Source organism: Cajanus cajan, chromosome 4 (assembly GCF_000230855.2).
Source record: "Cajanus cajan strain Asha chromosome 4, NIPB_CcT2T_4, whole genome shotgun sequence".
NCBI lineage: Eukaryota > Viridiplantae > Streptophyta > Magnoliopsida > Fabales > Fabaceae > Cajanus > Cajanus cajan.
In genome coordinates this window covers 45625258-45697346 of record NC_138520.1, presented here as the reverse complement: position 1 = coordinate 45697346, position 72089 = coordinate 45625258, and the positions used below count along the sequence as shown (strand labels likewise).

The window sequence follows — 72089 nt, the reverse complement described above, 5'->3', positions numbered from 1 at the left end:
AAATATAATTAATGTTCCATTAGTTTAATAAATAAAAATTATAAAATAAAAAATGTATATATAAATATATAAACTAATAACACATGAGATCAATTATTTAGAATACGTTATACTCGATCAAATTAAAAATAATTGGCTTATATAAGGATTAATAAAAATTTATCAAACAAATCTAAAATTGATAAAATATAATTAATGTTCCATTAGTTTAATAAATAAAAATTATAAAATAAAAAATGTATATATAAAAATATAAACTAATAACACATGAGATCAATTATTTAGAATACGTTATACCATCTATTTTCAATTATGCTCGTACTACTTTGAGGTAGATATTGCTTCTTTAAGGAGACATGATTTTATTATTATATATGAATATGATCCCACCATGAGAAACTGATTCAACAACAGCCATATTTTGAAATATTTTTATTTTATTTAATGATAAAATAATTTTTAATATAAAAATATATATTTAAAATATATCTAATATACACACATATATATATATATATTAAAATTATATTAATTAAATATGTATATAATAGTTTATCTTAAAAATCAATTCATTCAGATATTATAAAATATTTTATTTTAAACATTAATTAAATAATACCTTGCTACTTATAATTTATTTAAATATTTATAAATGAACATTACATCAAATTCCATTGATTATTTTAATCCTTCTCTTTAATTTTATTATATATAAAAATTATTTACTTAATATATTTTGAAATTATTTTCTTGAATCTTATTTTATTTCAATTATTATTTTAAAAGTTAGATTTAATCATTCAATTTAATTAATATAATCATGTTAGTTTCATTGTTTAAAAGCAATTGATTTATACAAAAATTAGTAAGAATTTGTGAAACAATTAAAAAATGAAATATTTTTTAGTAATTTAAAAAAATTATTATCTTTTGATTTTAATTTACTCGAAGATGTTCATAGTATTTAACTTATGATATATACACCTCCTTTTTATTACAATAACACCTCCTTTGTTTAAAAAGGCTAAAATTACTGAGAGTAGAGCTCGAATCCACACACATACTTACGTGGAGAAAATCTTAAGTCTTCCCCATAACTAATTGGACAAACCACCTACTTGTTATTTTTTATTAGTTTTTAATACATCACAATGCGCTTCCTTACTTTTTTCTCTATCAAACAGAATATATGACCGTTTTGACGAAGTTTTTTTTATTCGCACATTTATTTTAAAGTTTCATGTTGAAATAAAATCCCAACACAGATTAACATATTTTATTATCTTTTCATTTTAATTTATTCAAAAATCTTGGGAATATTTAAGTTAACATCATTAAAAAACACCATTATAAGATTTTAAAATTTATTTTTAATATAATTATTTATAAAAAATACTTTTAACCATCATATTCACCAAAAATATATTTTTAATTAAAATATATTTTAAAAATCTAGTATCAGAATATTTATTATAATTTAGTTATAATTTTTTATAATCTTTTGATTTAATATTGGATTTCTTTTGATTATAAAATATAGTAAATAAAATTTAAAATATGTATCAATTTATTTGATACAAATATTTAATTAATTTTAAGATATAATAAATTTAATATCAAAATATTTATTATGATTTTAGTTATAATTTTTATAATCTTTTGATTTAATATTGGATTTCTTTTGATTATAATATTTTAAAGCATTTTATTTGAAACATAAGTTAACATATTTTATTATCTTTTCATTTTAAATTATTTTAAAATAATTATAATATTTAATTATCATTCACTTACTTTATTAAAAAATGATAAAATATAATTAATTTTTAATTAATTTAATAAAATAAAAACTTTAAAATATATATCTAAAATCTATAACAATTTTTTAAATACAAATATTTAATTAATTTTAATATTTACTAAATTTAATATCATAATATTTATTATGATTTTAGTTATAATTTTTATTATCTTTTGATTTAATATTGGATTACTATACATAATTATTATTCCCTTTAAACATACAAATAGGTAAAAAGAAAAATACTTAATTTTGTTTTACTAAAATATAGGCAAATCTAATTAAATAAACTTTATTTGATTCTTTTAATAAAAAAAACTCTATTTACTCTATTTCAAATAAATATGATTAAGAATATTTGATATAAAATCTAAAATTTATACACTTCATTAATTTTCTTAATTTTTAAAATTTGTATTCTCTGCGCGCTAACACAGTGCCTTTAGCGCCCACTCAACACTTTTCCCTTTCTCTCGTCTTCAACCAAACTCGTCTTTTCCCCAAATCTCCAATCTTCCACCCTCCGCAAACCCTTGGTGTGTTTGGATGAAGAATTTATATAGGGTAATTCATTTATTTGAAGAATTTCAAATTCCTTGAGATGAAATGCTTTGTTTGGATGAGGAATTTACAAAGAATTTGAAATTCAAGCATTTGTGAAATTCCTTAAAATAGTAGAATTTCAAATTCTCCCAAAAATGGAAGAATTTGAAATTCCTTATATTTGTTTTTCTTATTTCACTTATATATTTTATCTTATCTCTTCATTTTTTTAATTATTTTAGATATTCAAAAATATTTTTAAAATTGTTAAACATTATCTAATATTAATTTTTAAAATTATTAAATATTTAAAAATGGATTAATATTTTTTTTATAAAATTTAATTTAAAAATTTCAACATATAAATATATTTTTAAAATCAATTTTACTATGATGGAATAAAATTATCATATTTAACCTAACAATTTAAAATTTAAGAAATTTAAATTGACTCATCCAAACAAAATATTTTAAGAATGATAATACCAAGAATTTAAAATTCCTTGAATTTGTAAAATTTCTCATCCAAACACACTAACCCTCGACCCTCCCTTCTCCAACCCTTCCGGTGATTTCGTCAAATCAATGGCCAAAGGCACCTATTCCAACTAGTTCGTCTTGCTCTCTAGGGTTCACTGCAGCCTCAAGCATGAGTTCTCCTTCGCCATGAAGGCCCAGTCTGAGATCTGCGCCGCCTTCTTGGGCCGGACGCGAGCCACCAAGAACCGTCCCGACCAGCCGCTCCAGCCCGCCTCGGCCCGCAAGCGCTCCAGGAAGGTCGAGGAACCCAAACCCCCCGAGGACTTGGTTTTCCAGCAACAAAGTGCCGCCGCCAGTGGTGTGGATGGTGGTGGAGATGAACGACAACAAAGTCCCGTTCACGGCATCTCCCTCAAGCTCCAGGAGGAGGAGCGCGAGCACCGCATGGACTTTGTTCCCGAGGTTTCTGCCATCAACACCGACCACATCGAGGTCGACAAGGAGACCCCTGACATGCTCCACTTCCTGGAAATCAATGACCTTTCCAACATCACCCAGGTTGACCCTTTCCCTGTTCAGCAGACCTTCCCCTTCACCCAGGTTTATCCAAACAGACCCATATTCTAGTTTTATGTTTTGAAATCCTGATACAATTGCTGTTTATCTCTATTTTGACTTAATGCACCATGTGAAAATGTAGAACATGCTACTTTGCTCAGATTTTAATGATGATTCAGAGCAGTCAGGTGATTATTAGTTTCCTACCTTCTATTTGCATTATAATCTGTCATAAGCTTTGTTATATTTACAGAGAGGATATAACTTCTAACTTTAGAAAGATTATATTAGTCTTGATTTATTTTTTATGAAAGCTTCATTCTGCTATCTCTGGCTGTGTTCTAATTATTGAACTGTGTTCTAGGAGAAAGAATAAATTTCCAATACCGAGAAGAAATCTTTCTACTTACAGAAGCAAGTTTTCTGTGCATTGCATGGGTATTTTTAAATAAAAATAAATTAAAGAGAATAGAGTATGTCTTTATTATTAATAGTGAATAATTTATTATATTTAATAGTGAAAATTAAAGAGATATGATTTTTATGATTTTTATCATTGATTTATTGAGTTGGGTATTAGGTAAGGTCAGTAAGTTTTTTAGATAAGTTTAGCCTCCAAAAGTTTACTTCAACCTTGAGTTTGACAAACTTGATTACGGTTTTATCATTGTAATGGCCTGAAATTTGATTGCTTTTCTTTAGATTTTTACATTTACTTTTCAAAGTTCATTTACATTTACGAGTATATGATTTATTTTCATTTTATCATTTAATTTCAATTTGCATTTTTAAGTTTCACTTTCGATTACAACAAACAGTTTATCTTACCAATTTTTGTCAATTACTGTTGTCAATTTGACATGTAATTCAATTATATCAAAATTAAATTGAATAAATGCTTTGTTAACAAGTATTTATATTTATTCAAAACAACAGAACAGAGTTAAGTCTACAATTGAAAATGACTACTCAATAATCAAATCAATATTCTTATTTGTGAATCTATAGTCATGGTCAAAATATTGAATTAAGTTTTGGACTCATACTCGTATGACTCACACAAGTCTTCGAACAAATGTTAATGTGAACACTTGAACTCCTTGCACTCATTGGTAAGTCTCCCACTGGCATGCACGTTTTGCTTTTTGAAAAAATTAAAAAAAGTTTATTTTATTTTTGTCTTTGCTTATTCTTTTTTATCATTGACTTTTTTCTTTGCAATTTAATATACTTGGTACAATCATAAGCCAATTTGTTTATTTTCTTGTACTTGATTTTTTAACTGAATGATTAAGAAAAGAGGACAGAAATGCATGTAGCTTTAAACCAATTATAGTCCTGTACAAAGATGTTTCACTTAGAATATATTGAAGAAGACCTTTTACTCTTGAAACATGTCTGTAGAATTTTAAAATTGTAAATATTTAAGAATAAATTAACTATGCAAACATGGTTCAGTTGTGCACTTTAATCATTGCATTACTTCTAGGTAGTATTTTTCTCCATTACCTGTTAATTTTGAGCCGATGTTGCTGCAATTAGACGCATACTATAGCTGATAACTTCACCTCTTGATTTATGTCATGTACAAAAAGAAATCATATTAATTTTTGTATTTGTAATAAGTTGTAATAAGCACCCAAGCATTTGGGGAACCTTCTCTTGATAGCTACCTTTCAAGGTGGGAGAGACCAAGCCACTTAAGTACTCCATGGAACATCCCATATTACTAAGTAAGTTCTTCTGAAGTTCATGGCTTTATTTTCTCACACCACAACATCTTTAGTTTCTATTCAAATTTGACTTTAACTTTTTAAAGTGCGTTTCTGTGTTTGTTTGTTTGTCTTCGTCTTCCTTTAAGGTTATTGTTTTTGAGAAATGAAAATTTTCTTTTCAGCATGTGTGTTTCATTGGGAAGAATACTTGAGAAAAACATTTTTGAAGTTTGATAATGAAAAAGGCTAGTCACTTGTCATCACTTTGTTTGTTTTTTTTTGTACATTTTAAAATAGTTATAAATAATCAAATTTCCTGCTCAAGAGCACAGAGATTGATCAAGCTCAAGTCTTTTTGGGATTTGAGTGGAGGGTAAGTGTTTAAATTCGTTTCATTTTACTTATAGACTCATTTTTATTGCATGTAATTTAGTCTAAACTTCATTACCCTTTTCCAGCTTTGTAATGGAGTTAACAGATTGAGATTCATTTGATCCTGAGTATCGTTTCTTTTTTGTTTCAAATAAATTTTGGAATTTGATCATGCTCTTGTGAATCTGTGATTTTGAATTTTGTTGTATCTTTGCGTTGTTCCAGGAAAAAGTGTTGCTAAAATGCCTGAAAAACTTGACACTGATGATTGGCGCGTAGAGCGTGGCGTAAGTTTCAGGGATCCGTAGGAAAAGGAATTTGTTTATACGGGTTGAACTCAGGGAGGATGATGGTGATATTCGTAGGCAGCCATTGGAGGATGATGGTGATATTCATGGCCCAAGCTATACTTCCTTCTTATTTGTCTTGGGTGACTCAATCTTAATTTGATAATTTTCCCTTTGGTTATATTTAAATATTTATTTTATTAATTAATGATAGCTCTTGGTTTATTGCTTTGCATAGTGAAACCAAAATGTATTGATTGCCATAGAAATCTTAATTACAATTTTAATGACCATGGTATTGATGCAAGCTGGGAACTAAAATTTTACATCTGATGAAAATATTTACTTGTTTTTGTACTTGCGTGGCATGCTGATTTTAATGACCATGCTGATTTTTGTACTAGCTATTCGTTTTGGATTCATTTGGTTCTATGTTTAATTACTCATTTTGTTACCAAGTTGTTTTAAGCGTTGAGTGCTCATGTAACGCTTAAGGTCATATATGTCCATGTATTTGTATATGATTGGTGGCAGTTATCCTTTATATTGAAATAAATCTGGATGAATGTGTTGGGTTTTGACTTGCATTTTAGAATTAGTTATTGTTAAATTGATTATGTTTCATGCTTTGCTTTCATATGAGGCTATATTTGAAATTAGATATTCAATCATGCTGGAGATGAAAATTAAGGCTATTAGTTTAGTCATCTATGAGAGGATATATATAGAAGAGTGGGTTTCCCATTAAAATTGGAAGAATCTGTAACTTGACAAACCAAGACTTATCAATATTGTTTTTGATGCAGTAAAGCACCATCTTTTTATATGTTAAAATATTGTGGTTTGTATACTTGTCCTTTTTATTTTTCTTTTAAATTCAAGAGTGCATCTTGCATACTAGAGGATTATTTCTTTTAATGGTTTGCAATTTAGTTTATGTTTATCTTTGTTTGGAGTAAAATATGGATCATTTTTTTTTTGTAGCAAAGGAACTTGTTTTATTTTTTATTTTGGTATGAGTGTTATTATTTCATTGTTAAACAGGTTCAAAATAAAAATGAAAATAAAATATATAGTGTTTAAGGTATAAAATTAGCGATCATGTCTAAAAATAAAGTAAGCCTAGCGAAAAAAAAAATCAGTTTTTGTTTATTTTTTTAAAAATAAAATTATGTTTAGCGACCGATTTAGCGACCGAAAAAAAATTAATTTTTTATTATAATAAAATTTAGCGACCGATTTAGCGACCGAATTGAAAATTATTTTTAAAATAATAAAATTTAGCGACCGATTTAGCAACCGAATCAGAAATTATTTTTTTAAAAAAATAAAAAAAAACATACACTTAGTGACCGATTTAGCGACCAAAATGAAAATTATTTTTTTAAAATAATAAAATTTAGCGACCGACTTAGCGACGGAAAGGAAAATAATTATTTAAAAATTTAAAAATAAATAACACATTTAGCGACTGATTTAGCGACCTTTTTTTCGGTCGCTAATTTGGTCCCCATATACTACTGCGACCATAATCGTAGTCACCAATTAGCGACCGAAATTTTCGGTCGCTAATTAGCGACCACCAGTATTTCGGTCGCTAAACAACTTTGCGACCAGGGTTTTTGCAACTACTTCAAATCGGTCGCTAATTCGGTCGCTAAAGTAAATAGCGACCGATTTAAGTAATTTAGCGACCGATTTTTGTGGTCGCTAAAATCCTTTTTTTTTGTAGTGGGTGCCTTCATTGGTTTGCTTGACTTATGGTAGATATTGCCCCAAGGATGTTGGACAAGAGGTGTGTCGTGATGCCTCTGTGTTGGTGGGCAGAGAAGTAGATGGCTAGCAGGGATTCTAGTGTTGCCCCTGCCACGTGAGTATTGTGATGCCTCTCCAGGCACTTGTTGCCGAGTCCTTTTGATTCATTAATGATTGATTGTTTGATTGTTGATGGATGGTTGTGGATGCCCCATGGTGAGTATGGATGTATGGATGCACATGAAAATGCAAGATAGGAATGGATTAGATTTTCTTATTATATTTATTATTTATTTATTTATTTATTTATAAAGTGAAGTTATACCCTCTTGTGCGCACTTGTGCCCTATGCATGCTATGCAATGATGCCTCTATGCTAATGCTTAAATGCAAATTGATTTTACTTTCAAGAAATTAATATATGCGCATTGATCAATGACATGAATTGTTAGCCTTTTAGTCGTGTCGAATTTAGTGTTGCTTTTTTGAACCTGAGGTTTGTGTAGTTCAGCCCTCTCGCTTGTACCGAATATGATATGTTAGCCCTTAGATCAGGTGTACTAGACTCTGTTCTAGGACACCTCCATCTTTTCCTTGTGAGTGTTCACTGTGCATATTCCGTGTATCTCTCAAATTTATCTAATGCCATGTAGGTCAAGAGGAATGAGAGGAAGGGGATATATACATATATTTTTTTGTAAAAGTTTTGTTAGAAAGGATTTTTTCAAAAATGGTTTATAGAAGAATGGTTGGCCGAGGTAGGCTAGTGGTTTAGGATGATGAACAAGCACATTCAAAGTGAGGAAATCATTTTATGCATTAGCTTATTATTTCCTTCAAAGTTAAGCGATGACTTGGGATTACATATTGATTAAATGATCTTCTCGAGACGCCTTTCGGTTTTCAGCTCGGGATGCTGCTTTGTCCTAACTTTTGCCTAGGTTACTTGAGATGTTTTCCCTAGCAGACATTTTCTTTTTCCTTTGATCCTCACTTTTGCCTAGGCTACCCTTTTTGTTTGTGGGTCTCCTAGCGAACCTTGCCCTAATTTTTGCGCAGCCCCCTTAGTGGGTTTCCTGCCAGGCTTTTGTCTTTGCAGCATTTGTGATCATCTTTCATTCCTTCATTAAAGGGGTATGCCCCTTGCACTGATTTCATTTGGACTTTTATCCACAAGTCATGCCCAATTTGATTGATCTTTATGTGTTTTTTTATTGCGTATTAAGCCATTATTTCTAATGACGTCCTTATTTCAAATGTACTTGTTCATTTAAGGTTTGTTGACGAGGCTTAGAGTAGATAAAAGGGAGAATAGAAATGAAGTAGAAAAGTGTATGGCATTAAAATAGAATTTTCAATTTACACATGCCCATTTAATGTAGCTTGAGGGCCCGGGCATGCCCCAAGTTCGTGATTCATACACAAAGAAAAAGAAGGGGGTTGCCCCTTAAAGAGGCCTAAGTCATCTAACCGTAGTGCTAGTCCTCCACTTGCATGGATGTGGCACTTCAGAATATCTCGTATAGAGGGAGGTCCTTTGGCTTTTCTCGTAAAGGTATTTCAACCCATATCCTGAGCCTTTCCTAAGAAGTAGGAATGGGTAGAAGCGATGGTAGAGTTTTCCATGGAGTCTTGCTTCTCAAGAGGAACATTCAAGCGATCTTTTGATTTTCAGCTTGAACAAACATTGCTTCTCAATTTTTTTTTTTAGAATTCCCTTTGTGAGTTTTCATTCTAGCAGCTTCTTAACAAGCAATGCTTCTCTCTTGTTAAAATCATCTTTCAAGAAAGCTCTATTCATTTTGACTCGGTGTTTGAGGGATTCGTCCTCCTCAAGTTCTATTTCGCTTGGATTTCACGGTTGTACGACACAGCTTTATCCTTTTAGGGCAAGAGTTAGCATCTTGATGATTGTGGATTTCTTTACCCTAAACTCTTTATGCATGGCTTGTTTTCCATTATTTTCGACTAACGCACTTAGGTCAATTTCCTTTTTTATTCTCATTTATCTTTTACAAGGAGGGATATGTTCTAAATGAATGTAATGCAAACATGTAGAGAAAGTTAAGAATAATAAATATTAGTCTCATTGATTTGTTTATTTGTGAATGCTCAAATAGATTTTGACAGTATTGAGCGAGAATCTGTATTAGATTCTCAAAAGACTTACTTCAACAAACATATCAAAACAATAGCCCAACCATAGTATTTTTATTTTTATTTTTTTAAATTAATTTGGGTTTTTCTTTAAAGTGCAGATACTGTCGCATATTAGAGCATTCACTTTTCTTAACTTTCTATACATACTGCAACCTAATCCTCCTTAGCTAATAAAATAAAATGAATGAAATTAATGAGTTAATCTAGAATGCATGTCATTTTTTTTGCCTAATCTTTATCATGTTTCTATTATCTAAAGAGAAATGATGCATGGTAAAGATGAGATTTCTTTTATTCATTTTTTTTATAAAAAAAAGGAAACTATCTATATGATGTTAATGGAATGATGACCTAAGAATGTACAAAGGGGTAAAATTTATTATTATTATTATTATTATTATTATTATTATCTGTTTGCTTATTTTAAAATTCTAAGACACTCTTATTAGAATAAATAATACAAACAAATGCACACACACATGCTCAATCAATATACACCCACGAACGATCGTATTCAAATCCTTGGTCTATGGTCCCTGTAAGAAAAGTGCATTGTATAAGATGGTTCTAATCTCACTGGTTCTCAAGGCTCCCAAGGTGCCCCCATTATAGGGAACCAGTATCTCTGTCACCATCACTTGGCAAACTCTAAGATCTGTCGCAGTATTTTAGGTGATGGAATCATGCTTTGGAGTGCAAGAGGTGACATAGTCAAAGATCCAAGAGGAGTTGGCTAGACATGAAGGTTTGGGCCAGTCAGGGCCCATCGGGCCCATTGGGCCCAGGAAGGCCCAAGTTGAACTTTTCATGGGCCATATTTTGTTATAGCTATTTTCATATGTTTTGTATACATCATGTTAGTATAGGTATCATATATTTTGGTCTTGTATTTTGGACCACATAGAGTAGCATTTTAGGTTTTAGGCTTGTTGGGCCTAGTTTTGGGCTTCATGGGCCTTTGGGCTTTTGGTACCCAATATTGGGCTCATTTTCATTCTTGTAATTTTTCCTTTCCATTGTATTTGTTTGACCATTGTATTTAGGTCATTAGATTAGGAAAATACAAGAAATACTAAAGTAGGTTAACTAGGTTAAATTAGGTTTAATTTGGAAGCCATTTAAGTTACATTTGAGTCACATGTTTTGCACCAATTGGTGGCTGAACATGTGACACTCAAATTAACCCTAAATGACTCTCAAATCAGACCTAGATGCACATTAGATACCTAAACTCACGGCCACACCCATGTGCACCAAAATTTGAATTCAAATTTCCAATTTGAATTCAAATTTTAGGCGCCAACTTGTGTAGTTTAGTCTAGGTGCCAAAACCGTCCCTACTTAAGTGTTTCTCCTACACATTGTAATGACTTTTGAATATATGAGAATTCCTGAACAAATACTTCAGCCAATTCACTCAAGAGTCACCGAAAATTCCAAGAGAGAAAACCTAAGAGAATGCCTTCAAAAACCTTAGGAAAACCTAGTTTTCCTTCCCTTTGAAGTGTGCAATCCTTTGAGTTCATGAGCTTGGATGCTTCCTTCTTCCATTTCCGCAGATTGTTCTTCATCTTAACAAGTTCTTCAAGTGTGTTCTATCTCCATTGAAGAAGATCCGAGCCTAGGAGGAGTTTAGGAAGAGTTTGAGCTTCACTCCTACTACTCACCTCCATCAATTTTGGTATCAAGAGCAAGGTTCTTCAAGGAGATAAGTTGCTTCCATTTTTGTGTCCGTGTTCTTATTGTTCTTGTGTGTCTTGTGTCTTATTTGAGTTCTTCTTTTCGGATCTATGTTGTTTTGAATATTTTTGTGTTCATAGATCCATGGTTGATTGTTCTTGATTTTCTTCCACAATCAATGTTTTAGGAACTATTTGCTTGTGCTTATTTTGAGTTTAATTTGAGTCTCTTCATTCCTTGTATGTGTCCGTGATTGGACCTCATGCATTGCATTTAGATTTTGGTTTTGAATCTATGTTTTGTCTTAGATGTTTGTGTTTAGTCTTTATATGTTGCAAATTCCTTGAATAGCATGTTTAACCTAGTGTTATTTTGAATTTTGTGTCTACATTGTTAATTCGGTCATACTCCATTTGTGCCTACCTATATGTGCTTTTTCTTTTACCTTATTGTATTCATGATTTGCTATTAGTCCTAGCAAGTTTCCTTAGAGTTAGGTTTCCATTGTGTTCTTAAGTTTTCAAATATCTTTCCATTGAAAATCTTATAAAAAAATTTTGACTCAAAATTTCAAGTGCTTAATTCTACTTCTAGTGCACTCTTTCTTGTGGATTCAATTTTAAAAAAATTAGAGGCTGAAAACAGAGATAAAACAGAGCCTAAATCAAAAGAAAAGACCTAAATTTCAAAAGAAAAAGAGTTCAAAAGGAATCCAAACCAAAACCTAAAGACTAGTGCACTAGTTTCTTAAGTTACTTGAATTTTGACCTAATTTTTGGCTAACTTGTAGTCTCGGTTTCTATAGCTTGGAATCTTAGAAAAATTTGAAACAAAAGGCAAATATACTCTCTGGACTCTTAACTTGAATATAGAAAAAGAAAGAATTAAAAAAAAATAGAGAAAGCATTTTAAATAGAAAAAGTCGAGAGGTGTACATTGGTGAAAAATCACTTGATTCCTTGTTATTTGTTTTGACTACTATTTGTTCTATACTTATCCAATTGCTTTCAAATTTTTTTTTTTTTGTTCATCTACTCTAGTACCTATCTAGGAACATTCCTAACTGAGTGCTAGCTTTATTTGGAGTCTTATTTTCCAGTTTTACTTGTTGAACCTCTTTGAGTCTTGTCATATATACATATTACTCTTAACTTTTGGTATAAGCTTTCCAAATTGTGCTTTTATTGCTTGTCTAGTTTTCTTTCAATAATTTCCCTGTGCTGGAAGTGGCCTCAAATCCTTGCTCAAGGATCAAGCATTGCTCAACAAAGAGTAGGAAAAGTTTGGACACTAAGACCTAAAAATTTGATCTAATTTAGTGACCAAAACTTCTCCTAAACTTCCTTCACTTGAGTGACCATTCCTTTCACCTTGTGAGGCAGCCACCATTAACCTCTTTGTTGTGTTTCTTTTGCAGGTCCAGTACCATCATATTGAAGGATTAGTGGCGGATTAAACACTTGATTAAGTGTTGGAAAATTTGCACAACAATCCGTCACTAGTTGGTCACCAAAACCGCCATTTAATGCTTTCTAGGATAGTTTAAATTTTTGCAAAATCTCTTGTATTTTAAACCAATTTGTAAAGCTTGGAGGGAGTATTAAGAAGCTGGTCAGGTATATCTAACCCTTGGTAGTCTACTCACGTGTAGTACTAGTGGAAGTGGCTTGGAAATTTCATATGTTTCAAGCTTCCACTTAGGGCAAACCGACTAGTTGATTATCCTTGCTTCTTTTAAGCTTCTTGTTCATATTTGTGTTTACCTTGCTGCCTTATTACGTCTAGAATTGTGTAGATCTAATTGCTCACGTTTAGTTTAGTTTCAAAAACAAACAAATTGTGAAAAGCATACAAAATTTTTGTGAAAAGTTTTGGGGAATTGAAAGTACCACAAAGGAGTTTAGTGATTTCCACTTGAAAAGGCTTGGTTATTAAGTGGCTCTTTGTAGCTCACCTCCCTTGATAGTGCAACTTGTACACTTAGACTTCCAAGTGCTATTTTCATTCCTAGAAAATCCCCAAAACATTTTATACCTTTTTGCATAGCATACAAATTCTTATTGTTTAATCATGAGTCATCATTCTCCAAGTAGTAGTGACTTTGATACTCCTAAAAGTTTTAGAAAAATTGTCAAGGAGGTTGAAGCACTAAAACTTTGGAAGCATGAAGAAGTACTTCAAAAACAAAAAGAAAAGATTGAAAGAAAAGTACAACTTCTTGCTTTAGAAGAAGAGATTCAAAAGATTAAGCAACAAGAAGCAAAACTTTTAAAAAAATTACATAAAAACAAAAGTCAAAAAAGTTCCTCAAAAGGTTCCACAAAGAGTTCCAATGACTCTCCTAGCCAAAATGAGGATAGCCTAAACCTTGATGCATATTACCAACCCCATCCTAGAAGAGTCATTAAAGAACCCAAAGTGAGGGAATCAAGGGTTGATCTCTCTTACTTTCATGGAAAAGATAATGTGGATACCTATTTAGATTGGGAGATGAAAGTGGAGCAAATCTTCACTTGTCATCAAGTAGGTGAGGAAAGAAAAGTTCCTTTTAGCCACCCTAGCTTTTCAAGGACAAGCCATGTATTGGTGGACATCCTTGGAAAGAGAGAGAAGACTTCACAATGATCCTCCCATCACTTATTGGAATGAGTTGAGGAGTGCTATGAGAAGAAGGCACATACCTTCTTATTATAGTAGGGAGCTTATGGATAAGCTCCAAAGACTCCAACAAAAGAATATGAGTGTTGAGGAGTATAGACAAAAGATGGAGTTGTATCTCATGAGGGCTGGCATAAGGGAAGAGGAAAGATTGACCATTGCTAGGTTTTTGAGTGGTCTAAATTTTGACATAAGAGATAGAGTTGAGTTACTCCTTTATAGGGACCTTGATGATTTGGTCCAACTTTGTATAAGGGTGGAACAACAAAATTTAAGGAAAAATTCTTTAAAAGAAAAAACTCAAGCTAACTCTTATATCAAGAATGACTACAAGAGGGAGGGTCAATATGACTCTTCTAAAAACTCTAGTAAGGGTCAAGAAAAAGAAAAAGAAAATGAAAGTGATAAAAATAAAAATGTTGTCACTTCTAGTAGTAAAACTAGTGACATCAAATGCTTTAAATGTCTTGGGAGAGGCCATATAGCTTCTCAATGTCCAACTAAAAAGGTCATGATTTTGAGAGGACAAGACATTTATAGTAGCCTTGATGAATCTAGTTCTACCACTTCAAGTGATAGTGAGACTAGTAAGGAAGACCCTCAAATTGAAAAGCTATATCCTGTTGATGGTGATCTTCTTATGGTCAAAAGGCTTCTTGGAAGTCAACCTTGTCCCACTTCACTATCACAAAGAGAGAACATCTTTCACACAAGATGTTTAGTTTCTAAAAAAACTTGTTCTCTCATTGTTGATAGTGGATCATGTTCTAATTGTTGTAGTACAAGGTTGGTTAACAAGTTAGCCCTTACCACCATTCCTCACCCTCACCCTTATAAACTTCATTGGCTCAATGAAGGTGAGGAATTGGAGGTGAATCAACAAGTGAAGGTCAAGTTTTCTATAGGGGATTATAAAGACAAAGTTTTATGTGATGTGATCCCTATGGAAGCTTGTCATATTTTGCTTGGTAGGCCATGGCAATTTGATAAACAAACTATACATGATGGCCTTACTAACAAAATAACCTTCACTCATAAAAATAAGGAAATTGTTTTTAATCCTTTAACACCACCCCAAGTGTTTGAGGATCAAAAGCAAATGAAAAGAAAAAGAAATAAAGAAAGAAAAGAAGGAAAGAGTGTGGAAGAAGGGGATTCCACTAAAACCTTTGTGACCAAGGAGAGTTATTTTATGACCAAGCAAGATTTGAAAAGAACTCTCTTTATTCATAAAAGTCTTGACTCTTATCCTAATGCTGCCACTTATCTTAAAGTTGAGAATGAGGAACAAAATGAATTTCAAGTAAAGAATTCTTCTCAACTTCGAGATATAGTGAAGAAGGAGTGGACTATACCTAGTGTTACTCCTTATACTACTTCCTTGAAGGTGCACAAGGAAGGAAGTATTTCTTTGGATTTCATAAAGCACCCAATTTTTGGTTTACATTGTTTAGTAGATATAACTTGTAATAATCTATATTCTATGCTTGATCTTATGGGAAGTTCTTATTTTTTTGAACTTAATATGTTTCCTTCCCTACAAGACAAAAATAGATTATATGACTATGAGTATCTAATAAACAATCAAATCCAAAATTGTTTAGGACGTTTTTTAGTAGTATTTTCTTTATATTTTAGGAAAAGCCTAGGATACCATTTAGGGTACTTTAGGCAAGATATTGTAGTGTTTAAAAATCAATCTTTTCATTGTCTTAGTCATAGTGTTCTTACATTTTTAGGTTTTACTTCTAGGTTATGCTTAGAAGAGGAGCCTATTTCTAGAGAGTCTAATATTTTATTTTTCTTTGTTAGGTTAGATACTAGGACTCCTCTTAGGATCCATAATCTTTTCTCTTACCATGTTACTTCTTATTCCTTGCATGTTTTATATGTAGGTGTTAATTTTTCTTCTTCCATTCATCCTCGAGATTTGAGGACAAATCCTTTTCAAGAGGGAGGGGATGATGGAATCATGCTTTGGAGTGCAAGAGGTGACATACTCAAAGATCCAAGAGGAGTTGGCTAGACATGAAGGTTTGGGCCAGTCAGGGCCCATCGGGCCCATTGGGCCCAGGAAGGCCCAAGTTGAACTTTTCATGGGCCATATTTTGTTATAGCTATTTTCATATGTTTTGTATACATCATGTTAGTATAGGTATCATATATTTTGGTCTTGTATTTTGGACCACATAGAGTAGCATTTTAGGTTTTAGGCTTGTTGGGCCTAGTTTTGGGCTTCATGGGCCTTTGGGCTTTTGGTACCCAATATTGGGCTCATTTTCATTCTTGTAATTTTTCCTTTCCATTGTATTTGTTTGACCATTGTATTTAGGTCATTAGATTAGGAAAATACAAGAAATACTAAAGTAGGTTAACTAGGTTAAATTAGGTTTAATTTGGAAGCTATTTAAGTTACATTTGAGTCACATGTTTTGCACCAATTGGTGGATGAACATGTGACACTCAAATTAACCCTAAATGACTCTCAAATCAGACCTAGATGCACATTAGATACCTAAACTCACGGCCACACCCATGTGCACCAAAATTTGAATTCAAATTTCCAATTTGAATTCAAATTTTAGGCGCCAACTTGTGTAGTTTAGTCTAGGTGCCAAAACCGTCCCTACTTAAGTGTTTCTCCTACACATTGTAATGACTTTTGAATATATGAGAATTCCTGAAAAAATACTTCAGCCAATTCCCTCAAGAGTCACCGAAAATTCCAAGAGAGAAAACCTAAGAGAATGCCTTCAAAAACCTTAGGAAAACCTAGTTTTCCTTCCCTTTGAAGTGTGCAATCCTTTGAGTTCATGAGCTTGGATGCTTCCTTCTTCCATTTCCGCAGATTGTTCTTCATCTTAACAAGTTCTTCAAGTGTGTTCTATCTCCATTGAAGAAGATCCAAGCCTAGGAGGAGTTTAGGAAGAGTTTGAGCTTCACTCCTACTACTCACCTCCATCATTAGGCTAGAGTAACCGGTTATCACCTTGAGTGTGATTTCCGACAAGGCTCGCAAGCTCCAAGGCGAAACTTGGGCCGGTTGTATGTCAACCACTCCCTATGTTTAAAACCCTCATGCCCCCGGGTGTAGGGGGAACTGTTGTGTGCAAAGGATTGTGTACAATTTAATTCAAACAGGTGTAGAATTTAAACAAGCAAACAGATATGCAAGCAAAACAAATAAAAAAACAAAGTAAAGGGGAAAAAATATTTAAATTATTATTCCTATTTTACTAACTTCATCATTTATTGGGTCTGACCCTCTTAAAACTTCCCCAGTGGAGTCGCCATCTGTCGCAACCCGAAAATTTCCGATCTCGCGACATAAGGTTTAGACATCCTTTTAAAAGTATCATTAATTAAGGAATGTCCAGACACCAGACTAATCCTTAATTAATGATTTTGAAAATAGGTTCATGGAGTCGCCACCAATATTTTACTCAAAATATTGGAAAAAGAAAAGGTTTTTAAAGATCCAACTATGACCTTGATAACCAGAATTGGGTTCAGGGGTTGGTTACGTGTAGGGAAGGTATTAAGCACTCCTACAGCGCCCTCAATCGGTACCCTATGATGACATTAACATGATAAGAATTAATAAATTAAATATTGAATCCCCTTTATTAATATTTATTTACATGCTTAAAATATAAATTAAGCGATTAACTCTAAAATATCTACATTATGATGTTTATTATAACAAAAAAAGAGATAAAGATGAGAAATAAAAGGAAGAGAAGAAGATTGACTGAAATACCTCTTGAACGAGCTTTATTGAATCTTCAAATATGGAGAAGGTGCATTGTGGCGACCTTTCACACTACAGTATGCCTCACAGATCTCAAGAAATACAATAAGAGGGAGAGAGAATATAGAGATGCAACACAAATCTCAAGAAATATAATAGAAGGGAGAGAGATAGAGAATTTTCGTGCTCAAAGGAGTCTTATTCGAAATCTCTCTGGCCGCCAAGAGAACTGTGCCCGAGGCCTCTATTTATAGGAATCAGAAGGGGCTAGAACGACCTGTTCCAGATTCGGAACGGCCCGTTCTGGGCCAATCTGATAGATTATGGCCAAGGCCAAGGAATCCAAGAGGTGATATCTTAAAAGAACCAAGAGGAATGGGATGATATTAAAGACCTTTCATATGTTTGTACATATAGTAGTCTCTTTGTATAGGCTTATTTTTGCCTTTGTATTTGTGAGGCACTTGCTTTTAACTAGTGATTGTATATTGATTTTAGGGTGGGTTACTTGGAGAGTTTAACTCCATTTAACCTCCTTTGTTGATACATTCATTTTATATTTTTTCAGTAGGGAAAAAGGGGTGGCATTTAGCAATGCTTGAGGGTGTGACTAGTAATTGGGCCAGAACTGGGCCTAGGCAAAATTTTGCATATTAGACTCATTTTGCTCCTAATTTTTCATAGATTTGATTTAGCTAGGTCTCATCATCATATGATGAACCTAACTAAACCAAATCAAATATTTTTGAAATAAATCATGGAGCATTTTTTAGCCTTGCCCGCCTAGCTCATTCCTTTTATTCTTGGCCGAAATTTATAGCTTCTCTTACAAGCTTTGAAGCTTTCCTTCCAAGCTTCTAAACCTTAGTAGGTTTGGCTGACCTTACCATGGTTCTTAAGTGAACCATGGTCAAGGTTAGCTTCTCCTACAAGTTTTAGAAACCATGGATGGTTAGCTACACCTTACCATGGTTCCTAGTGAACCATGGTTAAGGTTAGCTTCTTCTACAAGCTACCTCTCCCTATATATTTCTAAATTTCTCATTGTACTTCACTTTTTGAGATATGAAATCAGAATTTGACTCAAATTCTCTCCTCTTAAAGTCCTAAATTTCGTGGAGAAACTTTCTCTCTAAGTTTCTCTCAAAGGTTTCCAACCTTTTTAGCTTGTTCAACAAGCTTCATCACTCTTTCATGGAGTAACCGAACCTCCTTGGTGATTCTTCTCCATTGAAGCTTCTTCAAAGGAGTTCCTCATCCAAATTCGTGGTCAACCTCAAGAGTTTAAAGGTCTTGGAATGGAGCTCTTGAAGATTCATCAATCTTCTCCAAGTAGTTCCATCAGTTTTGGTATCTAGAGCCTAGTGTTCTTGAGGTTACGTGTTTCTAATTTTTTCTTCATTGAATTTGTGTTGTTCCTTCCTTATCTTTGTCTAAATTTGTGTTGCTGTATGAATCTAGTTTTATTTCATATTTTGATGGATCCTATATGTCTCATGAGAAGTAATTGATTCATATTTTGCTTGTTTCCAATTCTTGTGAATCAATTCGGTTTGTGCTTTTAGGACTCTTGTTCTTGTGCGTTTTTTGATGTTTGTTTGAGTCTCTCCATTCCTTAACATGTGTCCGTGATTGGACAACATTCATATTGCATTAGTTTTATTTTTGAATCACTTGTTTTGTCTTAGAAGTCATGTGTAGTCCTTTGTATGTTGAATATTCCTAGACTAACTTGTTTGACATAATTTTGTGTTGTTCTTCACTCATTGTTTGGTGCATTTTTTTTGTTATTAAATCTGAACCTACTCACATGTGCTTTTGTTTTACATATTTGAGTTCATGATTTGCTATTAGTTCTAGCAAATTTCTTAGAGTTAGGTTTCCTTTATGTCTTGTTAAAAGTTTTGTAAAAAAAATTGTTAAACACTAATTCCTATTAGGTTTCTTTGAGTCTTGTTTTGTGGCTGAAACTTTTAACACTTTTTAAAGCATTGGAACAGAGACAAAACAGAGGTGTATGTATTCTTAATGCATGAGAAAAACAAAAGAAAATAGTGCCTAAATTTGTGACCTAAAAATACTACAAAATTGTGAAGCACTAGTTGAATCATGCATGTGAACACCTCTTGTTTTGTGTGAAATTTTTTGCAGCAGTTCTATCCTATTAAATCTGAGACTTACACATGTTTAAAAGGCATTAAACTCCTGTGTCAACAAAGAAAAATAAAGAACAAAAGAATTTACAAAAGAAAACAAAAAGAAAGAACAAAAGAAAAGCCAAGGAGTGAAAATTTGTGTGAATTAGTTCTCGGTTTTGGTGAAATTTTTGCCTATTAATTTTCAGTCCAGCCACATATTTTGTGTCTTAATTTTGTTTCTAATCTTAGCTTTGTTTTTGTAATCCATTCTAGTGCCTTTGTTAGGAATTCCTTTGTGTACTAGCTTTCAAATAGTGCTTTATTTGTTGCTTGTCTTTTCTTGGAATTTCTTCTAGTCTTGTCACATTGCTTTCCACCACTTGGTGTAGCTGTTCCTAATTGTGCATTTTCAGTTTTTAGACTTGTTATTCCATCACTTAAGGTGTGTTAAGTGCTCCTTGAAGGTGTTGAAGGCCAAGCTCAAAGGAAGTCAATATTGGAGGCTTTTTGGTGGCAACCTAGAAGAATTTCTTCTCCATTGGATTTTTGGCTTTGAGTTCTAAACACCTAGAAGTATCCATCATCAAGGCTACTTCTAAAAGTGGAGTGAGACACTTGTGAGGGCAGCAATCTTGGTGGCTGGAATTGGAAGAAAAGGAACAACCAAATTTTAGTAAATTTTTTTGTGAAAATAAGAAATTAGTAACAAATTTAGTAACGGAAATTTTGATTTCAAAAATTTCTATTTATAAATCCATCACTAAATTTGTCACTAATTAGTGGCTGAATTTTGTTTCTAAAAACTTTTGTTGCAGCCATTAATTTCATTTCAAGTGAATTTGCATTTCACTTGAATGTGAATTTACATTTCATTTAGTGTAAATTTGCATTTCATTTGGTGTAAATTTACATTTCATCTCTTGTAAATTTTTTAACTTCTCATTTTTTGTACAAGGCCTTTATTAAGGAGTGTCTTGGAGTGCCTTTGGTGTATCTCCATCTCTCCTTAAGTGTTCTAATAGTAAAACCGTGTAGTACTTGTGAGAGGTCCTTGAAGGTTTTTGGTGCCTTTTAAGCTCTCACATAGGTTTAATTGCTTTCAACGCCTAGTTTATGTTTTCTTGTCTTTAAGATTTCATGCAATTTATGTTTTAAGCAATTTAAGTTTTCAAGCAATCTATGTTTTCTTGCCATTTATGTTTTCAAGTATTGATTAATTGTTCACTTTAGGCGCTTGCTTGTTATTTTTCTTTGAAAAATATCTTTGTGAAAATTGTTTTGTGCAAGCCAAACGTACAAGGGGGTTTAGAGATTTTTACTTGAAGAGGCTTGGTTATTAAGTGGCTCTTTAATAGTTCACCTCCCTCCATAGTTCAATTTGTACTCTTAGACCTCTAAGTGCCAAGTCTAAGAACTTCAAAAATATTATTTTCTTAAAATCTATTTTTGTGTGAAGAGAAAAATCTTGTTGTTTAAAATGTCTCAACAATCCAACTATAGTGGAAGTGATAGCTCTCCTAAAAGCATTTCTTACTTAACAAAAGAGCTAAAATCACTTAAACTATGGAAGAAGCAAGAGGCCTTTCAAAAAGAGAAGGAGAAAATTGAAAGAGAGGCCAAACTTGCTATCCTAGATGAGAAGTTGAGAATTCTTAAACAAGAAGAAGAAAAATTGAAAGAAGACATGAGAAAACACAAAAGAAGAAGACAAATGAAAATCAAAAGAAAAGAAGAAATAGAAAAAAAAGAAAGAACTTTGTGCAGGGAAGAGTAAAGAGGAAGAAATATCCTCTAAAGGATTTGTGACTAAAGAGAATTGTTTTAGTACTAAAAATCCTATGAAAAAAATTCTCTTTATTCATAAAGATCTTAACTCTTGCCCTCATTCTGCCACTAGTCTTGAGGAGGAGATTCATAAATCGATTATTTTTAAAGAAAAGGAGTCTCAACTTCAAGATTTGGTGAAGGAGAAGTGGACTTCACATAGTTCTACTTCTCATGCTACTTCCTTGGTGGTGCCCAAGGTAGATAGCCTTCTTTTGTGTAGGACTTTTCCTACCTTAGTTGTGTCAATAATGCACCCAATTTATGGAATATACTATTTGTTGGATATAACATATGAACCTTCAAGGTTCCTTATGACAAATTCTTTTCATAACTATCCAACAAATAATATAATCCAAAATTGTTTAAGAAATTTCTTAGTAGTATTTTCCTTATTTTCTAGGAAATGCCTAGGTTACCACATAGGGTACTTTAGGCAAGATGTTCTAGTTTTTAGGATTAAGTCTCTAGTGTGCTATAGTTTTAGTTTTAGCACATTTTTAGGATTTAGTAATATATCTAGTCTATGTTTAGGAGATGATCCTATTCATTATATTAGAAGGTCTAGTATCATTGATTTCTTTAGGTTCCATGAAAGGATTCCTTCTAGGATATACCTTTCACATTTATTTGTTGAAAATATCACCTCTAATGAATTGTATTTGTAGGTGTGGCCAATAATCATGAAGACCCTCGAGATTTGAGGTCAAATCCTTTTCAAGAGGGAGGGGATGATAGACTATGGCCAAGGCCAAGGAATCCAAGAGGTGATATCTTAAAAGAACCAAGAGGAATGGGATGATATTAAAGACCTTTCATATGTTTGTACATATAGTAGTCTCTTTGTATAGGCTTATTTTTGCCTTTGTATTTGTGAGACACTTTTTGAGATATGAAATCAGAATTTGACTCAAATTCTCTCCTCTTAAAGTCCTAAATTTCGTGGAGAAACTTTCTCTCTAAGTTTATCTCAAAGTTTTCCAACCTTTTTAGCTTCTTCAACAAGCTTCATCACTCTTTCATGGAGTAACCGAACCTCCTTGGTGATTCTTCTCCATTGAAGCTTCTTCAAAGGAGTTCCTCATCCAAATTCGTGGTCAACCTCAAGAGTTTAAAGGTCTTGGAATAGAGCACTTGAAGATTCATCAATCTTCTCCAAGTAGTTCCTTCACAATCATTATGTGCAAATTTCGCACCCTGGAACGGCCCGTTCCAGAGTGAAAATTAACACAGGGTTACCCTTTCCAGAACGGGTCGTTCCAAATTTGACTTGTTTGGAACGGCCCGTTCTAGTATTGGAACGCCCCGTTCCAGACTAGCACTTTTAGGTATTTTAGTCACGTTGGAATGACACGTTCTGATATTGGAACGGCCCGTTCCGGGGTTCGGAACGGCCCGTTCTGATTTTGGAAGAGCCTGTTCCGGGCTACTAAAACTACCTTATTTGGCCTTTAGGCCTTCTTATGTCCTGTCTTGTTGGTTTCCTGCTTCGGAAGCTCCTTCCCTTCATAACGAAGGTCCATTTCCTTATTTGTGTGCCCCCAGACGAAATTGGGTGTCTACAATCAACAACGTCCATCCTGCCACCTCGGCCCCGCACCACAACACACCACCAATCACCTTCACCGACAACGACTACACTGGCATCTGTCCAAATCAGGATGACCCATGGTCATCACAGTGGAGGTCACCAATTGAGAAGTCCACAAGACATTGATTGACCAGGGAAGCTCGGCTGACGTCCTCTACTGGCCGACGTTCCTAAGGTTAGACATTCCTCATTCTCTTATCCAACCTCACACGGAACCACTAGTCGGTTTTGCAGGGGAGCGAGTCCACACTCGCGGATATGTTGACCTACTGACAACCTTTGGGACACCTCCCGACTCAAGGAGAATCATGGTCAGATACCTCCTCGTTGAGGCCAGTACGTCGTATAACATCATCATCGGCAAGCCTACCCTGAACCAACTAGGAGCTGTGGTGTCCACTCCACACTTGACGATGAAGTTCCCAGGGAACAATGGGAAAATCATCTCAGTTAGAGCAAATCAGAAGATAGCTCGGTAGTGCTACGCCGAAAGCTTGAAGGTCTCGCCATCCGAGGAGCGCCACAAAAGTGACCCTCCTACAGTAGCTCACATAACCCAGGTTAACATCACTGACCTGGATCCAAGGTCGGAATCCCGTGACGAACGGCCAAGTCCCATTGATGAGCTTGATGACCTCTAAGTCGGTAAAATCCCTAGACAGTGTACAAAAATAAGCCGACAGCTAAACCTAGAACTGGGGCAGCAACTTGAAGCCGAAATCTCCAAGAATGTTGACCTTTTTGCATGGTCCAGCACTGACATGCCAGGTATAGATACTAACTTTATCTGTCACAGGTTGGCAATCCATAAAGAGGCAAAACCGGTTGCCCAAAGAAAATGGAAGGTCAGGGGTGAATGGCAACAAGCTATCATAGCTGAGACGCAAAAGTTAATAAAGGTAGGATTCATCAGGGAAGTCCGGTATACCATGTGGCTAGCGAATGTGGTGCTTGTTAAAAAGAGCTCGAGAAAGTGGCGTATGTGCGTCGACTACACTGACCTGAATAAAGCATGCCCCCAAAGACTCATACCACTTACCAAGCATCGATAGGCTGGTCGATTGAGCATCGATAGGCTGGTCGATTGAGCATTCGGGCACGCCTTCCTCAGCTTTTTGGATGCTTACTCTGGGTACAACCAGATCATGATGTACCCGCCAGACGAGGTGCACACGTCATTCATCACCGACCACGCCAACTTCTTCTACCACGTGATGCCATTTGGCCTAAAAAACGCGGGAGCCACTTACCAAAGGCTGATGGACAAAGTCTTTCACTAGTAGATTGGACAAAACATGGAAGTCTACGTCGATGACATGGTGGTCAAAACCACTTCAGCTGAGGCTCATGCCTCCGACTTGGCCGAGGTGTTCAGCTAGATCAGAAAACATAACATGTGCCTCAACCCAGAGAAATGTGTCTTTGGCGTCCAGGGAGGTAAATTTCTCAGTTTCATGATCACCAGCAGGGGAATTGAAGCCAACCTGGAAAAGTGCAAAGCCATTATACAGATGTAGAGTCCACAAACTGTCAAGGACGTCCAACGTTTGGTAGGAAGGTTAGTATCTCTTTCTCGCTTCATCCCCAGGTTGGCAGAGAGAGTAGGGCCCATCTTCACCTTGTTGCGAAAACCCAAAAATTTCGAGTGGACTGAGTAGTGCGAAGAAGCCTTCAAAAGCTTCAAAGTCTTCCTCACAACACCACCAATCCTCCGAAGGCCAGATCATCACACCGACCTACTCCTCTACCTAGCCGTGGCAATGGGCGCAATCAGCGTAGTCATAGTACAAGAACACCAGAAAGTGCAAACACCGATCTACTTTATCAGCCGAGTCCTTCAGGACACGGAAAAACAGTATTAGATGATTGAGAAGCTTGCACTAGCACTCGTCACCGTAGCTCGGCACCTCCGACCTTATTTCCAAAGTCACCAGGTGGTCGTTAGAACCGACTACCTGATTAAACAAATCTTGAGAAAGCTGGAGCTCACCGACGTATGATAGCATGGTCAGTGGAGTTATCCAAGTTCGGCATCCAATACGAAAGCCGAGGCCCCTTGAAAGCTCAATTAGCAGATTTCGTGGCTGAACTCACCCCAACCTCGGCTGTGGAACAACAGGTATGGACTCTACACGTTGATGGATCCTCCAATTCTAAGGGTGGTGGTGCAGGTATCATCTTGGAGGGGCCGAATAAGGTCACCGTCAAGAAATCTCTCAAGTTTAGCTTCAAAGTGACCAACAATCAAGCAGAATATGAAGTGCTTTTGGCAGGTCTAAGGTTGGCTCATGACCTCAGAGCGTAGAGAGTAAGTTGCAACAGCGACTCAAAGCTCATGGTGGAGCAACTTAGTGGGGCGTACCAGACCAAGGATACCCTTTTGCAGAGGTACTTCCTTACAAAATTCCAGAAGATCTCGTCCTTCGATGAGTTCACCATACACCATGTGCCCCGTGAACAGAATGCTAGAGCCGATCTCCTATCCAAACTCGCCAGTACAAAGCGTCCCAGGCAACATCGGACCATCATCCAAGAGACCCTGAATTCAGCCAGTCTAGATGAGAAAGTTGTCAACGCTAGTGACAGTGAAGACCAAGGATGGATGACGGGCATTTGGAGCTACTTAAAGGAGGTTACTCTACCCGAGGACAAAGACGAGGCATGGAAGATGAGGATGAGGTCGGCTAAGTTCATCATCATTGGGGACGAGCTATTCAAACGTGGCGTCTCCACTCCTCTACTCAAATGCTTAGCAGGGTCTCAAGCCACTTATGTCATCGAGGAGATCCACTGAAGGATATGTGGTATGCATTCCGGAGCACGCTCGATGGCGACTAGGGTACTTCGAGCTAGGTACTACTGGCCCATATTGAAGTCGGATTGCCAAGCCTACGTACAAAAATGTAAGGAATGTCAACAGTTCGGCAATGCACATCGACAACTGCTCGAAGTCCTCCACAGATGATGTCGTCGTGGCCATTTGCCCAATGGGGGATGGACATCCTCGGGCCATTTCCCCCCGCGAAAGGTCAACTCAAATTCCTCCTAGTGGCAATTGACTACTTCACCAAGTGGATCGAGGCATGCCCACTCGCCAAGATCACCGCCGAGAATGTACAGAAATTCACCTGGAAAAGCATCATTTACAGGTTTGGCATCCCGCATTCTCTTGTCACCGATAATTGCAGACAATTCATCACGCAAAACTTCGAGGACTTCCTCTGAGAGCTCGGCATCAAGCACCTCCCCACCTCGGTAGAGCATCCCCAAACTAACGGCCAAGCCGAAGCTACAAACAAAGTAATACTTCGCGAGCTCAAGAAATGGCTAAGGAGCGCCAAAGGATAATGGGTCGACGAGCTCCCCAGCATTCTGGGCATACCATTGTACTCCACAATCAACAACGCAGGAAACACCTTATAGGCTGACCTACGGGCCCGATGCCATGATCCTAGTGGAGGTCGACGAGCCGTCTCATCGACATCGTGTCTTTGACATGGAACAAAACGCTCAAGAGACAGCAGCCAACCTCGACCTGATTGACGAACTCAGGGAGGAAGCCCGGATTCATGAAGAAACTTGCAAACTTCGAGCCTCCAGAAGGTACAACACGCGAGTCCGACCTCGCTCTTTCCGAGTTGGTGACTTGGTGTGGCGACTACTAGGCGAAGCACGAAGAGACCCATCAGAAGGAAAACTCGCGCCCAACTGGGATGGCCCATTTCGAGTTACAGAAGACTTAGAAAATGGAGCATACCGACTAGAAGAGCTCAGCGGCAAAGCCATCCCACGAACTTGGAATGCCACGCATCTCAAGTTCTACTTCAGTTGAAATTGTACGAATGAGTTGTGCACTCTTTTCCTGACTTAGTCTTTTGTCCCATAAAACAGAAAAATGGGTTTTGGCTGAGAGGGTTTTTAACGAGGCACACCCACGACATTAATAAAATGACTCATTCCATGCATAGCTTCTCAATCTTACACTGCTTTGGCACAAATTATACCCTGTTAAGCCAAGGTCAAATTCGAACCTTGGTACGAATTACTATATGTTAGGTCAAGGTCGAATTCGAACCTTGGTACGCACAACTTTATGTTAGGCCAAGGTTGAATTCGAACCTTGGTACGCACTACTTTATGTTAAGCCAGGGTCGAATTCGAACCTTGGTACGAATAACTTTATGTTAAGCCAAGGTCGAATTCGAACCTTGGTACGAATTATTTTATGTTAAGCCAAGGTCGAATTCGAACCTTGGTACGAATTATTTTATGTTAAGCCAAGGTTGAATTTGAACCTTGGTACGAATTATTTTATGTTAAGCCAAGGTCATTCGAACCTTGGTACGAATTATTTTATGTTAAGCCAAGGTCGAATTCGAACCTTGGTACGAATTACTTTATGTTAAGCCAAGGTCGAATTCGAACCTTGGTACGAATCACTTTACCTTAAGCCAAGGTCGGATCCGAACCTTGATGCAAGATACCTCTTCCAAAAAGCGCAAAATACAAAACAAATTTTGAACGCGTTACGAAACTCAGAAACAGGCGACAACTAAGCCTAAAACCGAATTCAATCCTCAGCGAAAAATCAAAGGTCAAAATAGAACCATCAACAACGACAGATGAAAACTCAAAAAAATAATATATACACAACAAGTTTGTCAGCACAAAGCAAAAGTTCAGGAAGCAAGAAAAATAAATTACATGAACTAAGCCATTACAAAAATAGCGGCCTAGGCAGTGGTATTCTTGCTCGAGCTGTCAGGGAGGTCGTCTTCCTTCACCAGCTGCCCTGCTTGCACCTCTTTCTCTATGTGCATAGCAGAGAGGTTGACCCCGGGTGCAAGCAACCTCGCCTGACGAGCTGATTTGATAAAGCCCTTCTTGTGCTCCAGTAAGACGGCTCGCTCGGTCTCAACAAGCTTCCTCTCTAGACCAACCTTAGCCTCGGCCATCTTCTCCAGGTCCGCCCTCAAAGTTGCGACCTCCTCCTCCTTACCACCGAGAAGCATCTCGTCGCAGAGACGCTTCTCGGCCACTTCCGCCAGGTCAGCCTTCAGCGACGAGACCTCATCCTCCAGGGAGCGCGCTCGGTCCCGAGAAGAAGTGGCAAGCTCCTGCAGCTTGCCCACTTGGGTAGCATAAACCTCATTAGCCTTCAGAGCAATCTCCAAAGACTTTTGAGCTCTCACAAGATCCCTTCTTGTGGCTTGTAGCTCGGCCTCATTATGCCTTTTGGCCTCGCCTAGAGCGGCCCCCAAAGCCCGGTTTTCCTCTTCCAAAGGCTGAACTCGGCTCCTGGCGCTCTCGAGATCCCCCTACAGCTTCGACCACTTACGCTTCCAATGGTCAACGATGGTGATTGACCTCTGCGTGAATACCTACACAGAGTCCAATCCCTCCACTGCCCCGACCTTCTCGATAATTGCCTTGTCGGCCGGGGCGGTCACCCCCGAGCTCCACATTGAGTCCACGTCTGACGACATACTCACGTGGTCCAGCCTCGCCAAGGGGCGTTTAACATCGAAATGATGTACGATGCACTTCCCCTTCGGAGCCCCTGCCGGGGGTGGAGGCGGCACAACGGTCGCAGGAGTTGATGATGGCGCCTCAGCACTTGACCCTTCTCCGCAGACCTCGGTGGAAGTTGAGGTAGGCGCCGCCTGCGTAGTAGCTGAAGCGTCCAGCCTTGGCGCCTCCGAGATCGGTTCCACCCGCGCCTCGTTAGTGGTTGGCACAGGCCCCACCTGCACGCAACACAAAACAAAGATTTTCCCCAAGTTATTAAACAAGAAAATCACACAACGTGGAATAAAAACAGAAAGAAGAGAAATACAAACCTGCGCCTCACGAGCGACCTCCTCCACGGCGGCTCGGGATGATCCCTCAGGAGGAGGACTTCCGATTAGGTCAACTGCGTTGGCATCAACATCCTTCTAAGTCACCTCTTTAGCATCTTGAGGGACAGAGGTCACCGCGACCTCTTTCTCTCCCCTCTTTCTTTTTCTGCGGGTTTCTAGGGGAGCGACCTCCTCCTCGAGAGGGTCGGGGACCTCGATCTCGGCAACATTGTAGCGGGCTTTCAGCTCTCGCCACTTGCTCCTCCCCATTATACCTGCAAGCACAGAAGCCAAGCACATAAGAAAAAGAAAAAAGGGAAAGGACCTAACAACTAAGGGGACAAAGTACTCACTCTCTAAACCCCTCTCTTTGTCCGCCAAGTTGGCAAGCGATAGGATGAGCTTGCAATCCAGGGGACGAGGGAGTGCGACTTGGTTGGTGATGGCAGCCGTATCCGAATCTATCAGTTGAAGACCACCTGACCCGTTGAACTTAATCGGATTCTGCTGCCAGTAGAGAGGGAACCTCGACAACCCGCCGAAGTGGAATACTTCATCCTTCAACGGGTCAGCCTCTTTAGGCAGAACTCGGAAGAACACCTTCTTGAAGCTCTTGTACGATTGGGAGTAAAGAGAAAATAACCCCCCAACCTTACTCCCATTCAAGGAAACCCATCCCAGGGGAGGCTCGCCCAACTTGAGTTGGTAGAAATGGAGGAAAACAGGAAGTGACAACCCTATTCCCAGGGCCGAGCACAAGACTTGAAAAGCCATCAAAAAATCCCAATTATTAGGGTGCAACTAGCAAGGAGCCACGTTGATAAAATTCAAAAAATTGCATTCGAACTGAGTGAAGGGAAGGCACATACCTAAATCCCTAAAAAAACACTGGTACATATAGAAAAAGGGGATATTAGTGGTACCCCCATATACACACGCTCACCGGGTTGACACGGTTCAAGCTGGATGAGCTTAGAAATGGACGCTTGGCAGATTCTGTGCGATCTCCACATCACATTAACCTCTAGAAATAACTTAAAGACGCTCTAGAATTCTTCGACGTCACCTCTGACCTATTCATAGTCAGTGATGACGGGAAAAGAATCCCTAGGGTTATTCCCACCCCTTCTCTTTTCAGCAGCGGCCGCCTCGTCGGCCACCGTCTTGCCTTTACCTTTGGCCGGTGCAGAGGGTGTGGCGCTATTCTCTCCAGCCATCAAAAAAATCAAAAGACTCGAGAAAAAGGGATAGTCGAGGAAAAAAGAAGAAGGAGCCCAGTAGAGAGAAAGAACGAGAAGAGAAGACAGACAGGGTAAAGTACCTGGTACTTCCTCGACAACCATAGAACAATGACGGAGAAGGAGGACCTGATTGCCAGAAACGACGACAACGAGGAAGAGCAGAGGCAAAGAAAGCAGAGCGTGTGAGGGAAGCCAAAGAAAGGAAAGAGTAAAGTGAAGAAGAGAAAGGGAAAAAAGGGGGGTTTTCCAAAATTAAAACGGGAAGGTCACACGTGGAGAGAGGGGGAACATAAACTGACGACACATTAATGGGGCCCATTATGACGAAGTGTGCCCATCATTACATAACCGTCACCTCCCATTAACACACTGCCCACACGTTTCGGTGAAAGAGGTGACGGTTATGACACATGGCATCACGATAGAGAAGCATACGCGAAGAGTCATGACCCCTTGTCGAGCTCGACATTAACTCCTCGACCCACGATCTTTAGGGCTCGGGGGCTAGTGTACTATCCGTATCGCGAAGCCGAGCTCTAGCTCGGCATCACAGCGCAAAACGACCTCAGACACGCGCTAGGCAACATCGGCCAAGACAAGGCCCGTTATCTAAATAGGTCATGACTGATCTCAGGCCTAAGGCCCAATGAAACCCTAATTCACACAAAGGTACGTGCATTACTTATACGAGACCAATACACCCACAAACACTAACTTTAGCATCAGAGTCTCTTTTGCAGGTACCACCCCCACCTTGGAACAACAAGCATACCAATGAAGGAGGCTCACCAATCTTGCCTAGTGGATCGTCTCTACGACTGATCTCCGGTAAGAATAGTTCCCATTGTAGAACCTGAACTAATAAAAAGAAAATAATGATCATTAGTATCAAATAAATCTCAATCTTAAACAAGAAATTAATATATAATTGGTAAATAATTACGAAATTAGTTAGAGGAGATGGTGGTAGTTTCTCTTCAATTAGTTCAAATGTGTTCCCAATCTTTATTCATAAAACTCTAAAACTCAAAATGAATCGAAAAAGAATGGGAGGAAAAGGAATGAAAGTCCACTATTTCAAGTGAAGATAAACAAAAATGTGAAAAACTTGTCACTAGGAGGAATTCTTAGATAATAGTTCATAAAGAAAGGTTTTCTCTAAAGAGAGATCTAGAATCTTTGAAAGAAAAAATCTTAATATTATTTCTTAAATCACTAAAAAATGATGCATACAATGATGGATATGTATATATATATAGTAAAAGTAAACTAGAGTGGTTGAACTTATAAGAGAATAATCCTAATATTGAGAGTAATCCTAATATTCTCTCTAGACTCTCTTTCTAAATTTTTCAAGAATAAATTTATAAAACTCAAATATTAAAGAAAATCTTATATAATTTTTCCTACATGGTAAACTTGACCTCTACTTAGAATAATACTTTATCGACAAAAATTACACTCTGCAAATGAATTATTATTTGTCAATTTTGAAATACTACTAGATCATATTTATTAAAAAAAAAATTAAATATCATATCTCTCACATTGAAGCATAAATACCTCTTGTGGGAAAAAAGTTGAGTGTATTTAGGAATTAACTGAATTAGAATAAAAAAAATTATATTCATAAGTTTTTATTTTTTTTACACCAAAATATATGTATTTTTTGTTTAACATAATTTTAAACCGGATTCAAACAACACATAGGCTAAATATAACTTAAGGCGTGGAGGTAGGCGTTATTACACTGGCAAAAGAAAAGAAATGGTGGTTTGAAATGAGTGTAGTAAAGTAAAGCAAAGCAAAACCCCGAAACCTAAAGACACAAATCGAAAACCCCTCTTTTTGAAAAACGAAAGACACACTCCTGACTGAGAGCGCGCAACAATGTCGGGTTTCTCCTTCGGATCCTCTTCCTCTTCTTCCACACCTTCCTTTTCCTTCACAAACCCATCCTCTTCCTCCTCCTCTTCTTCCCCATTCTCATTCACATCCTCCCCCTCCCTCTTCACCACCACCACAAACCCTACCTCCGCCGCGGCCTCTTCGCCCTCCCCGTTAAATTTCTCCTTTGCTCCCTCTTCTTCCTCCTCCGCCGCGTCCGCCACCGCTCCTTCAATTTTCGCCGCTGCCACTTCCGCCTCTCCCTTGTTCGGCGCTGCTTCCTCCTCCGAAACGACGCCGTTTGGTGCAGCCTCCCCTGCGACGACGCCGTTTGGAGCAGGTTCATCCTCGCCATTCGGTGGAACGTCTTCAGTTTCAACGAATCTGTTTGGAGGTACCTCCTCAGCTTCAGGGACTCTATTTAGTGGAACGCCCTCGGCTTCGACGAGGCCGTTTGGCGCAATGTCCTCCGCATCAGTAACGCTGTTTGGTGGAAACTCATCTGCTTCAACGACGCCGTTTGGTGCAGCGTCTTCAACTTCAACTTCGACGACGCCGTTTGGTGGGGCGTCCCCTGCGTCGGCGCTGTTCGGAGGGACGTCTTCTTCGTTTGGTGGAACAGCTTCTGCAACGACGCCGTTTGGAGGTAGTAGTACCCCCTCTGCCTCAACGCCAGCTTTTGGGGCATCTTCTTCTGCCGCATCGTTGTTCGGAGGAGGATCATCCTCAGCTGCAACGACGCCGTTTGCAGCGTTGGCGGCTTCTTCAGGTGCAAGTAGCTCTCCTTTGTTCTCAGGTGCATTTGCCACAACTGGAGCTTCTTCGTCCTCGGCCTCAACGACGTCGTTTTCAGCGTTTGCAAAGCCATCTGCTCCAACCACTACAACGACGTCGTCTAGCTCGTCGGGATTCTCCTTCGGAACCCCTGCTTCCTCTGCTTCTCAACCCTCTTTTGGGTTCCCCAATGTAGCTTCGGGTTCGGCTTCAGCTTCTTCTTCAGCTGCTTCCGCGGCTTCTACCGCACCGGCGTCCAAGGCACCGGGTTCGTTTTCGTTCACCACGTCTTCGGCGCCGCTGTTCTCAACGGTGACAACCACCACTGCTTCAACCGTGGGCACCGGGAGCACGACCTTGTCGCCGTCTGTGCCTGCCTTTGGTGCTTCCGCGGCTTCTTCTGCTGCTGCTGCTGCTGCGAGTGCCTCCGCGGCTCCTGCTGCATCTTCTTCCAGTGGAGGATCATCTTTTACAGGATTTGGCGTGGGAAGCACGTCGTCCACTGCTTCTTTTGGGACTGGGTTTGCCTTTGCGAATAAGTCATCAACGCCGGCAGTTTCTAGTGTTACTACTTCTGCATTTGGTGAGTTACACCGTTTCAATCTTTTTAGAAATATCCATGTTAATCATGATTGCTGCTATGTCTTTGAGGTGTCTGGCCTGTTTTTCTTGTTATGTTGGGAGATTCTGTGGTGGTTTACATCTAATGATGGTATTTGCTTTCAATCAGTTTGATGCATGGATAAAGTTTGCAAAAATGTAGATGGTTTCTTTTCAATGTAAAAAAAAGGTGCTTAGGTATGCTCCTGAAATAAGTTTCAAATGTTTTTCAGTTGTCTTCTCCTTTCTTGAGAGTTATTTTTTTTTTGGTAGGATTTCTGTTGATTCTTGCAGTAAGTTCCACTGGTTTTATATCTGTCTGGTGTTATGAACTCTGGGGAAAAGCGGTGGGGGGGGGGGGGAGTGCTTATGATTGTGTACCTATGGTAGTTTCTAGTAACTTTATTGGTCGATCTAAATGTCAATATAAAAAAGTGTGAAACTAGTTGGCATCAGCATCTCACATGGTCGTTTTTATATCCCTGAACCCCAAGTATATTGCAAGATGTTAACTACCAAAGTCCATTTGTTTGTAGTCTGCTGTTTTTTCTTGATTTTTTTTTCTTCTTTTAATAGAGGTTTGATGATAGTATTTACTGTTGCCTTATATTTTCAATCCAGAAGACTCTAGATTTCACGAGGTATGTTGTTTCTTTGGGCTAATTTCAACTTGTTTTCCCGCTATTAATAGGCTTTTTATGTCACTACTTAAGGACCATATTTTTCTCCAGTGTCTAGGGTTCAGGGTAAAGGCTAAACTAAAATTTCCTACATATAATATTGTAGAGCAGTTTTAGAATGAAAGCAGAAACTAATCTAGGTTGATTGATTGGAGTAGTAGTATTATGTATGGTTGGGTACTATATTACTACAATTGCTTTGTGAACAGCACTATATAGTCAGTGAGTTGTTGGCTTGTTGGAAACAGTATGTGGTGAAAATTGATCCATATTTTACTGATTTTAGAGAATTCAAACAAGAACAGGTTAACATGTTGTCTGTGGGAATATTTGTTGAGCTAGAGGATGAGAGAGCTCCATGAATTCACAGCTCGGGTAGTATTTTGTTCTGTATTTTACTGTTTTATAAAAAGTTAAAACTGCTAAGAACGGTTTCAGTAATGAATTCTCTATTTTTCTCTTGTCACACACCCTAAAGCATGGAATAAAAATCTCATTGGGCTTTTAGTAGGGACACAACACATGATTTAATCAACTTGCATGACGCAGCTGTTTTATATCAATTATTAATATCATATATAGGGATAGAAAATTGTCTAACCATTCTTGTTTACCATGTCTACAAATTAATCAACTTTAAACTTTTAAAGTTGAAGCTAGATTTTAATGTCTTTAAGATGCCAAATATATTTTATTTAGACTTCGTAAGTTGATTAGTAATCAAAGGTACAGTATCTAAAACATGCAGAATCTCCTGATGCTGGTCCTTGTACTTTTATCTTTGTAAATTACTTTTCCTCCTCCTTGCAAACTTTTATCTTTTCTCTCTAGTAATTTTTTTTGTTTGATAAAATGTTCAAAATATTTTCAAACCTGATGGCAGGGGTGAGCACGTCATCCTCTACTGCTCCAGCAATTTTGAGTTCCAGTACTGGTGCTACTCAGACATCAACTGCTGTTGTTGTGGCTTCCACTAGTGGGTATGCATACATTTCACATGGTCCTAATTAAATTATTTCCGTTTAGTAAATGTAGTTAAAATATTTCTTTATTCTTTATGTGTTCACCTCCATGTTCTGTCTCATTCTTGATTTTCTGTTGCAAGTTTATGCATCTACAATTATGTTATATTCATATTGCATTACGGATAATTTCATTCTAAAACATATACACATTTTACTTTTATATATATATAAAAACAGAACACTTATTTGCATACTGAATTTTCCCCTATTTGTTTCTTCTCCCAGAGTTTTAAGTTTTAGGAGTAGTATTACACTGTCATGTGTACTTTGTTGCCCCCAAGTTGCACCTTTCAATTGATTGTTAGATTGTTAGTATGCTACTTATAGGACTGATCTGACTTGTTTCTCTTTGCAATTGCAATTTATCTAGTTTCCTGCTTTGTTAAATCATATTGACTTCTGCAATTTATATTATTTCTATCTATGTTTTAAGTTGTGAATTCACAAGGAGTCATTAATAAATCATGAGAAGGTGTTTTTGATATGTTCTTTTCTGCCTGTCCTGTAGAACTACTTCAAGTGTCAGCACTACAGTTGCTGCTGCACCAAAATTGCCATCTGAAATCACAGGAAAGACTGTGGAGGAGGTACTCGACGCGTTCCCTATTCTTTTAAATGTTCCCTACATCATATTTTATTTATTAAGTTAATTATGACTATTATTGGCAAGTGCATCTGGCTTAGAAAATTTGATTTCATTTGCTTGGTTAAGACTTGAGCTGCCCTTCATTGAATTATACTAAGGAAAAGACTGCTTCTACTACCTAGTGCTGAATACTGGGACTGGAATATTTAGAATGGACTTGGTAATAATGCAAAGATGATATGGACTTATGTTAACTTCACATTATTTCTATTACAGTGCTCAATGTGATTTAAAAATTGTATGTTTAAATTCGTTACTCAAGTGTTGAATTATATTATTGGGTTCAAAATAGCATGTCATCAGAATGTTATACTGAGAAAGCTTTAGGGATAGATCATTTTTTTGTTTTTCTAAAAATTAAGCTAAACCAAACATGCTTTACAGCATGCACCCCTTAAAAACATGATTTCTAGTTCCTGTGTAGTTCACTTTTATGATAAGGATTAACATGGAGGATAAGACATTGGATATACTTGAATATTAGGGTTTGAGAAAAATAGTGTGTGTGTTACACACATCTTTCCTTTTTCATTATTTATATAACATTGAGTACATAAAGTATGTAAAACCCTAGGAGTCTAAGACACACATCAGACATATATCAAAAGAAGAAATAACAGAATACAAAGGCTACTCTAATAAGCTATTCTAACACTCCCCCTCAAGCTGGAGCATATAGATTGTATGCACCAAGCTTGGAACATAAAAACTGAATGCGAGGCCCCCTCAATGACTTAGTCATAACATCTGCAAGTTGTTCATTGGATGTGACAAATTCAGTGACAATTTCCTTAGACAGCAACTTTTCTCTAACAAAATGACAGTCAACTTCTATATGTTTGGTTCTCTCATGAAATACTGGATTGGAAGCAATGTGGAGCGCAGCCTGATTATCACAATACAATTTCATTGGATGGCCTTCACAAAAATTTAACTCTTGAAGAAGTTGCTTAATCCACATAAGCTCACAAGTAATTAAGGCCATAGCACGATATTCAGCCTCAACACTAGATCGGGCAACAACATTTTGCTTTTTACTCTTCCAAGATATGAGATTTCCACCTAGGAATACACAGTAACCAGTAGTGGAACGTCGGTCTATGGGACATCCTGCCCAATCAGCATCACAGTATCCAGAAATCCTACTGTCTCCTTTATCCTCATACAGTAATCCTTGTCCTGGAGCCTTTTTGATATATCTAAGAATACGCAAAACAGCATTCCAATGATCGATATGAGGAGCCTGCATAAACTGACTAACAATCCCCATTGCAAAAGAGAGACCAGGTCTTGTAATTGTAAGGTAAATGAGTTTTCCAACCAATCTCCTATACCTTTCTAGATCTGCAAACGGTTCACCTTGATTAGTCATTAGTTTTTGGTTAGGATCCATAGGACTATCAATGGGTCTGCAATCAGTCATGCCTGTTTCCTCTAAAATGTCCAAAGCATACTTCCTTTGAGAGATCACAATGCCTTCCTTTGATTGGGCAACCTCGATACCAAGAAAATATTTTAGAGGTCCCAAATCTTTGGTCTGAAAATGGTTAAACAAATGTTTCTTCAATTGAGAGATTGTAGATACATCGTTTCCTGTAATCACTATGTCATCGACATAAACAATCAAATAAACACATCTCCCAGGTGAAGTATGACAGTAGAAAACTGAGTGGTCTGCTTCACTTCTTTTAAGCCCAAAGTCTTGTACAACATGACTAAATTTTCCAAACCAAGCTCGAGGAGATTGTTTGAGGCCATAAAGAGATCTTCGCAATTTACAAACTAAACCAGACTCCCCCTGAGCAACAAATCCAGGAGGTTGCTCCATGTAAATTTCCTCCTCCAACTCACCATGAAGGAAGGCATTTTTAATGTCTAATTGGTGGAGAGGCCAATGACGAATAGCTGCCATAGCCAGAAAGAGACGAACAGTAGGAAGCTTGGCCACAGGAGAGAAAGTGTCACTATAGTCGAGGCCGTAAACCTGAGTATATCCCTTTGCCACCAATCGGGCTTTGAGTCGATCAACTGTACCATCAGGGCCAACCTTAATAGCATAGACCCATCTGCATCCAACTGGTTGTTTCCCAGGAGGAAGTGGAACTAGCTCCCATGTACCACTATGCTCAAGAGCTTGCATTTCATCAATCATGGCTTGTCTAGGAATGGTAAGAGGAGATATAGAAGAGACAAAGGAGAAATACAAGGGGGATAAGCGATGATAACTCAGAAAATTATAAATAGGATGAGGGTTTCGAGTAGACCGAATACCTTTTCGAAGAGCAATGGGCCATCCTGAGTTATCCTCACTAGGATCCGTAGCAGGGACATCTGATGGTGAAGGACATGAAACAGGTGACTCTTCAGGTAATGTTGGATCAATTTGTCGTGCTCGACGTTGATATGTGACAAGAGGAGGTGGAGTAGCTTGAATAGGAGTAGTTGCGGGAATAATAGACTGAGTAACCTCTTGGTTATGAAGTGAAACTTGAGGTGGAATGGGAACATGAGAACAAACTGGTAGCACCTGTTGTACTGAAAGAGAATCATGAGTGGTGCGTGAGAAAAATGGAGTTTGTTCAAAGAAGGTGACATCTGCAGACATATAGTATTTTCTGGTCTCTGGAGAGTAACACTTATACCCTTTCTGAAGACGGGAATAGCCTAAGAAAACACACTTAATGGCTCTAGCAGATAGTTTATCCAAACCAGGAGAGACATTATGGACAAAACAAGTACACCCAGAGACCCGAGGTGAGACATGAAACAAGGGTTCTTTAGGATAGATAATGGAGTAAGGGATTTTATTTTCAAGGGAAGAAGAAGGCATTCTGTTTATTAAAAAACAAGAAGTGAGGATTGCTTCACCCCAATGATGTACCGGAACATTTGCATTGAGCATTAGGGTGCGTGCAGTCTCCACAAGGTGCTTATTTTTCCTTTCTGCTATTCCATTTTGCTGGGGTGTATGTGGACATGTAGACTGATGTAAGATATCCTGTGAGGATAGGAAAGAAGACAATTCAGAGGAGAAATATTCTTTAGCATTGTCACTTATAAAGATTTTAATTGTTCTCCCAAATTGGTTTTTGATCTCATTGAAGAAAGACATGAAAATAGACAACAGTTCAGAACGATCTTTCATTAGATATACCCAAGTACATCGAGAAAATTCATCAATAAATGTTATGAAATATCTGAAACCAAAAGATGTTACACGACTTGGACCCCAAATATCAGAATGAATGGTAGTGAAAATTGAGTTACATCTTTTATCGGTTCGCTTGGGAAAAGATGATCTAACATGTTTGCCTAATTGACATGATTCACAACCTAACTCTTCTAAATTTTTAAGATTAGGAACCAAAAGTTTCAGCTTGGATAGACTTGGGTGACCCAAACGGTCATGCAGGAGCTTGGGTGACAAAGTAGCAACACAAGACACAAGAGGTTGTGTTTCAAAATAATAGAGACCACTAGATTCATGTCCTTCACCAATCTTCCGACCCGTACCACGTTCCTGAATAACAAAAGATTCAGCATTAAAGGTTACCGAACAATTTAAAGACTTGGTTAACTGACTTAAAGAGATTAAGTTGAAAGAACAATTAGGGACAAATCATAGTAGTCAATAGCGGCCGGAGCGGCCGCTATCGCGGCGCTCCGGAGCGGAGCGGCCTCACCCCGCAATCTGGCTGCTGGAGCGGAGCGGATTTGTGTAGCGGCTGGAGCGGCCGCGTCGGAGGCGGAGCGGAGCGGCCCAAATCGCGGAATCGCGGCGCGATTTCAGACTTACCCTTCATTAAGGGTAAGTCGGTCTTTTCAATGGGGTTTTTTTGCCCTAATCCTCCCTTTCCCTCTCGCGATTTCAGACTCATCCAAACCAAACCCCTCCTTTCGTCTCTCCCTTTCTTCTTCTCTGGCTATCGTGCGTGCAGCGTGTAGCTCCGACGAACTCCGGCTCCGACGCACCTCCATCGTCAACGCGCCTCCAGCTCTGACGCACCTCGGACTCCGACGCGCCTCCAGGTCCGACGCAGCTCCGACGTGGCCGAAAGCTCCGACGCGCGTTTGTCTTCTATTCTCCTTCTATTCTCCTTCGAGGATGCCTTTTATGCAACATGCAACATATTTTTTTTTAATTATTTATTAAATTATTTCAACTGATTTTTTTTAATTTCTGATTTAATTTAATTGAACAAAATTTATTTTTAAATTCTGATTAAATTTAATTCAACAAATTTTATTTTTAAATTCTGATTAAATTTAATTCAGCAAATTTAATTTTTAATTTCTAATTAAATTTAATTCAGAAAAATTTATTTTTAATTTCTGATTAAATTTAATTCAGAAAATTTTATTTTTAATTTCTGATTAAATTTAATTCAGCAAATTTTATTTTTAATTTCTGATTAAATTTAATTCAGAAAATTTTATTTTTAATTTCAGAAAATTCTATTTCTATTTCAGCAGCATATTCTTTTTAATTTCTGATTCTATATATATATATATTATTAATTATTTTTGTTTTTTTAGCTTTTATATATATATTATTAATTATTTAATATATATAAATTAATATTTAAATAGCGGTTATCCCGCTCCGCGTCATCCCGCTATCCCAGTTTTAGGGTCGGCCGCTCCGCGCCGCTATCCGGGATTGACTACTATGGGACAAATAACACAGAGTTTAAATTTAATGAGGGAGACAGAGAGACTTGACCAATTCCTTTGGGAGCAATTTTGGATCCATCTGCTAAGGTAATTAGTTGAGGGGATTTAAGTGGAGACATGGTAGAAAACATAGACCTATTACCAGTCATGTGATCAGAGGCTCCTGAATCAATGATCCATGGACTTTGATTTGCAGTTGAATGAGAAATACAAGCTGTAGAAACAGTAGTGGTAGAGAAAGATTGAGCTTGATTCATAGATTTCCATTGAAGAAATTTCTGATAGTCATCTTTAGGGACCATTCTATCAGTTTTTCTCAATTTCTTAGACTTGGACAGATTTGGAAAACCATGAAGAGAATAACAATTCTCTTGGATATGACCTATCCTCTTGCAGTATGAGCATTGAGGACGAACGTTTCTCCCTTGACTAGAAACCATTGCAGAAGCTTCAACCTGACCTGGAGATTCCATACGAAGAAGTAGGAACAACTGGAGAAGATGAACAGTAACCGCAACTCAAAGAGAAGATGAACAGTGACCAAGACCCAAACGACCAATTGGAACACTAAACTGAGGTCTGAAACAGACCCAGAAGGCTCAGGCGAGCACAACGGTGGCGGCGTGGCGGACTTCTGGCGACCAGGAGGCGGCGCGTGAGACACACGCGCTTGACGGACAGACACTTGGGGCGGCGCGTGGGAGCGCGTGGAGGCTTGGATGAGCTCGAAACCAGCAGGGTTGGGTTGCGCTCAACGAGGCGCACAAAACCCTAAGTTCGCCGAAGAATTTGGTAGCCGGAGGTGGCGGCGGACGGTGGCCGACGGCGGGGGACGCCGGCGAACATCGGCGGCGGACAGCGGCGGCGGACGAACGACAGAGCGGGATCGGACCCGCTCTGATACCAACTTGAATATTAGGGTTTGAGAAAAATAGTGTGTGTGTTACACACTTCTTTCCTTTTTCATTATTTATATAACATTGAGTACATAAAGTATGTAAAACCCTAGGAGTCTAAGACACACATCAGACATATATCAAAAGAAGAAATAACAGAATACAAAGGCTACTCTAATAAGCTATTCTAACAGATATTTCTGACACTGACAATATTTACCATGTTAGAATTAGACATTCTTGATTCCTCTATTTCTCTCTACCCCCATCCTAATCATATAACCTTATGTAGATTATCAAGGAGTGGAATGCTGAGCTGCAAGAGCGAACTGGAAAATTTAGAAAACAAGCAAATGCAATAGCTGAATGGGATCGCAGGATTTTGCACAATCGAGATGTTTTATTGAGGCTTGAGGTTTCTCTACATCTATTGATAATCATTTTTAATTATTTTCTTCATGCAATGGCTTAAATTTTGGCAATTCTTACTCTGTAGCTTATTATAACAATGTTATAATTTTAGATTGAAGTGGCAAAAGTTGTTGAGACACAATCAAATTTGGAGAGGCAATTGGAGTTGATAGAGACTCATCAACAGGAGGTATTTTGAAAATCAGTTTATTTCTTAATACTTTAATCCAAGCTTCTTCTTCATGTATTTATTTGGAAATAATTTCTTTTTGTTATGGTAGGTTCGTATAATATTGTGCTTGTATTCTATAGTGTTTTGTGTCTTGTGATCTAACTATAACCTCTACTTTGTTTTGATGGTAACATACTATTCCATTAGTGTCCACTTTACATCATGCTTGTCCTTAGCTTATTTGTGTTCAAAACAACTTTTAATCAGAATTTTACTGAGCGTTTTTAAAAAAATGGTGTTTTTCCTAAATTCAGTCTAAATGTAACACATACAGCATGTTCCTTTATGTTGGCATGTGTCTAGTGCAAACATTCTTTTTTAAACCTTATGGTTACCATTGGAAAATTAAGCAACTAAAATTTATCACGTTATAAATTCAGGTTTTTACAGACTCAACAAGCTGGCAGCGGTTGCTAAATTCAATTGCACCGCTACTCACAAATTAAATAAAACCCGGGCAGTTTGCTAGTGAAACAATATCATTAATTTATGATTAGAAATGAAAAGAGAAAAAAAATCCTAAGGGACGTGACTCAAAATTGAAATTGAAAGATTCAGAAATTTTGTTAGTTCTATACAAGGTTGTCAAAATTGTAGATCCTATGCTGGGATCAGACAGGAGAGAAAGAAACATTAAATGTGAGATCATAACACTAGGACGGAATATCCCACACCTGTTATGTAGAATTCTATTTAAGGCATAAAATGAATAAAATCACAATTGCAACATTTAGTTATAATATACATGTTCTTCTATAACACTTGCACTGCCAGAACTAGTAGAAGCACTAGGACCAGCATGAACACTGGATGGCATTTTCCGGACACCCAATAATCAGAAGCAACACCCAAAATCAGAAAATTTAGACAATCTGAATCACAATTTTGACAACTATGGTTATATTTTAATATCTAATGAAGGTATTTGATTATAATCATGTCATTTAACTTTTCTTATGATGGGCTATCAAAATTTGGCCTTCCAGTATCAGATATAAAATTTATGTTCACCATCAAAATCTTCACAATTATGTACGCATTAACCAGTTCACAAAACATTTGTTAAATGAGTTTCATCTTGTGATAGAGGCTATTTATTGTCACCCCTGTATTAGGTTGATAAGGCATTACAGAGTATGGAGGAAGAAGCTGAACGAATTTACAAGGATGAGCGTGGATTACTTCTTGATGATGAAGCTGCATCTACAAGAGATGCGATGTAAGTTTTGAATCATCATATCTTTTTGACTGATTATTGTCTGAATGGGTTCACTGATGGTTTGATTTGATATATTTTATATTTTTAAGTTTGTAACCCAATCTTTGCCATATTGAATTCAATCTGGTTTGTGTAGTGTGAAGTGATTTTGACCTTTGTGACAGTTGAATGATATTTTACTTTATTATCATATTACTCTCGTCTCCCTAGACATGAACTGTGTCTGCAAAACTACCAAGTATGTATGATAACGACCCATCATCTTGCTACTCCAACAAACTTTCATAAGTTTCTGTCTACTATGATTTTCAATTGAATGAAAATATCAACTGCTTGATCATATGTGCTTTGTAGTTTTAAGTTTTATGAAATTTGACATGCAAGATCAACATGATAAATTTTAATTTAATGGTCTGATTATCAAAATCACTTCATAATAGTTAGTATATATCACTAACTTGGCAGGTTTTGTTGTTTTACTGACTGTTAATTGATTCAAGTTGCATTTATATATTGATAGCTTTCAACTGTTTTTGTGCTACTGATTACCGAATACAAATTGGTCTTTCATGGTGTTTTCTGAAATATAAATTACTACATAATAAGGAATTAAGGATTTAGAACAGATTCTTCATGATACTTACAGTGTTATTTAGGGAGTGCCCCTGGTGGAATTGCAGAATTCAATCTGCATTTCCCAATCAGACACTAACATTGTATTTTGTAAAATTTTATTTGGATAATTTCAAGGTTTAGTCACCTTAACAATACTAAAATTAAATTCAGAGTATTTAAGTAGTTTGTAGATTAATTTCAACATTTCTTGCATGCTAAAATTAAACCTTGTATTGTTTTTGCCAACTAGGATTGGCTCACTTAGTCAGCCTTTTCCTCATGACAATTGTGACTTGGGATTGATTGATGGAATTTTATTGGTAGATTCAGTGAGGTTGGAGGGTTTCCCTGACAATAGGGAGAGATTTGTGTCACCGTTAACTGTATACTCTAAAAATAAAGATTTTACATATAAATTTAAGTTTTCCACTTTACAAGTTTATGAAAATAATCAGATCTAGGGTTTTGTTTCAACTCCTTTTCTACTTTAACTTCATGCTGATGCTTTGTCATTTCTTTTTTTCAAATAACTTCATTTGCAGGTATGAGCAATCTGAATTGATTGAAAGGGAACTTGAGCAGATGACAGAACAAATCAAATCAATTATCCAATCCCTTAATTCAAACCAGGTACTGGTTGTTAGCTCTTCTATTACAATAAACAACAACAACAACAACCAAGCCTTTATCCCACTAGGTGGGGTCGGCTATATGGATCAAACGACGCCATAGGGATCTATCATAAATCATCTCTCTTGATAAGGCATTGATCTCCATGTCCTTTAGCACTGTTTCCCCTATAGTTTTCCGAGGCCTTCCTCTCCTTCTAGCTCCAACAGTAGCCTCCATCTCATCGACCCTCCTCACCGGTGCGTCAGCCGGTCTCCTCCACACATGCCCAAACCATCTAAGACGGGACTCAACCAACTTCTCCACAATAAGTGCAACCCCCACACTTTCTCGGATGCATTCATTTCTAATCCGATCTTTTATCGTGTGTCCGCACATCCACCGTAACATCCTCATCTCGGCTACATGAAGTTTATTCTCGTGTTTCCCCTTTGCGGCCCAACACTCGGTCCCATATAATATAGCCGGCCTAACAGCAGTACGGTAGAACTTTCCTTTAAGCTTAAGAGGCACCTTTTTATCACATAGCACCCCGGACGCCCTCCTCCATTTCATCCAACCCGCTTGGATCCTATGATGCACATCGCCTTCCAACTCTGCATCTTGCTGAACAATAGATCCCAAATACTTAAACCTTGGGACTTTTGTTATTGCTTGCTCTCCAATCTTCACCTCCTGAGTTGCCCTTGTGTTCCGCATGCTAAACTTACACTCCATATATTCCGTCTTACTTCGGCTTATCCGCAAGCCATGTTCTTCCAGGGCTTGTCTCCATCTTTCGATCTTCTCATTTATCTCTTCCCTAGAGTCTCCCGTAAGAACAATATCATCGGCAAAAAGCATGCATCGGGGCACTGGCTCTTGGACATGCTCAGTAAGCGCGTCCATAACCAGTGTAAAAAGGTAAGGACTTAAAGTAGACCCCTGATGAAGTCCTATGGTAATAGGAAAATCCTCAGACACCCCACTCTGTGTTATCACGCTAGTCTTGGCCCCTTCATACATGTCTTTAATCGCCCTGATATAAGCAATACGCACCCCTTTCTTCTCTAGTGCCTCCCACAATACTTGTCGAGGTACTCTATCATAGGCCTTCTCCAGGTCTACGAACACCATGTGTAAATCCTTTTGTTGTGTCCGATATTGCTCCATCAATCGTCGTAGTAAATATATTGCCTCCATAGTCGATCTCCCTGGCATAAAACCAAATTGGTTCTCCGTAACTTGTGTCTCTTGTCTTAACCTTCGCTCAATCACCCTCTCCCAAAGTTTCATAGTATGGCTCATAAGCTTAATCCCTCTATAGTTTGCACAATCTTGAATATTCCCCTTGTTCTTATAAATAGGGATTAAGGTACTCCTACGCCATTCTTCCGGCATCTTGTTTGATCTCATGATCTCATTAAACAACTTGGTGAGCCAACTTATGCCCTTCGCTCCTAAGGTTTTCCAAACCTCGATCGGGATAGTATCCGGTCCCACAGCCTTCCCATTTTCCAACCTTTTCAACGCCTCCCTTACCTCAACCTCTCTAATTCGACGGCAGTAGGTATAGTTTAGGCCCTCTTCCCGGCGGTCTACCCTATAAGATTGCAAACGGTCCTGACTCTCATTAAAAAGCGAGTGAAAGTAACTCCTCCATCTTTCCTTGATATCCATATCCGACACCAGTACTCTTCCCTCTCCATCCTTAATGCACTTCACCTGTTCTAGGTCTCTTGTCCTCCTATCCCTACTTTTAGCAAGCCTATAGATGTTCTGTTCCCCTTCCTTTGTGCCTAACGAAGTGTATAATCCATCATATGCTCTAGCCCTTGCCTCGCTTACCGCTTTCTTAGCCTCACGCTTAGCCGCCTTATAATTTTCCCAACTCTCTGCGTTCCTACCTGTGGACCAAATTTTGTAGCAAGTCCTTTTCACTTTAACTTTCTCTTGGACATTTGCCTCCCACCACCATGATTCCTTGCCCCTGGGTCCAAACCCTTTCGATTCCCCCAGGGTCTCCTTTGCAATCCTCCTGATCACTTTGGCCATACCCTCCCACATTTCATTTGCATTGCCCTGCTTATCCCAGCCTCCTTCCTCTAAGGCCTTTCGTAGGAAGCGTCCTTGATCATCCCCCTTTAATTTCCACCACCTGATTCTCGGCACCTTGTCCTGGCCTTTTCTTTCCATCCTTCTCTTAACACTAACATCCATGACCAACACTCGATGCTGGGTAGTCAGGCTCTCGCCAGGAATGACTTTGCAATCCATGCAAAATTTCCTGTCTGATTTCCTTACAAGAAAGAAATCGATCTGAGAGCATACCATCCCGCTCTTGTACGTGATGAGGTGTTCCTCCCGCTTTTTAAAGCACGTATTGACTATTGTAAGATCGAAAGCCAAGGAGAAATCTAGTATGGTTTTGCCTTCTCTATTTGCTACTCCTAAGCCATGTCCTCCATGGAAACCTTCGTATCCCCTAGAATCGCCCCCGACATGTCCGTTAAGATCCCCCCCTAAGAAAATCTTCTCTCCCATAGGTATTCCTTGGATAACCCCTTCTAAATCCTCCCAAAATTGCACCTTGTGGTGCTCCTCCGACCCAATTTGAGGCGCATACACGCTAATGACATTGATGGTATCCTTCCGAGCGACTAGCTTAAGGGCTAAGATCCTATCTCCGACTCTCTTCACCTCCACCACGTCCTTCCTCCACTCCTTGTCCACTATGATGCCAACCCCATTCCTCGCTCTTACCTTCCCGGTGTACCAGAGCTTAAAACCCGAAGAATCCAATTCCTTTGCCTTTTCCCCTATCCATTTGGTTTCTTGTAGGCACATAAAGTTGATCCTTCTCCTAATCATCGTGTCTACTATTTCCATAGCCTTACCGGTAAGTGTGCCTACGTTCCATGTTCCTATTCGAATCTTGGTCTCGTGAACTAGCTTCTTTACCCGCACCCGTTCACTAGTATGCGGGAACCCTTGCCTATTTAACACTGCATCCGGGCGGCGATGCAGCGGCCCTTGCACATTTGACACTGTACTCGAGCCATACAGCGCGTTGCTTCCGGGCAACGACCTAGCATTATCCAAATAACATCGTTGATCCATATCATAGAGATTCGACTGGGGTTTTTTACGCTGGCTTGTCGAATAGCCTAACACAACCTTCACCTTTTCTCCGGGCTTAGGACCGGCTATGTAGTGCCCAAAAAACACTGCATAGGCAGGTTTTATTACAATAAAAGAGCAAGAAATTTTGCTTACAATGGTGTTTTGTTCAGGGTGGAGAACTTGATACTCTTGATGGAATGACTCCATTAGATGCAGTGGTTCGAATTTTAAATAATCAACTAACTTCTCTGATGTGGATTGATGAAAAGGTTTGTATTTTTCATTTTGCTATTTATTTCGTATATTAGAAATTTCTAGCTATCTTGTGCTTGTTTCATTGAAATTGAATCAAGATTAACTTGCTTCAAGGTCTAGTTTTTTTATTTCTATCAAGGTGTATTTTAACTACTTTAATATTTCTAATTATGCAATTAGCCAATTAAAGATGCTTTTGCCTTGTCTGAACCTGTTCCCTCATGCAAGTAGAAATATGGAACCATCAATTATCAAGGCACCTTGAAGTTGTTTTAGAATGCGGATCATACATTTCTTTCAGTAACTACAGTTTCCTAGTCTCCTGGATTCCTGGAATTTTGATGGAAATGGTGACGTTTCTCAGTGCGAGAGATTTTTCCCATGAAATGGGAGGGGTGAGGATACTAATTATTATTCAGGGATATGAATTGTAGGATTTCTTCATTATTTACTTCCTTAATTATTAAAGACCGGGTTTGCCTTTTTATTGGGAATAGTCGTCCAGAGGAAATTAGTTCCTGAAGTGTTGGATATAGGTTTAATATTTTAAGGTCAGCATAGTGCATACTTTATTCAATTTATTATGTGCATTCTTGTGCAAATTCTGACTTTTGATGAATTCATTTTAGGCTGAAGAATTTTCTTCCCGCATTCAGAAGCTAGCTAACCCAGGTTCTGCATCTGCTTCAGATCGTGAGATGACGGGTCCAGGATTCTGGATGTTCTGATATTTCAAATTGTACAGTAGTATATCAATCTCTTAAAAAGTGATGCTGCACCGAGTAGATTTTCTTTTGTATGAAAAGGCTATTTTGTATTTTTTTTTTTTTACCTAAGATTCGGGATGAAGCGTTTCAGAATGGTTACTGTCGAGTTTTCTATTGATTTTCTCAATATTGCTTCGGATAGGGACCCCCTTGAAAAAATAACTGCAGGGGGTGAAATTTCATCTTTCACCGTACGCTTTTCTATAATTACATTTTTATTAATATTTTTTTGAAGTGAAAATATTAATGGTTGAGAATTTAGATTCATGCTGTTCTAAAAAAGTTGCAGATCTTAAATCCACAATGACTTTTATACTTTTCAATTCAAGTTAAAAACCTGTCATTTTGAAATATTGAGAATCCTTAACAGTAAAGAAGTAAATACTAATTTTAAATTAAAAAAGACTTTCCACTATGAAAATGAGATTTGTAATTAAGTCCTTTAAGTTATCGCTATGAAATTAGAATTATGGAACTAAAATAACACTTGGTATTGAAGTATTTGTCCCCATATTTACGTTTTAGAACAAGAGTTACACTGATAATCAATTATATTTTTTAATTGTGTCATGTTACTGTAAATATATTTTCTTTTAATAATAACATGATATAACTAAAAGATATAATTAGTTATCAGTATAAAATTTTTTTACACTGATAATGTATAGGTGATTAACTCTTACAACAATACCTATATTTAAACTTAAATTTGACTAATTACTTATGATTATTTTCATATTCAATGGGAAGTTTTATACTTTTATGGTTTTGATTTAATAAAATGAAAATGTCACGAACTAGTAAAGTAATATTGTACCTATATTATATTTTCAATATGATAACATTTTCAATGCATAACAGAGTTTAATTGAAAAAGTATTTTAACATTCCTAAGAATGTATTTTTTTGGATTCATATTTATTGTTAAGATGAATAAAAATAAGAAACTTAGAAATCCCTTCATGTTCGAATGAGGGAGAAAATAGACAAAATTAAACAAATTGTATAATTTTTTTTTATTAACAAAGGGATGTTTCAGTATTTGTTCTGCAAAAATTTTGTATTTTTGTCTTATTTCACTATTTTTTTTATTTATTTCTTTCTCTTTATGATATTTAAACAAAGGGATATCGAATTCAGAGTTATCATCACCAGTTGGAAAGTGAATTGTTGTGTATTATTGAAGTAAACTTTAAAAACGAAGAGCATGTGTATATCACCTAGGCCGTTAAAACAAATATAATGTGATTTGTGAAAGATTAACTTTTAACATGACTCTGGAAAGTTCTATTCGTATAAAACAAACGCAACCAAATTAATTTTGTTTCAACTCCACTACTACGAGTGTATTTGGTTTCAAAGCCTAAAAACATCCGTTTACACATTACAAGATAGCAAACAGAGAAAAAGACACCAACGAAGCAATTAGGAGAGAACTTTTACAAATTAATTTATGTATTGTCAATAAAGAAGTTTATTTCATATTTTTTTCAAGTGTTTCTGAAAAAAATTATTAAAAAATGTCCATAATTATAAATCTACAGTGAAGAAGTTTGGCCATATCCACACTCCAACTAAAACCTTTGAGATCGAGCCACAATTACAATCAAGAGGATTACTATGGAGAGAAGGAAAGATGACCTAACTTTTTCATCCAACTCTGTTGCATCATCTGTTGTAGTATTTTCCATCCTAGAGCATTGAAATAAATCATTCACAAGTGACTGGAAACTTTCTATCAGTTCCAATATCTTTCCCTTTATGATATCCAATGTCCAGCTCAATACATGTATGCCGATTTCATTTAGTTCTGGAATCTGTGGCCTTCTACTTTCAACTAGATGAAATAATACAATAAGAGACAAGTCAGAAGAAGTTTGTTTTTTATTAATCAGTTGGAAAACTAATAGACAATAAAGATCAGATCTAAATTCATATGCATCTATTCCAATACCTTACAACCACAAGGCTGACCCTTGTGGTTGAATCAAATTTAATACAATATAGAAGTGTGAATAAACCAGGTTGTTTAACATTATTTTATTTGGTTGGTTTTGGAAAAGGGATCTAGCTATTGTTGTAGGTTTTATTCCTTCTTTCATAACACTAGATCAAAACAGTACCTTAATCACACACTATCAGTTATGTCTCTTATCTCATTTCTTCTCTCTCTTTTGTCTTGGGAAGTGGTGTTGGGAGAAGGATGCTCTGTGATCTCGAACATCACTCAAGAAATTCAGGGAAACCCACATTTTTTGATTAAATTAGATGTGGTGACAAGATTGTATTACATGGTTCCTAACTAATCTTTATATGATATATAATCAATTGTTAATAATTTTTCTTGTAAATTGAAAAAAAATTAAATGCATATTATATATTGATTGACTGAGATTATGAAAATTCGGTAATTTTAATCTATCTAATAATTTCTCAGGGGTCTGAAATGCATTAAGCAGTACTAACTACTGCAACTTATTCATTTACTCTGTACTTTTATGTTTGACATAATACTCATATAGATGACCATTAATACAAACCTGAATCAGGCAACTCTAGGAGCTTTTGATGCAGCACTTTGCTCATGACAGCATCCCAAAGAGCTTTATCAGATGACAATGAAACCACTAACCTCTACAAGCAAGTTATAGTCACAAAGACATATTCAAATTATAGAGAAAATTAAAAAATAGCAACAACAAAAGTCGTACAAAATTAAATTAAATAATAAAAGCTGGAATGACCACCTAAAAAGTGCCAGAATCCAAATTGGGCACAACAGATTTAATAACAAGAAATCCCTCCAATCCATAACATGACAGAAATTCCAACAAATAGAAGAAATTCCAAAGCAAGAAGGTGTCATCCAAAATAACAAATATAACATATCAAAAGAAAAGAGAGCTTTTATAATTTCAGTTTTTCAACTAAATCAGGAATTGTTAAATGAAAAAAAAAAAAAAAAAAAACTTGACAATAAGTCGAGAGGGAACCTTAATAGCAGGATCATCTTGCAGCAACTGAAAAGCATCATATAGTCTTTTATATCCATGAGAATTCACTATCCTCTGACCATAAGAGCCTGATATTTGCTGAACTGTGCTTGATGATGATGCTGCTCGCATAAATCTGACAAGCGACAATTTTAAAAAAGAATGTCCAGGTTGTTATTGCTTGCATAAAACTCTTATACACAACACATGGTAAAAATAAGCCATTAAACTTTTGCCATCTTGCTGAGAGTAGTCAGAGTCTGCTTGGATAAGTCTTTTGAGAGCTTATTTTTACTGAAAATAAAGAGTATTTTTCAATAAAAGAAGCTCTTAAATGTCTTTCTTGACTTGTATCCAAATATTCTCTTAATTTGTTAGTTGCTATTAATTTGATAGAAATAATTGTTAGCTGTCGTAAGCTCTATATAAAGATCACTAATATAGGGCTTGTTTGAATAAGTTTTTCCATAAATATTTTTAGAAGATTAAAATAGGGAAAGAAATCAAAATAATTTTTTTCATAAACTAGTAAAATAAGAAATAAGACAATTTTAACTTATAAAGAAACTTATTTTATTTTTCTTTTCTATTTTTCTCTCCTAAAAATCTCTTTTACACAAACTTACATAAACATGTCCATAGTCTAACTGTATTTTTTTCAATCAATTCAATACAATGTTTTTTCTACAATATCCCTTTCCTCAATTTCGAGTTTTACCCTGTATGTATGGCCACACTATATTGGAGTTACTTGTATCTTCCCACAAAATTCTGATACAGCTTTAATAATAAAGCATACAAGGCCTAACCATGAGTAACAAGAAATTAATGTTTATAACACTGATTGACCAAAGCAATAAAATTGGAGTTAACAGTATCTACAATTTGAGCCAGTAATCTGAAAAGGGCATCAAGCAACAACATAAGAAAGTAGGAAGTGAATTAGAACTGACTCTTGAAGAGATGACATGGCATCTTGGACTTCCCTTTGAGATGGAACAGGCTGTTTTGTGCAAAGTTGATTGTGACACTGACAAACGCAGCAAGATAGGGTGGTGTTGTCAGTTGAAAGTGGAGGCTTAAGATTGGTGAGAGTGTTCCTAAAGTGAGGCATAGGATGGTTGGAATGCATGATGGTTCCTCCTCCCATTGCTGATTGAGTCTCTCTCTTACACAGTTGCACAATCCGTGGATGATGGAAAGTATGGTCCTTTGGATTGGTTTGTAGTTCAACTGGGTAAGGTTGGATTGGATAGAGATCGATTCATATAAACTATGTGTTAATGTTATATACTTCTATGCATATTTGATTTTTGTTTTTTTAATGAAAGATAATGAACTATCTGGTTGTTTTGCAGCTACGTTTTTATTTTTATTTTTATATATTTTATTATTATAAATTAGTTGGAGACTAATAGAGTTATTCAATAATTCATAATATACAGTCAATTTCATCTGTATGTTAAGTTATTTTTTAATAAAAATGCATAGATCTTGTAAAGTTTAAAAGTTATTTAATATTTATGCTATTAAGAGGAATATTTTGGACTTTCATTAAAAAAAAAAAGAGAGGAATATTTTGATATAAATGTTATATTTAGAAACTCTTTAAAAAAAATGGTTCATTAACATTTAAAATTCTTTCGTGCGAATCCTTTAATGAATTTATGGGAGTAATAAAATAATAGTTTGGTTCAGATAGCATATATTGTAATTTTCAAAATACTTTTGTTATCCAATTAAAAAATAAAATAAAATACTTTTTTTTTAGTTTTTTAAATAAACAAAACTCAATGTAATTGATAAAATATGGAGAATAAATTAGAAGAAATAAAATGGGATGACTGTTATACCCTATACTGTAAAAATTATCTTTTAATGTTTATTTATAAGTTAATATAAATAAGTATAATCAACCATTTCAAAAAATAATAAATTAATTTTGTTTAATCATTAAACGTGATCAATTACTATAAGGTTAATTTAATTTAATCAATAATATTAAATTTGAGTATTGAGTATAAGAGAGTTTTGATGTTTTCATAATATTTTTATCACGATGAAATTAAGTGTTCCACGATATTAAGTTATGTTCCTCTTATCTAGTAACATTTTTTAATTAGAGATGATGAAATGTATCCGGATTTTTGTGGTGGGTACATGTAAAAAAATATTTTTAATTATCAAAGTAAAAACTCACATAAATTGTCATGTAGACGGATGCAAGTATAGTACTTACATCAATTACACCTTTATTTATATATAATTAATTATAGAAAAATATATTATATCATAATATAAAATTTTAATTTAAAATTCTAAATTGTAATACTTTATTTATTTAATTAGAGTTGTTACATCATTTTTATCTGTATTTTAATTTTTAATTATTATTTTAGTTAGTTTAATTCTTAGTTTCATAATGTTTTAATTTTTTTAGGTATTAGTAGACTAAACTAATATTTGAACTTGAGAGATACATGTTTACACAATATCTCGTGATAATATATATATATATATATATATATATATATATATATATTATATAAATGTGAATTTTATAAATTCAACTTTTAAATTGAAAAAAATTTACTCTTAAATCATATATACAAAATTTTATATTAATACAAAATGATTTGATACTTCATTCTTATAAAACAAAATTGAATTAATATATACATTTCAAAATATAATAAAATATGAACACTTTGATTACCTTCAAATTGTTGTTCAATTTTAACAAAATTTGATAATAAACTAAGAATTATATATATCTTAGTAGACTAAACATGTATCGCTCTCTCTATATATATATAATATAATATATAAGGGTTTAAACGATATCGATGTAACTTTTACTAAGTAATATATCGATCAATAACTTTATATTAAATTTGAATTTTGTAAATCCAACTGTTAGATTGAAAATTCATATTACTTTATATGTTTATATCAAATTTTGTTAAAATTGAAAAATAATTTGAAGGTAATCAAAGTGTTCATATTTTATTATATTTTGAAATGTATATATTAATTCAATTTTGTTTTATAAGAATGAAGTATCAAATCATTTTGCATTAATATAAAAAAATTTATATATGATTTAAGAGTAAAATTTTTTCAATCTAAAAGTTGGATTTATAAAATTCACATTTAATATAAAGTTATTGAGCGATGTAATATTTAGTAAAAGTTACATTGGTGTCGTTTTTCTTATATATATATATGATATTATTTATATTTAATATATAATTATTAATATTATTTATTTAATATAGATATATATTTAATTCTAAAATTTAAAATTTTTACTACTATTATTATAAAGTAGTAAGGCTAATATCGTAAACCAACTTGGGTTGACGCGAATAATAGGGGGCTTGTGCCACTTAACAAAGTGGTTAGGTTCCATATCTTGACTCTTGCAAATGTAGAAAATTCAAGCTGAGAGGGAATACTTACCTATTGCTACCCGTCAAACACCCGAAGTAGATTGTCCTCGTGTTCAATGGAAAATACTTCTTGTTAATGAACAAAAAAAAGGCTAATGTTGTAAATATTCACTAACTTCTTCATATTTATTTATTTGTTGGTCATTTTAACTAGTAATTATGAATATAAAATTTCTCTATATATATTTGCCATCTATAATCTATTAGAAAAGATGGCCTAATTAAGAGGGGGTGAATTGGTTTATTAAAACTTCTTATGCAGCTATCTTGGTTTTGAAAAACTTTTGTAAATCTTTCCAAACAAGTGTACTGATCTATAACTTGTAGCATACTTAGTTTAGATTCAATACAAGTTTAAATTCACTCAATTCTTATACGATGTGCATACTTCACAACACATAACAACAAGCATGAAAATAGAAATGCAAGAATGTAAAGTCAAGTATTGGGAGAGAGAAAAATGCACAACCAAATTATATTGGTTCAATCACATCCAATTGTGACCTATATCCAATCTTTCAATCAATCTGATTGAGATTTTTCACTAATCTTTAATATCATAAGTTTACAATTATAATACCACATGCAATACACTTCTACAATTTTAAAGAAATCACTTCTTGTACCCCCAAGAAACACCTATTTGTAGTACCTCACTACAAGATTTTCCCTTCTTAAGAAGCCTACTTGAGAAAACAATTAATACAAAAGTTTAAGGAATGAATTCACTTGATGTATAGAACATATTAGAATAAGTGAATCAACCATGTAACTTAACCTTTCATTCCATAAAGATGATGATCAATTCAATTCTTGAAAACTTTCTTGAGGTTACCAAAAAGGTTAAAGAACCTCTTATTGCAAAGAAAAAATGTATCTTAAGAGTGTTTTCGAAAAATATATCACAAAAATTTAAGTCTCTATTCAAAGAGTGAAAAATGATATACGTAAGTTTTCAGACTGAAATAATTGATTATTTACACGAATAATTGATTATTTTGTTCTTAGCAATTCTAGAAATTAATCAAGAACAATTTAATCGATTATTTTGAGTAATAATCGATTATTCCATAACCTTATTTATGAAATAATCAATTATTTTGTTGAATAATCAATTATTACAATAACTACTTCTCACGTAACTAAAAAACAGGGAAAATAATGAATTATTACTTGAAATAATCGATTATTTTAAGTGAAAACTTAATATCTCTTTTCATATCATTTCTCTTTACAAATCAATTCTAACATATATCTAAATCATCAATCATCATCTAGACATAGATAAAAGGCTAAGTTTTTTATGGAAATTTAATCCCCAAGGATCCCTTTGGAAGAGGTAAGACCAAGAAGGGTGAAGGTTGATCCAAGGAGGCTCACACTTGAAGACCATTGGGCCTTTAACTAGGTCCATGGTTAGGAGGCTAGAGGAGGCTTCTAGAGAGGAGGTGCTTCTTATACCTATGCTCAATATGAGTATTGAGTATGATTCCTCATTTTAGTCTCATAGTCTCTATTGTACATACATTGTATAGTTTGATTTCTTGTACCTTGTATATAGTAGATACTTGTATAGGTGTATTTTTTCCTTTGTATTTGTGAGGCCCTTTATTTCCTTTTATTAGCTATTGTATATTGTTTCTAGGGTAGGTTACTTGGACACTTTGACTCCATTTAACCTAATCTAGAAATACACTCTTTTCTTAGTTTTCTAGTAGTAGGATTGGGAGTGGCATTAGCAAGCTAGAGAGTGTAACTAGCAAGCTAGAGAGTGTTACTAGCAATTAGGCCTAGAGATGGGCCTAGGCAAAATTTTACATATTAGACTCATTTTACTCCTAATTTTTCATAGATTTGATTTAGCTAGGTTTCATTCACATTAGATGAACCTAACTAAACCAAATCAACATTTTTTCAAAACCGGTTGGAGTAAAATAAAGTCCATGAGCCGCCCACCTTGATTTGTGTTCACATTGCTTGTTCACACTCAAGCTTAGAAGCTTGAAGCACAAGCTTCTCCTTAGCTTGCTTACCAAGCAAGCTAAGTGAGTAGCTTGCTCTCCAAGCCTCTAGACCATGGATGGTTAGCTACACCTTACCATGGTTCCTAGTGAACCATGGTTAAGGCTAGCTTGCACTCTAAGCTTCCTACTCCTATATTTTCGTTTTTCCTTCATTGTAAAACACTTTTGGAGATATTGAGAATTATTTTCTGAAGAATTGTTTAGATTTCTCTTTTCTAAAAGTCCTTAAACCTCTTTGATATTCATCCAATTCTCTTATCCCTTCACTAGAAGAGTGTGGTGAGAATTGAAGAGACTTATCTCTTCATCAAGGAGTGGCGTCTCTTGGGAGAGTTCTCCACCAAAACGTGGTGGTTCTAAGGTCTCCTCCTCCATTGGAGACCTTAGCAAAGCTTAGGAAGAATCAAGGAGCCGAAGATCTAGGGAGGAACTTGAAGAGGATTCACATCAATCCAGATTCTCCAACAAGTTTTCCATCAGTTGTTTTTCAAGCACAAAGCACACAAGTAATAAACACAAGACAAGATACAATTTGCACTCTTATCTATGAAAAGGCTCAAAACTCAAAACCAACTACAAGTTACACTCTTATCTTTTAAAGGCCTATTTATAATCATCAAAACCAACTAAAATCACGTCTTCATCTTGAGCTTGATCAACATAATTTTCATTAGTAAATTTAAAATTTTGAATTTATAGAGAAGACTGCAGTTTTTTTTTTAATATAATAACTTGTTAATTTTTTAATATTATTATTAATTATTAGTCTAGTGAGAGCATCTTTATTAGTCTTCATAAAAAATGAATGCGAACCATTATATTGACCTAGTGGGAGTAGTTGGGGTAGTATTTCAAAGGTCTTTTTCTTTTGTAAATTATATACCAAAGGTCCTAAGTTTAAACCTTAGTGCAACCATTACATACAAAAAAAAAAGATGAATAAGTTTAGTAACGTACAAGGATTGTTGGCCTACTTGGACCTATAAGTCTTATATGTCTTGTATAAAATCAAGTTATGCAAATAGGCTTTTCGACTTAGCCGAATTTTAAAAAGGTCAATTTAGACCTTTAAAAAATGTTTATAACGTGTAAATATGACAAATTAGACTCAAGTTCCCTAAAGTCTAGCCTAGTTGACTTGTTTTGACTTTTATTAATGATAATATTTAAATTATTCAAATTTATATTTAGGTTTTTATGTTTCTAATATTATCTTATTATGAGTTATGACTGATATTTGAATGACTTAAAGTTCTGCTTGAATAATTTACAAGTAAGTTTTCAATTTAGTTGTAATTTTTATTATTATTATTATTTTCATTGATTTATTAATTTTTTATATAAGTATAGGCAACAGGTGCGGATATGAGTATATAAATACCTAACAAGTATGGGAATGGAAATTAAAGTTATTACTCATGTGGGTATCATAGTATCCAACTTAGACCGTATCCATTGTCATATCTAATTTTGATTTCTTCCATTAGCATTTGATATATGGCATGTACTTAGTCTTTTTGAAATGCTTTAGTTTAAATATTTTCCATAAAAGAATTTGGTTGGCAAACACCGTATGGTGTAAAAGAATATTATTATTAGGCTCATGATATATATATATATATATATATATATATATATATATATATATATATATATATCCTTATATTAATAATAAATTTTCATTATACTTTTTATATATAATAATATTTTTTTTATATTTTCTAATCTCTCAACTTTATGAAGGTTCCTTTCCTTTAAGGTTCAAATTTTTTTTTTCAAACACTCACCCTTATTTTCACACCCGCTCCCTTCCTTCCCATTGCCTCCAACATTTAATTTTTCTCCAAGCACCTACAACCCTTTCACATGCATCTCCTTCTTCCATTCAAAATTGACTAAAATTTTATAATTATAATTTTTCTTCCAAAACATAAAATTTTAAGATTCTTGTGCATCCTTCCTTTAACTCGTGCTCAATTTCTGTAACATTAACTTTAGAGATCATTTGGTAGCGAGAATTTTTTAGTTTTCTGGAAATCTTAGATTGAGAATATTGGTTTCCCATGTTTGGTATGTATTTTTTTTTTAAAGAAATTACCTGGAAATATTATTTCTTGGAAACCATTTTTATCCCACTTTCCCACAAAAACATTTTTATGAGGGGGTTTGGAACTCAACTTTCTTGACTTAAGAGAGAAAGTTTTAATTATATAAAAAAAATTATAATATCCTTTTTTTAAAATAGAAAATATATAGTTGAATTTTATCTTTTCAAAGTATCTCTCTCTCCGTCTTTCTCTCTCTCTTTCTATTCCTTTCTCTCTCGCTATCACTAGTGCAAAACAATGTTTTAATGATTGAGATTCTACGTTAGGCATAATTCACATGACATAGAATGTGGTACAATGATAAACTTGTAATATTTGTCAATATTTCTATATCAAGTGTAAATATGACCATCATAGAAAGCACATGCTATATTGGGTGGCACAACACCCGACATTAAAATTGGCAGGCCGAGTCAACATTTGGCCTTTCCTTAAACATTCTGTATTAGATGACACAACATCTGGCACAAAATGTGTTGGATTGAGCCAACATTTGACTTTTTCTTAAACATTCTATGTCACATAAAGAAACACAAGATATATAATGTCCTTTATTAGGGTCAAAGCGAGAAACAAAATGTGCTACCACTATTTGATAATGATGTCGAATGCTATCAAATAAAACTAGGTTTCCCCTTAGAAAATTATTTGGAGTATAGGGAATAACCTAGGTCATCTCCACAGGGGATACAATTCACTAGAACTTGAATTTTATCAAGAATTAGAGAGGGAGATTTTTTATCAAACACTTTATGGACAATAATTATAAACTGAAATTTAAACTCTACAGAATCATGAGTTTGAAAATCCAATAAGATAAAACATCGATTTAAGTTCTAATTATTGTAGTAAAAAAATATAATTTGAATTTCAACATTTAATATTTAATCCAAATTAAAGAATGAAGAACACAATCGTGCTCTATGAAAATCCTACAAAGACAAATCTGTTTTGTATTATTCTAATCCAAATTGAATCCAATTCGGTGTTCTAAAATTAATTTGAATTAATTTTTTTCTTCAATTAATAAAAAATGAAATCCATAATCATGAATTTAATTCAAATTTAATTGAAGAACAGAAAAGAAGAGAATAGAGGAATTCAGATTTGAGAGGATTTTACCACATAATCAAAAACTTGAATCGATTAAGAGAACTTAGCCACGCATCTCCATCATTGTCCATGCACAAATCTGTTTGGAGAGAAGATGAAGAGTCTTGGCCAAAATAGGGAGGAATTTGTGAGAGAGAAAAAAAGAGTTGAGAGAAAAATGAGAGAAGCTTCTACAGTAAAAAATCTAGAATCTAAAAAATGAGTGTAAAGTGTACACAACAAGTCTCACAACACCTATTAATAGAGAAATATAGTGGGCCTAATCTGAGTAATTAAAGGCTTAGCCCATTAAATCAACTAATTACATCACTAAACAAATCATAACATTACAATATAAAAATAAACAAAATATACTACATAGGGCCGCAACCTTGCAACACATTTTTGGATCCCTTAACAAATGAAATGGCTTTTTCTCCCAATAGAGAAGTTGTAGAACCCTATTTTATCTTTCCATAGACACCAAGAACATCCAAATTTGATATCGAGAGCTCCATATATGGTCTACACAAGTACAGAGTGTAAAAGTGGGTAAAAATTCAAAAATTGAGTAAACATTACAACAATCATCAAATAATACCACTATTATAAATCTAAGTCAAAACATGAATATAAGACACATACAAATGTCAAAAAAGGCCAAATAAATGCATACAAAGTTGCTTTCCAAAATGCACTATCAATTTCATAAAAATATTATTTTCTGTTCTAAGTGCGATGAACAAATCTATCAAAGTCTCTAACAAGGTTTTCACCCCCTTCCCGACATAGTCATAATACTTTGATGATGTACAACGAACTTTAGTGAGTCATTCTTCTTCAATTTTCCTAATAGATTTTCGCACTCCCAGGTCTGAATCTTATCCTAAGTATATCTTTTTTCCCCTTCATTTAGGTTCATTATACTATGCCTACCTGATTGGTTTGCAGTTTGCACTATTGAGTTTGATTTTTTGTTTTGTGGGTTGGTATGGTTTATAATTCTTTTCTTTATGTGGTTTTTGTTGTTTGCACATAAACTGTTTTGACAAAATGTGTCAAAGAATTTAGGGATGAATTTTTAGGGCTTTTAGGTCTAGTTTTGAGTGGTTATTTTGGGGTTGGTTTTAAGTGCTTATTTGTAGCTAGTTTGGGGGTTTGCTAGTTTTGCAGGCTATTGGTTTTTGGGTGTAATTTATAATGGCTATTTGGGGTTGGTTTTGAGTGGTTATGGGGTTTTAGGGGCTTTTATGAGTCATTTGGAAGTTGATTCAGAGTAGGTATGAGAGTTATTTTGTGACAGATTATTCTAGTCAAATTTGCCTTTGAACATTTATCCAATACAACTATCAACATTAATAATTTTTATATAACTTACAAATATTTTTCAAAATTGTATACTTCAGCACTATTTTAGGCATCTATAAACTAAGACTTTTCTTAGGTCTCATTGTAGAATATTGGACATTAATTTAGATATATTTTAGGTATCCATAATTTTATACCTTTATCATAATTAATAATTTTAAGTTAAAAAATTTAAATAATATACAAATTATTAGTCACACAATTAAAATTTAAATTACAAATTTTATTCAAATATAAATTAAATTTAGGAGATCTAGAATAACTAAATTTATAAGATTAGAAGATATATATTAAAAATTAAAATTTATAATTAAGATATATTTTTATTACATTAAAAGTTAGTAATAATTAAATAAATATTTTAAATATTACTAATTAAATTTTTATACTCTTCACATGCTTATAATTAGACGTGTTTATTATTTGGTAATTTTATGAGTTTTAACTAAACATATATGATTTATATGTTTAGTTATCTAAATGTCTTATATTATAGTTGTTAGGATTGATCGATTGTGAATGAATCTTAATTTCACATTTGAGATTATACATAATGCATACACAATTAATGTATACTCATTGTATTGAATATTGAATTGTCTGTTTGGAAAGTTTGGAAAGATATGTATTTTTATAGTTGATTAATATATTTAAAAAGAGGTTAAGTCTCATTTTAAATTTGTTAAGATTTCAATTGATTGTATTTCTTGTTGTTCTCTAGGTGCATACTTGATTATGGTGAATTTGACGTCAACACTTTTCATTTTGTGTACTTAAAGATCAAAGTGAAATGCTGCCAAAATTTTGTCAAATTTAATGTGTAGGACTTGGCTTTTATATATTAATCAAGTATAAAGAATTATCTTTTTGAATGGGTAGGGCCACATCTTGTATTAAAAAGTGAGGTTTACGTAGTTTATGTTAGACAAACATACTAATGGATCGAAGGTGGATGAACTTTTTATGCACAATTGTTAAATATGAGAATGAAGTGAAAGAGTTTCTTTAGATTGTACAAAGGAATGTTACAGACAATAATGCAAGGTTCTATTATTCTTGTGTGAATTATTTCAATTTGCAAAGGTGTTCGATAGAGATTATATGAAATCATGTTTTATGTGATGGATTCCTTAGTAGTTACATAGTATAAACATGGCATGGTGAATTGTTAGACATGCAACGTGTACAAGTGTCTCAAATAAAAGAAGAACATGTCAATTTAGAGATGGAAGATTGATTGGAAGACATGATTTGTGATATTAGGGTTGATCATTTCAAACATGCACATGTGCATGATAATTTCTATAGTGATGTAGAGAAACCTTTGTATCCAGATTGCGCTAATTTTACATAGTTGTTCGTAGTGTTAAGATTGTTCAATCTTTAGGTAAAAAATGGATGGAGTGATAAAAACTTCAAAAAAATTACTCGAGTTGTTATGGGACATGCTTCCCAAAGGTAACACATTGTTGACACGTAATTATAATGAAAATAAGATATTGTGTCTGATGGGTATGAAATATAAAATAAAATCCATGCATGTCTGAACAATTGCATTTTGTACAGAAAAGAGTTTGATAACTTGCATGAGTGTCCACAGTGTGGGATATCATGATACAAATTGAAGGAAGGTGACTTTGAATGTAAGGTGAGCAAGGGTCTTCCTACGAAGGTGTTGTGGTATCTTCCTATTGTTCCAAGATTGAAGCAATTAATTACTACCATCCATGATGCCAAAAACATTATAAGACATGTAGATGAATGGAAGAAAGATGGATAATTGATGCATCTGGGGGATTCTTTGCAATGGGAGAAAATAGATTCCACATTTTTAGTTTTAATTTGGCAATGATCCAAGAAACCTTAGGCTTGGACTTGTTATAGATGGAATGAATTCATTTGGTAACTTAAGTAGTAAACATAGTTCACATGACTTAAGGTAATATATGTTTCAATTTACAACCCTCTAAATTAATGTCGTTATTGTGTTTTACTAACTTAATAATTTATATTCTATGATGTTTAGGTTGATTCTAGAAAGGGGAAAATTGTTGCTACTACAAATGAAACACTTACTTACTTTTCTCCTTTCTAATGTTTGGTTGTGGTATCACTGGATCTCGAGAAGTGTGGCATAAGATAACTATATCTCTTGAGGTTGTTGGCAAGAAGGAGCCTTTCCCTTTATTCTTATGCTACCGTGATGTCATGGACATCATTTATGGTCATGGCCTCTTTTCCATATCATTGATGCAACTATGAATGTTATAAGTATTAATTGTAATGATTTTTACTCTAATATATTCAATTATAATTTCCTAACATTATGTTTATTTTCACAATTTAAAGTCTCTTCATCACATATGTGTCAAGATTCAAAATGATTTTTTATTTTAGATTCATTGACCTGGTTGCCATTTAGTGGTTCTCTTGTATTCATTACATAAGAAAACTATTGAGTTACTTATTAGACACCCTATTGACGCATAAGTATCTAATTTAAATATATATATATATATATATATATATATATATATATATATATTCTATATATAATTGTATTAAACAAAAGATTAATTTTATTCATTAATTATTTTTGATTTATCATTCATTATCATAGGTGTTTGGGTGCAAGCTTGATCTTGCAGGGGTTTCCTCTAGTAGCTTGGAAGAAACTTCAATATATTACTCTAAAAGTAAGTCAAATGTCAACATAATACTTAATTATAAATTCAACTACATTCTAATTGTAAATATTTAAATTGTAGTACCCACTAGGGATGGTAAATAAACCCGTACCCGTGGATAATACTCGAACCTGTCTCGATTTTGACTGGGAATACTAGATTTGATCGGGTATGGGTACAGGTACAGGTATGGGTAAAACTTGAAATATTAAACCGGGGATGGGGGCGGAGACGGGTATATACTTACTCGCCCCGTCCCTGTCCCCATCCTCGGTTTAATACTCGTCCCTGATTTGACTATTTTAAAGAATTTTAATATTTAATTATGTGTGATTGTTTATTATGATGTGAAACATTTGTAATTTTTTAATTATTAAGAAGTCTCTTGATTAAAATATTAGATAGACAAACAACTTAATTACAATTGTAATATAATGAAAAGATAAGCTAAAAATATTGTGTGATCTTTTTGTAAAAAAAATTATTTATTTTTTACGGGTACGTGTACGGGTATATCAAATACCCGACAAGGACAGGAATGAGACAAAAATTACATATCCAACGGATACGGGGATGGATTTGAACCGCTAGAACAAGGACGAGTATCATGAAACTTGTACTCACATCAACCAAGAAATCATGAGTGTAGTTATTACATTATGAAACACCTACTCACCATTTTCACTAACAACATTAGGGACTCATGAAGATAGGTAATACATATATAAATTAATTTACTTACTTTAATTGATTATTTAATTGTTTAATCATTGACTAATATTTAACTTATCTCTATTTTAAAATTATTAGTATTCAAAAATTCAACTTCATTCACCATCGAAGAGTTGAAGGAATTTCAGACACATTGGGCATCTACATGTCTAGAGTCTCTTTGATAGATCTAGTTTTCTTTGTACACGTTATATATATTTAACATTATTCAAGTAATTGTTTACTTTAGTTTGGTGTATAGTTATTTTTCTTTATACATTGATAGTAATTGTTGATTGTTATTTATTGATGATAATAATTATCTACTTTAGCTTCATTGTTAATTATATTTGATGGATACTTTACTCGTCAATTTTAATAATATTATTAAAATTTATTTTGTTTCTATACGTTTAACGATATTTGATAACACCTTTTTATTTTTTTGAATGAAATGAAATAACATAATTTTATCCTTCTTAATTATAAGGTAACATTTTTATTTGGTTATTTCTTTTGTTGAATTTTGTATTTAAATAATTTTAACTACAAGTTATCAATTTTTTAAAATAGTTTAATTTTATGAAATGCAAATATTATTATATATATAAAAAATTCATATATGTGATTAATTTTTTTATTATCTTTCAAAAAGAAATTAGATCATTTATAGCATCAATCCACTTTTGAGAATTAAAACTTTCTATGGCTTAACAAAAGTTTATTGGATCATCTTCCATCAATCCAATTCCAATCTCATGTTCTTGGAGAAATACAACACAGTCATTTGGTATTGCACTTCTCCTTTCTCTAGTAAATTTCCTTAATGACATAGGTTACTGAGGAGAAAAATTTTGCTCTTCTGGAACAACTTGTTGCACATGAATAATTTCTGGAACAACATAGTCATTTAATTACACAAATGGTAAATATAATTTTAATGTCATGTGGCCAATAAATTATTAAGTAGTACAAGGATATCATGATCTCAATTGATTTCTATATGATAAATATAAGGGCAAAATATATTTTTGGTCTCTATAAATTTTAATTTTATTTTTAATCCCTTAATTTTTTTTGTTCTACTTTTGGCCTCTATTTTTGAAATGAACCACTTTTAATCCTTAAAGTAGTTTATAACACTTTATAACTATTTTTAAGTGTATTTAAATCATTTTGAGGACTAAAAGTAATACACTTTCAAATTAGAGAGATAAAAATGGATTTGACTCCTTTAAAATGAAAAGTGCATTTTAAAGGATAAAGTACAATAATAATTATTGATTAAAAAATCAATTATAAGGAATTGTGATAAAATAAAATACACTTATAATAAAATTTAAAATTAAATATATTATCCATTGTTGATTTTTTAATTAATAATTATTATTGTCCTTTATTCTATAAAGTGAAATTTCCTCATTTTAGAGGAGACAAATCCGATGAAAGTAGCTTAAAATAAATTCAAGAAATTAAAACTGAATTTCAAATACTTTTTGGCTTCCCCAATTTTTTTTCCTTTAAGCTCCACCATTGGCTACTTGCCGGTGTTTAAGGGAGAAGTCCTCACCCTCTTGGATTATGTGTATGTGATATATGGAGTTCCATCTTTCTTCTTAGACCTTATGTTAAGTGATGATCCAACTTTCATAAAATGTGACATTAAGATTGTAGTTAGAATTTTATATTTTTATTGATTTCACCATGTTTAAGACTTATGTTAGTTTCTAAGTTGTAATGATTTGTTCAGTCACTTATAAAATATAGAGAGTTACTATACATTAAAAAAAAACAATTGAAATAACATCCAAAGTTTTAAAATATTCATACTTTTTAATAAATTTGTTATAAAATAATTATTTAATATTTTATAATTTAAATTATTATTTTAAAGATTTAGAATAAGTTTCGAAAGATTGTTTCAGAGTATCTAGAATTTTTCTTTAATATATCATCAGTTTTAGTCAATGTTTTGCATATGTGACTTCCTTTATCCAATTGATTTTGCCAACTATTTTCCAATATTAAAATTATTTCAAACTCTTTTATCAATTCATATATATAAGCACAATTAAAAAAAAAAAAAAAACCAAAATCCTATCATCACCTCATACCTACCACTTAAACCAATAAACCAAAGATTCATGACAGCATACGAACCGGTACATGAATATAACCACCGCCAACTGAAATCGCTTCATCAACTTTTATCAAATTCTCTGCAGAAAACACAACCTAAAACCCTCCAAAAAATCACTCTTCAAATCCATCTATGGTGAATCATCAAACTCTCGTCTTTATTTTCCTATCTTACTAGTGTAATACCTAACATTATGCTTCACGTTAGAATTTTCGTCCACATTACTTTGGCTCGAGAGAATTGTCATATGGGCTGGGCTTGTCCGTGATATCTTGTTAACTTAATATTCTATGGTTTTGTTAGCTTCTTTTGATATTCTTACTCAGAGTTTTAAAAATTGATTCGGATTGATGTGTCAGATCGGTTAAATTGGGAATTAGTGGTCTAATTGGTTCGAGTCTTAAGTTAAATAGGTTATGTATTTGATTCGTTTTAAATTGGAGTCAATCGATCAATTTTCCGGTTTAACCAGTAAACAAATAGGTCAAACCAGTTCAACCACAATTTTTTTATACTTTTTTTAAGGGATTACAAACCTCAAAAATAACAATGGGTGTTGAATCCTTTTAATGGAAGAACAAAGAGTCTTATCAAACATAACAATAATTACTTGTTCTAATGTATTTATTTATAATATATACAACTTAAATAACTTTTATAACATACCATTAATTTTAAATTATATATTTAATAATATAATATCTATGTAAATATTACACATATTATTTTGTGATATCAATTGCAAGTATATTATATATGTATATATTATTTATATTTTTAATTTGTATTAATATACAATTTAACATGTAATTTTTTTATGTATTTCTTTATATAAAATAATAATAAAGATAATTTTAAATAAGATGAAAATTGAAATTTAAAATAGAATATGAATTTATTGAAATTTATAAATATAAAATATATTTAACATGAATATTTTTTAAAAAAATAATAAAATATATTCAATTAGTAACTTACCAATTCAACCTTTGATCCACTAACTCAGCACTATAAATGATTTGATGACTAGTCCAATTTTTAAAATTATTTCCTTAATTACTCCAAAATTATATTTATTTATTAACTTATTTATTCATTATTATATATGTTGTGTCTATTTGACAACTTCGCTAACCAAAACACTTTTCTTGCATTGTCTCTCTAGTATTGTAAAAAACCAACTCTCGGACAGGTAGCTTCCTCCTTACGCGAATTGAAGGAGACAATATTTTAATGCACATCGAATTTTCGGTGCCTTGGATGATATTTTAACTTTAAATATTTTTTCATAAAAATTAAAAAATTTGTATTTATTATTAAAAATAAATACTTTGTTATTATGAAAAGGACTATATTAAAGATGTAGTTTATTTATTATTGATGAAAAATTATTAAAATCAAGAAAAACTATTATCATTAATGATATCAAAAGGAAAGAGAAACTTCGTGTTTCTATATGTTTATTTAAAATAAAAAATTGAATATTTAAAAATAAAATAAAAATTAAGGATATTAGAAGTTAAAATGCTTTCATAAAATAGTGATTAATATGTAGTTGAAAATTGAGTAGTTATATTAGCATTTTAATTTGTGCATTTTACATGTTAAATGTTAATTATATATAATTAAATGTATACTAAGTTATATGAATAAATATATATATATATATATATATATATATATTTAAACATGTAAAATATTTTTTTTATTTAATATAAATAATTTATATTGCAGTAAAAAATTATTTTTATTTAAAGTTAATTTATTTTTAAAATTAAAATTTAATTTATAAATAAATATGATATTCAATTAAATAAGAAGTTAAGATAATCTTTGAAATTCCTTCTCATTGAAAAATATTCCTTAAAAACACTCTCTCAAAATATAATTATTTAAAAAAATAGAGACAAAAAGTAATTATATAAAATAATATAAGTATAGAATAAATATATAGTATAGATGATGTATCAAAATTATAAAAATATTGAAATTCAAACCAATGTGACAAAAATTATGATGCGTTTTGGAACATATTTTATTAATGCAAACGATAATATTCACATGGTCCAATACACCAAACTAACATTTTTTTTTTATCATTTTGTTTAACGTGGTAGATTTTAAACAATAGGTCAAATATGAATAATTTTTTTTTCTTCATTAACAAGGAATATTTTTTGTTAAACATGAGAGTTTGTTAGACACTAAATAGAAAACATGTATTATATAATTCAATGACAATGAGAATAATTTCTAAAAGAAATCTTATATAGAATACATAATTGTATGTCTATTATTGGGGAAAAATTTAATTAAATTTGAAAAATTTTATTTTTCACATCATCTTACTTAAAGCTGTCTTAGTCATTTATCGTTAATAATTAACCATCAATGTAGGCAACTCATGTGATACTTTTATTTTTATTTTTATTTTTATTTTATTTAGACGATATCTATAATATTTATAAATGATACACTACCAAAAAGAAAATACTTATAAATGATTAGTCATTATTATTAAAATGTAAAACTATTAAAAAAGCGTGTCTTTTAAATTTAATGTATACATACAATATTATGTGAAAATTATTCTCATTTTCTTTTACAATCGATACAATACATATTATGTGAAAACTATTCTCATTTTCTTTTACAATTGAAATAATGAGTATTAAGAAAAATTCAAGTTCTATATCGGCTAAAAATTATGCAATTAAATAGTATATAAATGGAAAATAATCCTCTCCTTATAAACCGATTTTCTAGGATTTAATTAAACTCAAATTCACTATTTTATGGATGAGATCACAAAATTTTGTATAAATTATCTAGTGAGTTAAACTATTCTCATTTATTAATTGTTGTCATAAAATAATAATAAATATTGATAAAACAAATATATAATTGATTAAGTTATATTGATTTAATTTAATTTAATTTTTTTATTATTTATCTATTGTTGTGTGATAAATATTATGTAGACACAAAACATAGCCTTTGTTAATTAAAATAAAGGTTTAGTAAGCATGTATTGTCTTTACATAATTAATTAATTAATTAAAAATTATTTTTAACATGAAATGATTTTTATAGTAATTGTTAGAAAAATAAATTAACTAACCATAATTGATTGACTATTTATAATCAAATGAAAATGTAAATTTATACTATTTTTATACAAAGTATCTATTATCTACCATCAAAAGTGATTGATTAATTTTAAATTTGAAATTATAAGCAGGCACAATGTATATATATATTTTCCTTTCAATATATTTTATAATTTATTAATTCTATATCAAGGTCGATATTTGAATCTTAAATAATTTAATTAAGGGATGCAAATTAGTATGAATCAAATTTAATAAAAGTTTTACGCTAGCTATCAATTCATATATTATTTATTCTTAAAATAATATTGTTTTAACAGTAAGTTTTGTGGCGGAATCTCCCATGGATGGTGAATGCCATTATATATTTACAGTTTTCCTCCATGGTGATATATTATTAATTCTACAGTCTATAAAATAACATCTTCACTTTGCATATTACGCTTGCTCTATCTCGAGTATAGTTAGATTTGTTAGTCTGCGTTATTTGTTTGTTTTTTTGTTTTTTTTTAAAGAAAATAGTTGCAATTGATTTGGAATATGAAATTCCTATTTGTTCTCCTGGGAATGTTTGCAATTGCTTCGACATGCGTGAGAATGGAGTTTGATGCAGCTCCTAGCTTCAATGTTATTGACTATGGTGCCAAGGGCAATGGTCAAACTGATGATTCCCAAGTATGTTTATTACTTTTCTTTTTCTCATACATACATGCAAATCAATCTCTTAACCCTATGTCATGTAAGCTCTCTCCTCCAACACGATGGAGTTGATAGGGTTAACATAATGTTTAATTAATAAAAAATTATACTTCATAAATATATATATATTAATCTTTAACTTTTAGGGTTGGGGCACGACAAAAACAAATGCAACTACGGACACACCTCCCCATATGTACAGTACGCACACATAATTTTTTTATAAAAAAAATCAATCTAATGGTAATAATTTAAATAATTAATACAAAATCTTAAGTTTTAATTTATAGTTATCATTATAAAAAATAATAATAAATCAGAATCTTTTCTTATTTTCATATTTTAAGCTTCAAATCAATTTTAGAATTCTTGATTAAAATTTAATTTAATCTTATAAAATCAATTTTTAAGATGAGAATTATCTTCTATTTATATATCATATTTAAAACTAGGACTTAACTGTGTATAATAATGATTGATGAGCTTTTTAGAGTAGATCTAGATAATTGTACATAATATCATCTTAGTGAGTAGATTATAACTTAATTTAACCCTAAAAAATGATTTATAAAACAAAAGTGGTTCTCCCACTTATATATTTTTTATTATATTATAATCTATGTGACACTTGTAATTTTTTTCGTCTTATAGTTGCTTCCTTAGCTATTATTGTTCTCGGATATGTAACTAGTAAAACTAATGGTGATGTAAAAGAAAAAAGGCTAAACTAATGTTGATATATCACATTACATTTTATTTTTTATGTGTGGCGTGTAATTGATGTTTAAGGACACGGATTTTGAAAATTCAATTTTTCTAATGAATAAAATTGTCTTTCACTTGGTATTCAAAGACATGCATCTTGAAAACGCATTTTTCCCCAAATGAGATATTCGCT

The 72089-nt window shown here is 34.2% G+C and overlaps 6 protein-coding genes across 11 annotated transcripts in view; 4 read left to right on the top strand and 2 right to left on the bottom strand.

Annotated features, from left to right (window-relative positions):
• The first annotated feature begins 2855 nt into the window (after positions 1 to 2855).
• LOC145956803 (uncharacterized) lies at positions 2856 to 5981 on the top strand. Of its 5 annotated transcripts, none has more exons than XR_014433065.1 (5): positions 2856 to 3424; positions 3525 to 3570; positions 5009 to 5115; positions 5395 to 5470; positions 5695 to 5981. XR_014433065.1 is itself a non-coding variant. In XM_083072490.1 (4 exons), exons 1-3 carry the CDS (start codon positions 3011 to 3013, stop codon positions 5084 to 5086), a joined length of 495 nt encoding a protein of 164 aa, XP_082928616.1. In that variant the 5' UTR covers positions 2858 to 3010; the 3' UTR covers positions 5087 to 5115; positions 5695 to 5981. The 5 variants fall into 5 exon arrangements, 3 of the variants coding, with proteins under 3 accessions (XP_082928616.1, XP_082928614.1, XP_082928615.1); XR_014433066.1 differs by having other exon boundaries at positions 2857 to 3424; positions 5052 to 5115; XM_083072490.1 differs by lacking the exon at positions 5395 to 5470 and having other exon boundaries at positions 2858 to 3424; positions 5052 to 5115.
• Positions 5982 to 25648: 19667 nt separating this feature from the next.
• LOC145957316 (uncharacterized) lies at positions 25649 to 26107 on the top strand. The gene has a single exon (XM_083073550.1). It carries the CDS (start codon positions 25649 to 25651, stop codon positions 26105 to 26107), a length of 459 nt encoding a protein of 152 aa, XP_082929676.1.
• Positions 26108 to 32137: 6030 nt separating this feature from the next.
• On the top strand, positions 32138 to 49048 carry EMB2766 (structural constituent of nuclear pore). Of its 2 annotated transcripts, XR_014433064.1 has the most exons (10): positions 32138 to 33638; positions 35219 to 35315; positions 35869 to 35947; positions 41869 to 41991; positions 42100 to 42177; positions 43335 to 43438; positions 44596 to 44683; positions 47956 to 48054; positions 48272 to 48435; positions 48670 to 49048. XR_014433064.1 is itself a non-coding variant. In XM_020349613.3 (9 exons), the coding sequence occupies exons 1-9, from the start codon at positions 32285 to 32287 to the stop codon at positions 48766 to 48768; spliced, it is 2121 nt and encodes a 706-aa protein (XP_020205202.1). In that variant the 5' UTR covers positions 32140 to 32284; the 3' UTR covers positions 48769 to 49048. The 2 variants fall into 2 exon arrangements, 1 of the variants encoding a protein (XP_020205202.1); XM_020349613.3 differs by lacking the exon at positions 48272 to 48435 and having other exon boundaries at positions 32140 to 33638.
• LOC109790459 (retrovirus-related Pol polyprotein from transposon RE2) lies at positions 36084 to 38157 on the bottom strand. The gene has a single exon (XM_020349614.3). It carries the CDS (start codon positions 38144 to 38146, stop codon positions 36668 to 36670), a length of 1479 nt encoding a protein of 492 aa, XP_020205203.2. The 5' UTR covers positions 38147 to 38157; the 3' UTR covers positions 36084 to 36667.
• A 1196-nt stretch (positions 49049 to 50244) lies between the features above and the next one.
• On the bottom strand, positions 50245 to 53073 carry LOC109790460 (uncharacterized). Its single transcript, XM_020349615.2, has 4 exons — positions 52754 to 53073; positions 51801 to 51936; positions 51348 to 51441; positions 50245 to 50644 (listed from the first exon to the last, which is right to left on the bottom strand). The coding sequence occupies exons 1-4, from the start codon at positions 52948 to 52950 to the stop codon at positions 50382 to 50384; spliced, it is 690 nt and encodes a 229-aa protein (XP_020205204.1). The 5' UTR covers positions 52951 to 53073; the 3' UTR covers positions 50245 to 50381.
• Positions 53074 to 70736: 17663 nt separating this feature from the next.
• The window catches only part of LOC109790457 (putative polygalacturonase At3g15720), an 8306-nt gene continuing 6953 nt past the window's right edge, over positions 70737 to 72089 (top strand). The window contains exon 1 of the mRNA XM_020349612.3: positions 70737 to 71167. Within this exon, the coding sequence (XP_020205201.1) occupies positions 71033 to 71167 (135 nt within the window). The 5' untranslated portion in view covers positions 70737 to 71032. The remainder of the gene's footprint in view (positions 71168 to 72089) is intronic.

Bases quoted from the DNA above. Each gene is read 5' to 3' on its own strand.
- LOC109790459 (XM_020349614.3), bottom strand. From the start codon at position 38,146: ATGCAAGCTCTTGAGCATAGTGGTACATGGGAGCTAGTTCCACTTCCT.
- LOC109790460 (XM_020349615.2), bottom strand. From the start codon at position 52,950: ATGGGAGGAGGAACCATCATGCATTCCAACCATCCTATGCCTCACTTT. The intron at 51,442-51,800 runs GTTCCCTCTCGA...ACTTGCTTGTAG, and splicing joins AAGATGATCCTGCTATTAAG to AGGTTAGTGGTTTCATTGTC. The intron at 50,645-51,347 runs GTTTGTATTAAT...TATTTCATCTAG, and splicing joins CCTAGAGTTGCCTGATTCAG to TTGAAAGTAGAAGGCCACAG.
- LOC145957316 (XM_083073550.1), top strand. From the start codon at position 25,649: ATGGTGGAGCAACTTAGTGGGGCGTACCAGACCAAGGATACCCTTTTG.
- LOC145956803 (XM_083072488.1), top strand. From the start codon at position 3,011: ATGAAGGCCCAGTCTGAGATCTGCGCCGCCTTCTTGGGCCGGACGCGA. The intron at 3,425-3,524 runs GTTTATCCAAAC...GTGAAAATGTAG, and splicing joins AGACCTTCCCCTTCACCCAG to AACATGCTACTTTGCTCAGA. The intron at 3,571-5,008 runs GTGATTATTAGT...ATTTGTAATAAG, and splicing joins TGATGATTCAGAGCAGTCAG to TTGTAATAAGCACCCAAGCA.
- EMB2766 (XM_020349613.3), top strand. From the start codon at position 32,285: ATGTCGGGTTTCTCCTTCGGATCCTCTTCCTCTTCTTCCACACCTTCC. The intron at 35,316-35,868 runs GTATGCATACAT...CCTGTCCTGTAG, and splicing joins GTTGTGGCTTCCACTAGTGG to AACTACTTCAAGTGTCAGCA. The intron at 48,055-48,669 runs GTTTGTATTTTT...AATTCATTTTAG, and splicing joins TGATGTGGATTGATGAAAAG to GCTGAAGAATTTTCTTCCCG.